At 53.7% G+C, this 70,771-nt stretch overlaps 1 protein-coding gene across 1 annotated transcript; it reads right to left on the bottom strand.

Moving 5' to 3' along the window:
• Positions 1–37,624: 37,624 nt before the first annotated feature.
• Positions 37,625–38,524, bottom strand: LOC136996124 (olfactory receptor 14C36-like; the record flags this gene model as incomplete). The annotated part of the gene is made up of 1 exon (XM_067317114.1): positions 37,625–38,524. A coding segment is annotated over exon 1 (900 nt), but the record flags the coding sequence as incomplete, so codon positions are not given.
• Positions 38,525–70,771: the final 32,247 nt, after the last annotated feature.

The raw sequence follows: 70,771 nt of genomic DNA, 5'->3' as shown, positions 1-70,771 counted from the left end.
CAATCTGTGTGTCTTCAGACACCCTGTGTGTTGGTCCTCACCCCAAAAGTCACCCCCAGACAAGGCTCCATGTCCAGCTGGAGGACTGGAATCCAGCTGTGAGCCTGGGAGGATGAGCCCTCTGCCGGGTCCTCTGCAGGGCTGGCAGGGAGCATGCAGAGGAGGTCCTGGGACCATCTACTGATCCTGTAGACCATCCTCCTCCCATGGGGGCCCTCATACAGGGTCTGTCAGAACAAAGATCCAGTCCAGCTTGTTGCTGCAGGAGCAGAGAGGAGAAACTGCCCCAGGAAACTCCTTCCAGACTCAGCCCCTCATACCAGCCATTTCCAGCACTGGCCATTCTCCATGGTGCTGGTGAGGGGTGATCTTGGAATGTGACCAGCTCCATCTGCCTGCTGGGCTCAGCACCTGTATGGGGGGGCTGGCCATCCTGCCTGGCCTCTGTCCCTGGGCCCAGGCACCATCAGACCCCAGAGCATGGCCTTCTGCTAACCTCAGGGGGACAGGACCAGGGCTGGGCAGGGGATGTGGACTGGTGGGAGGCTGCTGGGCAGGAGGTCCTTGCGGGACAGGGCACTGAGGTCTGTCATGGGGACCATTCTGTGGGGATGTTTCCCCACTGCAGAACAAACCCTGTCCTGTGCAGTGTCTGTACAGTGGGGCAGTGGGGCCACATGCAGGGCAGCAGGGCTGGGCCAGTGCAGGGATGGGGCACAGATGGGAGTCATGACACTCCAGGAAGCTCTCGACAGTCATGGAGGGGCCTCACTGTTCCTAGCAGGGTCGGGGGTCTCTCAGGGGCTGCAGCCATTGGCACTGCTTGCCAGAACTGCACATCCAGGACAGTTGGTTGGTGCCCAGCATCACAGCTCATGGTGCCACCTCTCCTGTGTTACCATCATCTCTCAGGAGCACTGCTGGGTGCGTCACTCCCTGCCTGGGTGTGGAAAGGAGCTGCTGGAGGTCTTCTCTTCTCACACCTCCTAATGCTGACTCTGCCCTGGCATTGGCCCACAGGCTCTGCCCTGGGTCATGCTGTGTCTCCATACGCTCTCCTCTGAGACCATGTAGGGACCTGCAGCATGTATGTCTGCTTAGAGCTGGCCACCACAGCCCACCTGCATGGTCCCAGGAGATCCCAGCAAGGCTGTTCTTGGAGGTGAGGCTGTGATTGTCCTCGGTCAACATAGACAGAATGGTGTGGCTGGGGGCCAAGGGGAGGAAAGCACAAGAGACAATTTTAAGGAAAATGATATATATATATAGTCACCATGATAGTGGAGCAGTAGTGGGGCAGGGACCAGGAGATCTTTAAAAACTCTCCTGGAGAAAGCACTTACCAACCTGTTCTAACTGTAAAGTTAGACCATCTCAAAGCAGATCATGGTGCTGGAGATCTTCAGCAGTAATCTCCAGGGCTGGAATTCAGAGCAGTATCCCTGGACCCCAGGGTGCTGTGTGCCCGGGGCAGCGACTCTGCCTCCTGCAAGGGTCAGCACTCAGCCTGCCTGCAGAGCTCCCCACAGCACTGCAGGGAGAAGCTCTGGGTGGAAGGAGTCACCCCTGGCAAGGCAGGTTCATTCTCCTGCTGAGAGGGTGCTGTGTGGGTCAGGGCTGCTCTCAGCTCCAGCTCACCCCCATGATATCTCCAACAGGCCTTTGCTAGAGGACAGTCAAGGCAGGGACAGGGGTTACCATAAACAGAAGGGCTCTCCTGAGTCGGTGCTTTCATTTTCCTCCTGTTTGCAGAGTGCTGGCAGGGAAAAGACATGGGACAGAGAAACAGCTCACAGGAGGAAAAGCTCCGAGCAGTGGAGAAATGATCCATGAATGAGAGGAAACTAGAACCATAGATGCTGTGGGAGGGGGGGGAATTTGGAGACCTCCCTGTCATGCCCTTCAATGCAGACCTCTTCCTCTAAGCAAACCCCCCGGGTCTCCTCTCCCACCCAGCACAGCCTCTGCCCTCAAGGCCAGGGGCTCCAGGGCATGAGCTGCATGCTCTAGCCTGAGTTGCAGCAGAGGAGAGGGGCATCTCTCCTGCAGCGTGCCCATCTCCCACTGTGTGACAAAGGGGCTGAGAGAGACTGTCCTGTGACGTTGCCGTCCGGGAGGTGGTGCGCACAGCTGGGTAAGGGGAAGGCTTTCCTGGCTGCCCATCTGTCTCTCGCTCCTTGCTTTCCCTGTGGTAGGAGCATCACAGTGTTGCTCCTTGCTTCTTCACCTCTCTGCTGTTCTGGTTCTTGCTCTTGTACTCTCTGGGCTGAAGGAGGGGGGTTCAGCTGCAGTTAAGGCATTGACCCTATGGGTCCTGCATGCAGTTGTCTTCATGGCAGCGGCATTTCCAAGTCCCCTTCCAACCTTCCAGGCAATACATTTCATCTGGTAGCAGAATGATCTCATTCTCCCTTAGGAAGAAGCCCCATCTGTAGCCCTCTTGACTGTCTCTCTAGGTGCTGCCAGGTTGCAAGCTGCCCTCCAGAAGACCACAGCTCTCCCATAACATATGTGTGATAGCTGAGAGTCCTTGTGCTGGTCATGTGAGTCAGAAACATCATCAAACGCTCTGAAGAGCTCTCCATAGCACTCTCTCCATATGTGGGCTGAGAGAGAAGAATTTGGAAAGCTTCACTTTGAAACTGAAGCCCTCCACTCTCAGGTCCATCCCGTTTCTTTCTTAAAGTAATTTGTGAGTGTGATTGTCCTTTAGCTGGGAGAGTTGCGAACACAGGGCAGAGAGGGGCAAGACTCATGGACAGACCGGATCCCCTGACTCCGTACAGAGTCACCATGAGCCCTTTTTCCTCTTGGGGTGCACAAGTGCTCATGCTGAGAGCAACTGAAATGCCAAAGATTTCTATGCCATCAAAGAAGACTCCCAGGGTGTGATGGAGGCATCTGAAAACTAAAGAAATAGAGAAACAGACCCCTCCACTGCAGCCCATTTTCTGGAGAAAATCACTGTTTACATGTTCACAGCCTGTCCACAAGACAGGTGGGTGCAATCTGCTGCAGGATGTGCACCTCAGAGCTAGTCACTTCCCAGTGCCACTACAGTGCCTGGAGAAAGAGGGAAGATGGTAAACTGACATGAGGACAGTGTCCATCTCATTGGGACAGAGGTGTGTGGAAAGGGTCGGGTCAGCCCCTGCCTTCACTGCACTGCTTCTCTCCCTTGGCAGAGTGGGAGCTGCTGTGATTGATCCAGAAACAGACACTTCTGATGAGGAGGGCAAGATTTGGAGAGATGAATCCCTCAGAAGGATCTTCTCTTTCGGAGTCAGCTGCCATGAGTGCTGTACTCGTCTCTCACAAGAATAAAAAGAGACTATTGCCACTGAGTCACGGGACATAATCCCCTTCACCCAGCTCATGGTGCCCATCCCCAGGGATGCCCACCAAATGCACAAGGCAGTCTGACATCTCCATTTGCACCCCCCAGCAGAGCAGGGCTGACTTCTGTGGAGCCTATGGGCAGAGGCCCCTGTGCTGCACGGCACCCTCAGCACAAACGAGAGGTCAGGAAAGGGAGCTGAATGAAGGCAAAGGGGAGAGGACATATGGTGGGTCCTCTGAGGAGTGGAATGTGTTTTGCTCAGAGAAGCCTGTTCTAACTTGTCAATGCCTTTTCCTCCTTGGACAGTGCCCTGAACCAAGGCAAAGCAAATGTCCAACAGCAGCTCCCTCAACGAGTTCCTCCTCCTGGCATTTGCAGACACATGGGATCTGCAGCTCTTGCACTTCTCGCTCTTCCTGGGCATCTACCTGGCTGCCCTGGGCAACAGCCTCATCATCGCAGCCGTAGCCTGCGACCACCGCCTCCACACCCCCATGTTCTTTTTCCTTCTCAACCTCTCTGTTCTGGCCTTGGCTCCGGCTCCATCTCCATCATTGTCCTCAAATCCATGGCCAATTCTCTCTGGAACACCAGGGCCATTTCCTACTCAGGATGTGCTGCTCAGGTCTTCCTGGTTGTCTTCTTGTTTGGAGGAGAGTTTTCTCTCCTCACTGTCATGGCCTATGACCGCTATGTTGCCATCTGCAAGCCCCTGCACTATGGGACCATTATGGGCAGCAGAGCTTGTGTCAGAATGGCAGCAGCTGCTTGGGACAGTGGTTTTCTCACTGCTGTTTTACACACTGGAAACACATTTTCCATACCACTCTGCAGAGGCAATGTCATTGACCAGTTCTTCTGTGAAGTTCCCGAGATCCTCAAGCTCTCCTGCTCAGACTCCTACCTCAGGGAACTTGGGCTTCTTGTGCTTAGTGCCTGTCTAGACTTTGGGTGTTTCATTTTCATTGTGCTGTCCTACGTGCAGATCTTCACTGCTGTGCTGAGGATCCCCTCTGAGCAGGGACGACACAAAGCCTTTTCCATGTGCCTGCCTCACCTGGCCGTGGTCTCCCTGTTTGTCAGCATTCTCACATTTGCCCACCTAAAGCCCCCCTCCCTCTTCTCCCCAGCTCTGGATCTGGTGGTGACTGTTCTGTACGCAGTGGTGTGTTGCCGCGCTCTCGCTCAGTCCCATGGCGCCACCAGGGGAGCACTGCAGCTCCCTGCTGCAGGGCCACAAGCACAGACCTCAATGTGAGAGATGCTAAAATGGCGTTTACTGTGAGCTGCGTACAAGCTTACATACAGTTGCATTTCGTTCCCACCCCTAGGCTGTGCGTCACACCGCGTGATCTCCTGCTACGCCTACTCTACTGGTTCTCATGCAAATATCTTTGTCTACGCAGTTTCCCAAGATCCTCCACATCCCCCCCCTTTCTAGAACCTCTTTTCCTGTACCATTAATTGATATACTCTGCGCTCATGTCTATCAAGCAGTTAAGCCCGTACATGCCGCAAGCAATAATTTAGAATTAGCAAGCCGCAGCATATCGCTATCACTACTGTGAGTGCTACCAAGCTCAGCGTTATAAGCCATTTACAATCAAACCATGACAAGATCCACGCCCCTGTGTTGACCTGTTCCCCATCAGGAAGGGTCTGGCGCAGCTCCCGTTTTTCCCTTAGCCTCCAGGGTCAGGTTGGAGTCGACGATCATCAGGACGGCCGGCATAGTACTGGTGTTAACCCATAGTGGCCGGAACACCAGGCACGCTGGGGTCTCTGCCGGCCCCGCCTCGGGGTTGAGCGGGATGCAGTAGTGCGCTGCTCTGTGCGCCTGTGCCCACCTCCTCCAGTATGACTCTGCGGTCCCCGGAATCATGAAGCCGGCGATAAACATCAATCCAATCAGGCAGCAGCGTCCCCGTCTGGCGTTACCCTGTTCAGGATGGAATCTCACCGAGAATGATTAGTTACGCCCCAGACCCTTCCATCCGCGCATTTAAGTCAGGTCTTATGCATTTCATTGGAACCCATCTTATCTGCTCCTCCTGTTTTACCGCGGCATACCCTCTTCCCTGTGATATCAATTCCCATCCTGTCTCCCACTCCCCTTCCCCTGGGAAGCGGACCTTCACACCTGGACCCGTTGAGGGCGGTAGGTGCCCCCAATGTCTCCTCACTGGCTCTGTCCGGCTCTGCAGCGCCTCTTCTAACATCATGCAGATATCGCTTCCTACGAACCCAGGCTGGGTCATCCTGTTTACCAGATTGTGAACGAAGATGGAGTCCGTGGTGATGTTTGCGTGGCTATTTGGTCCTAGTGTCAGGGCCATGCAGACTGCTTTCGCTTCCAGCCACTGAACACTGGCTTCCTGCTGCCACATAGCCTTGTGCCACTGCTCATCCTTGTACCAAACTACTGCTGCTGTAGAGGTTTGCGATGAGGCATCTGTGAAGAACGTCGGACCCAGCTGGGGCTGTGGAAGTACCCTCGGCTTAATCTCTGGAAAGCAATGCTCAAGGCTCTCTAACAGCGCAGGGGTTTTTCCGTTCTGAAGCACTCCTCCGAAGGTATGTAGCGCCAAGACAACCTCCTCGTCTTGGGCGAAATAAGCATTCCAGGTTGCCTTGGGTACAGATGTCGCGATGACGTCTGGGTCCTTACCGAAATGCTGACAGCAAGCCTTCCGTGCTTTGGTGATTACCTTAGCGGTTGCCGCAGTGATGGGTAAGAACGCTGTACTGACTTGGTTGGAGAATAGCCACAGTAGGATCCTCACTTTAGCCGCTTCGTCCTGCGCAAGGGCCCCTATAAGGACTGCCCTGGTTACCTTCAGCATAGCGGTGATAAGGGCCTGCGGATCCCACCTCCCCAATCCAGCTGTGGCCATTCGTTGCTCTATGTTGCGAAGGCTCTTCTGGGCCTCCGGCATAAGGTGTCTGGGCTCCCAGGGTGCCTTCCCCTTCAACAGGTCGTAGAGGGGGTTCATCTCCTGCGGCATTATGCCAGTGATAGGCCTCAGACACTGCAGCGCACCTACTAATTTTTGTACATCGTGCAGGGTTGGTCACCTTCGGGTTCAACTCTATTCTTAGGGGCCGCACCTCCGTGGGGCTGACACGGCACCCCAAGTACTTGATGTTGCTTCCTCGTTGGAGCTTCGCTTCTGACAGTTGCAGTCCCGCCTCCGCCAAACTCTGTCTGACCTCTTGGAGGGCTTGTTCTAGGTGCCTGTCCTCTTCTGCCGCCAGGAGTATGTCATCCATGTAGTGAATAATTTTCATGCCCAGCCAGTGGTCACGCACCGGCTGCAGGGCTCTGGCAACATATGTTTGGCATAAGGCGGGCGAGTTCTTCATGCCCTGCGGTAGGACCGTCCATTGGTACCGCTTTGCAGGGGCATCCAGATTGGTGTGTGGTACGGTGAACGCAAACCTACAGCAATCATCCGGGTGCAGAGGAATCGAGAAAAAACAGTCCTTAATGTCCAATGCCACTGCCGGCCATCCTCTCAGAATCGTGGAGATCAGTGGAAGTCCGGGCTGGAATGACCCCATGCCCATCATTTGGCTATTGACGACTCTGAGATCGTGAAGAAGTCGAAACTTCCCAGACGCCTTCTTCTTAATCACGAATATGGGAGTGTTCCAGGGGCTATAGCTCTCTTGTAAGTGTCCCGCTTGTAGCTCACGGTCTACTATTTCTCTGGCGGCTTTCAATTTTTCTTCCGTAAGGGGCCACTGCTCTATCCACACAGGTTCTTCTGTCTTCCAGGTGATCCTCATGCCGCCTCCAGCAGTGGCCCTCATACTAAATTTGTGAGCTTGAGCCTCATTTGCGCCATGGCATCTCGGCCTAACAGCGAGTCAGGGATGTGCGTGATGTACGGCTGGACCCGAGCTATCAGCTCATCACCGTCGTCATCCTGCACGCGGATCTCCACCGGCATCACACTCTTGTACGTACTAGCCATTCCTCCAACTCCGGTTATGTAACCAGCATTCATCAAGGGCCAGCTCTCGGGCCACTGGGCGTGCGCTATACATGTCACGTCCGCTCCGGAGTCCGCCAGCATGGTTACTATCCTCCTCCCCTCGTTGCTGCGTCCTCCCAAGCTCAGAGTCGCCCGCACCACCGGGCGATCACCTAATTTTACTGCCAGGGCCACGTTGGGACGTCTTCCTCTTGGACCGCTGCCGCTGTCGGGCCAACTCCGGTCACACTCCTGCGCAGGGCCGAGATTTTCGGGAGGGACGCCCCTTTGCAAAGTCCCCCCCGCCCCCCGTTTCCGCGCAGTTTCTGCTGTTGATTTTGGCGGCACTCTCGGGCTACATGCCCGTACTGCCCACAAGCCCAGCATGGCCCCCGGCCTTGCCGCGGGATCGGCCAGCCCTGCCACTGGCAGTTCGCACTGATATGCCCTAACCCACCACAAGAGAAGCATCGTTGGGGTCCCTTTCTCATCTGGTCCACCGCCATGACAAGGGCCTGCGCTGCTGCAGTTCCCTGATTCTGTTTTTCCAGTACCGTGCGGATGACAACCGAAAGTGATGTTCCTTTAGGGATCGTCTTCATGATGTCCTGCGTCATGGCGTTACTCTGCTGCCAGAGGCACTCCATCATGACCGGACCCTGGGCCTCAGGGGGCAAGTCTGACTCTGCAATGGCCCGCTGGAGCCTGTCACAGAATTCAGTGAAGCTCTCTGCGTGTGTCTGTTTTATCTTTGTCCAGGGTGGCTCTACCTTTACTAGCTTCCCGAGTTCCTCATACGCGGCCCGCGAAGCCTCTGTTGTGGCCACGACCTCCCGGCCTCTGAGAGTTGCCGCTTGCTGGTTCGGGGATGCAAGGTTTGCACCCCGCCCCACCAAGCGATCCAGCATGGTACCTACTAGGGGGTGGTTCGGGTCCCCGGCGGCAGCTGCAGCGAGGGCGGCGCAACGGCCTTGCCATGCTTCCTTCCACAGTATCCAATGCGTGGGCAACAGTATCGCCCTCGCCAGCTGCCGTAGGTCGTAAGGCGTGCACGCCTGGGCATGCACGCTATCCAACAACATCTGAGTTTGCTGATGTTTCAGCCCATTCTCCTTCACCGAGGTCATCAGTCCCTGTACTATCTTGGGCTCGAGCACCACCCACTGGACCCCTTCCCCCGGTACTGCTCTTACGGGACAGACTTGTGGCGCTTGCTCGAACCGTAGGCCCTGAAGGGCACACGAATCGGCTATTAGCCGCCAGTCAGTGAGCGGTATGGACTTGGCAGGGGCCGCTCCCCTTTTAGCTCCGCTGAGCAGGTCCTTCTGTTTCTCGACCTCCCGCCTTATTTCCTCTAATGCACGCAACAGGGTGTCGACCGGGGATGTTGTTACTTCCTCTCCGCCGTTCGGCCTCCCTTTCGGCTGCGTCTCTCCTATTACACACCCCCGCAGCCTGTGCGTAACTTCCCGCAAGCCCCCGCCTTCCTCGTCACTATCTTCTCTGCTCTCCTCCTTAACTGGCGATCTCACTCGGACTTTCCTTCCTCCTTTCAAGGTCGTACTCTGGTCTCTCCGCTCCGATTGGCCGTTACCCTTCCTCCTTCGCTGCAATGCCTGACTCCCCCCGCCTACAGCACCCTCCTCTGCCGGGGCCCACGGCAGCAGGGTCCTATCTTCCTCACTAAGCGCCTTCCTCAAAACTGCGCCAGGCACGCAATCCTCGGGTTCGGTCCCGTCGACCCCCCAGCCCTCTCCGTCCTGTGCGAGATCTTGCCAGGGGTACACCGGAGGCGGTTCCTGGGATTCCACCGGTAGGATCACTGGAACCTCCCCGCCCCCGCTCTCCCGTTCTTTCACTGGGGCCTCCCCACCCCCGCTCTCCTGTTCTTTCGCCCCCCCATCACTAGACTTCTCCTCTGTTTCCGTCTCAGCCTTCTCCTGATGAAACAACGCGTCGCGGGCAGCCTTCCAGGTCTCCATTTCTTCCCGCGACCGCCTCAGAAGAGGGAGTATAATTCCCCACGTCTTGAGATCTTTGGCCGTGTTTGTGGACATAGCTCGCTCCGCCAGCACCGTAGTGCATTGCGGCCAGAATTCCGGCTGCAAGCAGTCCCCCGGCCTATTTATGGCTCCTTCTTTCTGGAGCATTCTACACATAGTGTAATATCCTTCGGCTTCACAGAAGCTCCCCATTCCTTAGCTAGAAACGCAACTACCTTTATTAAGGCCTCCATATCGTCCGGACTCTCAGCTATCGCCCGCTGCTCACTGTCGCAGCCGCTGCTCTCCCTCTGGAGACGGCCCGCACCCCCTGGGTCTCACGGCGAGACGTGTCGGTCCTGCCGAATCACGTCGGGGTCACCATTTGTTGCCGAGCTCTTGCTCGGTCCCATGGCACCACTAGGGGAGCACTGCAGCCTCCTCTGCTGCAGGGCCACAAGCACAGACCTCAAAGTGAGAGATGCTAAAATGGCGTTTACTGTGAGCTGCGTTCAAACTTACATACAGTTGCATTTCGTTTCCACCCCTAGGCTGCGCGTCACACCGCGTGATCTTCCACTACGCCTGCTCTACCGCTTCTCATGCAAATATCTTTGTCTACGCAGTTTCCCAAGATCCTCCACAGTTCCAAATGTGTCATAAAAGCAGGTGGACACCTCAAAGACAGAGACAGCATTCAGACCTGGCAGGAAAATCTCACAAACTCCCTGCTGCTTTTTTTGGCAGGGGCAATTTCTAAAGCACACACACCCTGGGAATGAGAGATTACTAACACCACTGCTCACACCACCACTAGATTCATTTAGCAGCCTCAAAAGTCTAGCTGGACTCCCTAGATGACCGGCAGGAGGCTGCAAGCTTCTACTTAGCAACAAGTGGAAAGGCAAACTCCATGTCCATGTTCACCACAGAACATCATCCGCATTTTAAATGTAGCAGTGGTAACTCATGATGACGGAGTGGAATAAAATGTGTGTCAGATGATGGGGAACATCTGCTTCTGCTTGATTAATGAGTTGCATTTCTGTACTGCTGTAGAGCTCTGAACGGGGGTCAATCCTTCCTCTGAGCACACGCAACAAACCCAGAAGTGACCTCACCACCAACATCCAAGTCATGGGTCTTCTCCGGGCCTGTCAGATGCTCACACAGAGGTGACCTCACAAGTGCATACCCCCACCACATGCCTGCTGTTGGCTGTGGGCTTCAGAGAAAGAAGTTTCCTCCAAAGAACTTCCCCAGCCACCAACTCCTGCTGGCCTATCAGGGACTCTGACAAAAGAGACCTCACAAGCAACGTCCACGCCTACCTGCCTGCTGCTGGCCTCTCAGGGACTCAGAAAGACATGACCTCACAGTCACCTTCACAGCCATGTCTTTGACACTGCCCTATAAACCTCAGAGACAGAAGTTATCTCACTAGAACTTCCCCTGCCATGCGTCAAAAGCTGACCTATCAGCTGCTCAGGCAGAAGTGATCGCAAAAGCTCATATCCCAACCACGTCCCTGCTGCTGCCCTACCAACTGCTCAGGTAGAAATGACCTCACATTCAGTTCATCATTAAGCAGTGACCTCGCAATCAACAGCCAAGCCTTCTTCCTCCAGCTGGCCTATCAGGTACTCCAGCAGAATTGACCTCATCATCAACAACTGAACCATGTGCCTCCTGCTGACCTGTCAGCTCCTTGAAAAGAATCAACTGGACAGGGGTGATTTTCTGGCATAGCTCTCTTAGTCACTAGTGACCTCACTACCCACACCCTGACCATGCGGCTGTGGCCACCTGCAGCTCCCCCTGCCTCCCCCAAGGCTCAGCCAGCTCCTGAATGGCTTCCCTGATTCACCTCGTGGCTTCACAATGCTCAGAGTGCAGCAAAACACCCATTATGGACCAGTTACTGCCCCAAAAAAAGATTAGCTTTTGCCCAGGTAGTCTCTACACGTAGACCATAAAACTTAGGAATTGGAAAAAGGCCTGCAAGTAACTATTGGCAACATTTTTGAAAAAGATGATTTCATGGGATGAGCAATTAGGAAGCTGAAGACTGCAGGGCCTCATGTCCCAGGCAGAGGGAGAAGCCTTCCCGCAACTCACAAGTCTGTTTCCTTCCCCAATGCTGAACAAACCCAGAAAATCCTCTACGCATCCAGGACAACCAGCATTCTCCTGTTTTATGCCCTACACAATTGGAGACACACGGAAGGACTCAGGCCAGGGCATCTCAGCTGGTGAAACCAGCAGAGTCACAATTCAGCAACTCTTCCCCCGACCTAGGAGCATGGAAATAACAACGGCAAGTGGGAGCACTGGCCGTTCAGCCACTTTCCAGGCCCTTGACAAGCAAAACAGCTCCCACTTACAGAGCTGCTCTGGAAACACCCTTCATGCTGCTGCCAGGGTCACAGTTCTCAGGGCAAAGCAAGAGGCCTGGAGCAAAAACAACAGCTAAGGCACGGCATGACATGTGGGGACAGCCTCTCTCAGAGCCACTCGGAAATGCCATTTTCACAACAAAAGAGACCATTGGGAAGGGCCCCTTGCAAGGACACCAGCAGCCTGCTCACGCTTTGTCCAGCAGCTCCCAAACGCAGCTCGCAGCAGCACCTGGGGGCTGCGGTGGCAGCAGCAGCTCAGGGAAACGCTTGAACAGGGATCCCAGAGCCACCACAGGGGCAAAGCTTCCTGCCCCCCAACCCCAGCAGCCGCCCCGGCCCAGCTGCTCACAGCAGGCCACCACGTCTGGCTGCAGGGCAGCTGCCCGCTCTGTCCCCGGTCGCTCTGTGCCGTGCTCACGGCCCCACCAGCCCCTGCTGCAGCTCCTGCCGGAAAGCAGCCCCAGGGCCAGCAGGAGGGCACCCGCCGGCAGCTGAAGGCTCCCGCAGCCCCGCCAGCCCCGCTCACACCCACTCTCACCCGCTCCCTCGCTACAGCTTTGCTCCAGCTCCACTTCCACCCCTTCCTGTTTCCCCCATGCTGAACTCTGATTGGCTGAGAGAGCCGTCATTCAAATCCACCCCCATGTTTCTCTTGCCAGCCAATAGGAATGCAGTACTGTGGGCATTGCCATGGAAACATTGCAGCCTCCTGCCCTGGCAGCCGGCTCCGCCCCCTGCCCCTGCGGTCGGTCGCCATCTTGTGGGCGGCATCGCGGGGCATCGCGAGGCATCGTGGAGCCTCGGGGAAGTGTGGCCCCGTGTGCCCAGGCACTGTGGGGCGCCAGGGCATGGCTGCTGCCCCACCAGGGTTGGGTTCTGCCATGGGGGCCCCACAGGGCTCCTGGCTGCCCTGTGCCCGTGGGCAGTGGGGGGCACAAGGGAGCAGCCCTGGGGCCTGTGCTGGTGCCAGACCTGGTGCTGGCGCGGGGGCCCTGGGCATGGCCATGGGTGCTGGAGCCCACAGGCAGCATCCTGCTCCCCCCAGGGCAGGGCAGGGCAGGGCAGGGCATGGCCCTGTCGCCCCTGGGGCCCCGGCCCCCTGCCTGCAGCACCAACGGGGCTTGGCAGCCCTCACACTGTGTCCGGCAGGGCTGGGCCATGGCCAGGCAGGGGTTGCTCTCTGTGGGGCCGGGCTGGGCTCTGGCGTGTCGCTCCGGAGGGCTGAGGAGCCCCAGGGGCACAGCGCAGCCAGGGGCAGAGCAGCTCTGGGCCTGCCAGTGCTGGGCAGTGGAGGTGTGTGTCCGGGAGGGGGCTGGGGGAGATGGCCGTGGTGGACTGCCCTCAGCACTGCCCCCCACGGCTCGGAGAAAAATGCTTGGGGTCAGCAGGGCCTTGTGGGGTGGCCATGGCACCCCCACCTGTTCCCAAGCTGCTCTCCCAAACAGACTGTCTTTTGGGTGCAGAGATTTCATGCCAATTTGCAGGAGGACAGGGGCTGTGGCCATCTGAGGACAAGATCTCTGAGCCCAAACCATGCTCTGCCAAATTGGAAGCATAAAAGGATTCAGGGGGAAGGAGCAGAGGTTCTCCCAAAGAAGCAGACACCTTGGGGTTATTACAAGGTGAAGGTTTCATTTCCTATATGGGCTTTTCCAGCAGGCTCTTGAGAGCCCCACAGGAGCTGCAGGACACCCCAGCTGCAGGACACAGGACCCCTTTTGTGCCAGAGGCAGATGCAAAAGGGGAACCCACTCCCAGGGCAACCTGGCCATGGATTGCCCCCACCCTCCACAAGGGGATGGAGCCATCCCCACAGGAGTCTTGGGGCTCAGGGCATCCCCATTGCCAGGACCCAGGAGTCCTGGCTGCCACATTGTCCTCTGAGCCATACAGGACCCTCAGGCAGGGCTCTTGTGGTATCCCCCAGCCCTTTCCAGCCACCTTCACAGCCCAGGACCCACAGCAGGTTTTTTTCTGTTAATGGTGTTTGTGCGACACCTCGGGAAGGATCTCCCAAAGCCCTTACCCTTGGTGGAGAGCCACAGGAGTGTTGGGAACGAGGAACTGTGGTCTGGGCTGATGGTCTTGGTCCAGTAGTTCTCCATCTCCCTTGCCCCCTTGATCTCAGGTTGTCTCTCCAGGTGGGGAGGAGGGACAATCTTCCTGTCTTGTCATCCAAACTCCTCTCCAACGTGCCCCTAATACTCTGCCTCTCAGCGATGGGCCCCAACATGGCCGTGATGCCTCCTGTCCCCCATCCTTGACATGTAGCAGCTCTGAAGAGCAGCGGTGGGGAGCTCGTGAGCAGTGCTCAGCAGCTCCTGGGCCTCGCAGGGAAGTGAGGACACCACTGCACCACTGGGGAGACCTTCCTGTGATGTGGCACACCCCACTGTGACTTCAGCTTGTGTCATCTGGGGGCTGAGTAGGTCACCGCCATGGAGATGGAGCAGCCAGAGAGAGAGCTGAGAGATTTCCCCTCATGTTCTGGAAAGCAGTCACCTCCCGTTGCCCCAGTTATTTACCAAATCTTGCTGATAAATCCTTCAGGAACATCCCCAGATGGTGCCAAACGCTGTGAAATACCTAAAAGTGAGCTCTGGAGAGGACACGTCTGTGACCCTGCATTGTCAGGTCTTTGCACTGGGTAGACCTGTGTGGGAATCTAGGCCTTCGGGGTTGGTTTGGGATTTGGCATTTTTCAAAGACAGGATCAAAGTCATGTGGGATGCAACAGCACAAAGTGTGGCCACAAGCTGAGATGCTTTGGTGAGCCTCCAAACTGATTTCTCCTGTGGGTCGCTCTTTTTGTAGAAGCAGGATGTAGGACAATCTGGGAGAGGACGCAGCCTTCCTCCTTGAGGCACCAAAGCAGGCTCTTTGGTTTTAGAAGTCCTCAGCAAAGTTTCTCAGTCTGCGGTGCTTAAGATAGAGGTGATAGGCCAGAAAAGAGCAAAGGTGCCCTTAGCACACGTAATACTGAGAACTTTATCTGGGACCCTGCTCCCTGCCATGCTTCTTAGCTGTGGTTACTGTAGTGCATGAACATGGTGCTGCCAATTATTAAGAATGAAAACATATTTGGCCAATGGTAAAAACTGTGTGAAGTTTTGGAAACGAGGAAATGATGATTTTTGTCAATTATTGCACTGAGTTATTTTTTGAGAAGATTTCAACTTAGGAGTAGAATCTCCTTTTGGGGCTTGATTCATTGGACCACACAGAGAGGCTGTTGCTGCCTGAGATGCCCTGGGGTAGCTGTGTTCCCATGTGGTGCTGGAAATTTTGGAGGTGGCTCCTATGGGATGTTAGCTTGTCATTAGGAAATGTATCTCAAAACAACTCAGTTGAGGGAACCTATTTCCCTGCATTAACTAGAAAGGGAAGCCCAGACAAGTGGGTCTGGGATGGGGTGAGATCAGCCTCTTCCCTGTTGTCCCCCAAAATGAAATTGCACTTCATTGACTGTGATAGGCAAACACGACCACTCCAATTGGTTTGCATAAAATCCAATTTAATGGAATAATTGAGCAAGTTACAAGTAAGCAAAACAGCGCTGGGCAGCAGGGGAGTCTCCTGCTCCACCAACGGCGCGCAAAATTCCCCCGCTCACAGTCTCCTTATATGCAGCTCTGGTTCCGAGTATACGTGGCACTTCCTGTAACTTCTGCGGTTGCGCCGACTGTTGCTAGGGGGTTCTTTGCGACCCTCTGGTGATCTCGGGATGAAGGCTGCAATCTTCCTCTGCATTGTGAGTGGTGACCCTCCGGTCACGCCTATATTTTATGACTTCCGTGGTCATGCTATATTTCACAGTTGTGTGACATCGCCATCGCCATATTAGGCTATCTAAACTAACATTGCCGCTTCGCTAGCTCAACTCAATTATCTCAGGCGGGGTACATGCCCCCACCACAGGATGTAGGATGTTCCCAAGGCTGTTTCTCACTTTGATGTAACAAATTAGCACATACCACAATCCAGGATGTTCCCAAGGCTGTTTCTCACTTTGATGTAACAAATTAGCACATATCACATTGACTGTGGAGAGAATGAAAAGAGAGTGTGTCTATGTGTTTGAGGGACTCCTTTAAAACAGAATAGTAACACAGATATGTTGAGTTTTGTGCAAATTTGGGCACCCAAAAATAGATGAAGCTGGTCACCCTGCTTTCCTCACCAGTCGAGAGAGCCCAACACCTCAGTGTGATGTGCTCTGTGCAAAGAGTGAGGAGTGGCATGGACAGCCCTGGGCAGGGGGTGGTCTTCTGAGCACTGGGCTCTGTGCGAGACACAAAAATATCTTGTTTAATGGTGCAGGCCTTGTCGCGGTCTGCGGGAGTGACGGGAAAGAATCATACGCAGTCACAGAATGCAGATTCAATTCCAACTTTATTCGGCAATTTGCCCATCTTATATATGTTTGTGTGGTCGTACACTTTGCTAGGCCAATCACCATGCAGATTATGTCACAGGTAGCCAATCATGGCACCGATCACGCACGCAGCAATCATGCCTTGTACCTTGCTACTTATTTAGCAAAGCTGTCTTGCCCTTAACCTTGGTTCCCACTGGCTTCTGCTAGTTTATCTGTACTTTCTCAGGATGTATCGTTCCCAGCTGCACCAGTGTGTCCTTGGATACGTTTGTCTGAGGCTCCTGTTGCTTGCTACTTGCAACTTTCCACCAGTTTAACCCTGTCATGGCCCTCCACATCTCCCCCTTCTTTTACTACTTGAAGGGTTAAGGCTGTATGGATCTGCAGGGTCATGACTTGCTTCATACTCCGGTCAATCATCCTTCGCATGCAGCTCAACAAGCATGGTACACAGATTAGTATTGCAACAAACATTAAAATTTACAATAAGTCCCAGAATCAGTATGCGTTTTAACCAAGGCCCTATAGCAAGCATATTCAACCAATCAAACAGTCCCCACAAGTTTTCACCATCATCTTCTTGCAGTTGTTTTGTTAGCTCCTTCAATTTTGTAGTGCTTGTATGTACTGACTCAGAATGATCACTCAGGTTCATACAACACATTCCCTCAAAGTCCTGACGGCCATGGCCTTGGGCCAATGGCAAAAAGTCAGTTGCAGCCCGATTTTGTAAGGTGGCGTATCTAATTGAATCTACGTCTGTTAATAAGGTACTTAAAGCAGTACTAGTAGCATTTGCTTCTTTTGCAAGCCAGCATCCTAATCTGTTAAGCTGTGATAAAGCATGAGCAGTCCCTATTCCTGCAAAAATACTACTCAAGATACGTTCTGCTGGATTCCAAAATTCTACGTTACTATTGCAACCTGACGTAAAGCTGTGGGTGGATCACTTTGCTCGAAGATGGACCGTTCCATCAATTAACCATTTTTCGGGATGGAACATCGTCAAAAGTCCAAAGATACATGGTCCCCCCACAGTTTTACCTGGTACGCCTTTCCAGGCTCTCTGACCACAAATTAAGAATATGTTAGCAGCCAACCCTATGGGTTGTGGTCCAGGTGTTATTTGACCTGAGGTGGTGTGATTACACCATACAGATGTATTGGCATAAATGCCTGAGGGAGATACATCAACGTCACCCTCTTTGGTAGGTGCCCTCGCAGTATAATTTAGATAAAAGCAGACTGCAGCCTGTGTAATTCCCAATAAGTCAAGTTCTTGTGGCTGCAGTGGCAAGGCAGGAGAATTGTGTACATTGTGCGTATTGTTATACCACGTGGAAATATTCCACTCCTGTGTCTCCATTCTGCATCGCACCACCATTTGGGCTGAAGTGTACCTGGCGCACTACAATTTGTTAACACAGTATCATTGTAAAGAGACCCCATGCGCTGTATATCAAGAGGAAGTCCGGTCAAGCAAGTGTGGAAAGGGTCTGATGGCATCGTCATTGATAAACAAGGTGTCCGTATTGGTTACATTCGCAAGAGTCACCCAGATGTTGCCACGTTTCCAGGTGCCTGGTCCGACGGGCATGCTTGTTGCTCCGAGGATGAGGCAACATAAGGTCATACACGTCGCGATGGCACCCATCGTAACCGAGTTCCTGTAGAAACACAAGCATTTCCCCTCTCCCAGGTTATCAGTTCCATTGGTCCCACCCATTGGCCGGAAACCAAGTCTTTGACCAAAACTGGGGGTTTTTGTATTGATCTCATGTCTGTGGCTTGCTGACGTTCGAAATTATTATGACCTGTTTCATCACAATTCAAAAAAATTAAGGACATATAACGCTTTGTGTAGTCATTCTTGTGGGGTGAGCAGTGTCTCCCCCTTTTTTTGTTTTTGTAGCATGTCTTTCAGGCTGCAGTGTGACTGCTCAACAGTGGCTTGGCCGGTTGGGGAGTGGGGTATGCCTGTTACATGAGAGGTGCCCCATGTATTGAGGAATTGACGTACACGGCCTGAGCAATAGGCTGGGCTGTTGTCCGTTTTGATGGTTGTTGGCACCGCCAAGACCACAAAGCAGGCAAGCCAATGGCGAGTCACATCCCTAGCCTTTTCACCAGTGTGGGCGGTGGCCCACAAAAACCGAGAATGGGTGTCGACTGTGACATGTACATATTTAAGATGACCAAATTCTAAAACATACATAACGTCTGTTTGCCATAATTCATTAGCCTTTAAAACTCTAGGGTTCGCCCCTTCCCTTGAAGGCATTGGGGCGAACTGCTGACAGTCTGAACAAGACAAAATAATGTCCCTGGCCTGCTGGATGGGTAGCTGAAACTGCCTCTTCAGTGAGCAGGCGTTTTGATGAAAGAAGGAGTGAGACAGTCTGGCTTGTTCTAGAAGGTTGGGTACCACCGCTGGCATGGCTGCAGCATCAGCGCGTCGATTTCCCTCAGCGATGGGTCCGGCCAGGTCCGTGTGTGAGCGTACATGTAAAACATAAAAGTCATGCTTTCTGCGATTAATAAGAGTCCAAAGAGCATAAAGTTCTGCAGAGAGCAATGGATTGGAGACCTCACGGAGAAAGGAGGCTTCTAACCTTTGCACAAGGCCTGCGGCATAACAGGAATCAGTAACAACATTTACAGGTTCATTGGCACAAAGTTCAAAAGCCATACGGATGGCCACCATCTCCAGTACCTGTACTGACCCTTGGTCCTGTGTACGAACTGTTGTTTTCCATTGTTGCGTGACAGGGTCCTGCCACATGATAGCAGCCCTTTTAGATCTGCCCGAAGCATCGGTGAAGACAGTTAAACCAGGAACCGGGACAGGGCGACAGCGACTAGGGGTAGGCTGCCGGCCTCTGCCCATAACCTGTGCCGAGGATAATGAATGGAAAGCTGCCCAGTGAAATCAGCAAGGGCTACTTGAAAACCCCAATCTTCTGAAATTAACCAGTTCAAGTTGTTTATAGTGGCTGGGATATAAATAACTTCAGGGTCACAGGCGTTCATGGTTTGCAGTCTCTCCCTGCCCTTAATGATAAGCTTAGAATACATTTCTGTAAGAGTCCATAAGTTTTTCGGTGGAGTATGTTACAGAAAAATCCATTCCAAAATGTGCAAGGGATCTGTGCTTTTTGTATCCCATCAAAATAATACTGCAAAAGGCTGGAAGCTGTTGGCAATCAGAGCTAAATAAAAAGGCAATGAGAAATCATGTTGCCAACTCTGGCATTCCTCCAGAGCACGGGCACATAACTTGAGTGCCTTTCTCGCTTCAGGTATCAAAGTTTGAGTGGAGGTTAGGGAGGTGTCCCCTTTGAGCTTTTCAAAAAGGGGGTGTAGCAGTTCCGTGGAAAGTCCTAGCACTGGTCAGAGCCAATTAATGGCTCCTAATATTTTTTGTAGGTCATTAAGCATGACAATCTCGTTTAATTGCAGTTGGACTGGCTGCAATTACAACAAGAGGTGAAGGAAGAGAATTAGAGCCATTATCTCTGAGAGTCATAGTCAAAAGGTTGTAGCATTACTTTGAATTTGAGGTCGGTGGGCGGATCGAGCACCAGGATCTGCTCGTGCTTAGCCAGAGCCCTGGCGGCCGCCATCTCGCTCGCTCGCTACCGCGGGGGGGGAGGAGCCGGGGGGGGGGAGCGGGAGGGGCGGGAGGGGGAGGCGGGGAGGCCGGGCAGCAGCTCGGTGCTGGTGCTGGCGCTGAGGGGCGGCCGCCGCGTCGCGCCCCCCCCAGCGCGGTGCTGCCCCACAACGGGAACATCCTCTTTTTTTTTTTTTTTTTTTTTGTTCCCCCTTGCTCGTACCTCTGAGCCGCCAGTGCAGCGGCAAGGGATTCGGTGCTGTGCTGTTTAGAGCCTGCATTTTGACAAGCCCGCACCATCTCTGCAATAGTGCAAGCTGCTCGGTTCTTAATCGCCTGCAAGGCTCTCGCACAGTCAGCATTCGCATTCTCAAAAGCAAGCTGCCTCAGCAGCAGTGCCTGAGCCTCCTCATTCTCAATCTGCTGCTCAGTTGCTGCATATAACCGATCAACAAATGCAAGGTACGGTTCTGTAGGTCCCTGTAATACTTTTGCAAATGACAAACTTGAATCGGCGTTTGTACCTGTCAGTCCGCACAAGGCTTGTAAAACGAACTTTGCAATCCTCTCATATGTTTCTCTATTGTATTCCGTCTGGGTTGCTGGATCCGCATGCAGCCCCTCTCCAGCCAATTGGTTATAGCCTACTCCTTGTCCGTTATTCAAGTTATCAACCGCCTGTGTGGGACATTTGTCTCGAAAGTCTGAAAGCCACCCAGCATATTGAGTGTTAGTCAAATCCATTTTCATTAACGCTTTCCAGTCACAGGGAGTCATCATATACGTAGTAGAAAGCGCTTCTAGGAATGTGATAGTATGAGTAGATTGAACTCCGCTTTCTTTTACCAATTTCTGCAGTTCCTGCCACTTATTCAAAAACACCAGCAAAGAGGTGGGCCCCAAAATCAGTTCGGCAAGGGCGCGGATGTCGCTCGGCACCAGGTTTTGATATTTTACCAGTGCTCTCAGCTGCGCTTGCACTTGGTGGTTGTTTATCCCATACTGCATTACCAGCTGTTGCAGCTTTGTTACCACTTGCCAATCCAGAGGCTCCCACCTCGTCTGTCCCTGACCCGTGGTCACCACCGGGGCTACTATAGGGAAAAACTGCATGTCCCCAACCAGTTCAGCATTCTGAATGATCCCGCGCCACCTTTTTGCCATATCAAAGTCAGGGTCCCTAGGTGGCAGGGCTTTCTCCGGTGCTCTCGGTAAACGGTCCAAAATCGTTCGATACTCCTTTTGTGTTAAAGGGTTTTTTTTCCAGGCTTGCAGATGCTGCTCCGCCTGCTCAAGGGACCACGTCCCTTTGAGTACGTTGGTAATCACCCAGTCTCTGGGGGCGATCTCTTGGTTCACCTGGGATCCGCCGGCAGGATCCCCGGAGAACCGTTCCTCAACCGCTTTCAGGCCGTCCACAATGGCCTGATGCGCCTTCTTATACGCCTCCCTCACATGCGCCTTTTTCGACCCCCTATCCAGCCTCCTCATTTCCTCCAACAGTTCCTCCATTTTTTTTGAATATTCAGTCAGATCAATGCTTTCCTCCTCAGGTAATGGCACAGCAGCCGGATCCACTTCCATGGGGGGAGCGGACAGTTCAGGGGGGGGCGGCAAAGGCGTCAGCAACGTCCCCTTTCTTGTACGGTGGCAAGTCCTCATATCCTGTGCCAGTCCCCCAAGCCTCCCGCTCTAGCTTAGAGAGAGGTGCCGCACATGGCGGGGAGGGCTCATCTATCACTGAGGGCCCCCCCGAGGACGGTGTATCAAAGACGGGCACCGCGCACTCCGCTCCCTCCGCGCACTCCGCTCCTTCGGCGCACTCACTCCCCGGCGAAAGTGCCGCCGCAGAGGGCTCCGCCTGCAGCGTCCTCCGTATGGCAGCAGTCGCCTGTGCCTCCCCGTGCAGCTGTTCGATCATGAGCCGCACGTCTCGATATGTTTTGGCCAGACGCCTGGCCTCTTTTTCTCCTTTCTGGATGGATTCCCACAGTTCCTTCCCAACCTTCTTCCAGGCTTCCGTGCTAAAGACCTGGCTGGACTCCCGTAACAAACCGCACCGCCTTCCCCACCACAGCAAGTCCACCAGCGCCTGGCGCTCCACCTGTCGCTCTGTTTGTGCTGCCACTTGTAACAGTTTCTCCAACGTGGCCTTTTCTACCGCTGATACAGCGTTTCCCATACCACCCGCCGCCTCACAAGGGCGCCTGACTCACCGGTCAGAAGAGTTGCGTAGCTACGACTTTTTCTTTTTCCCGTCTTTCTTCGGACGGCCAGGCTCGTTTTCCCCAGGCACGAGCCTACCGGGCAGTATCCACTCCCGTTACTCGAACTCTTAGCAAAGCCGGCTTCTCCTTCGCGGTATCACGTCGGGGTCACCAGATGTCGCGGTCCGCGGGAGTGACGGGAACGAATCATACGCAGTCACAGAATGCAGGTTCAATTCCAACTTTATTCGGCAATTTGCCCATCTTATATATGTTTGTGCAGTCGTACACTTTGCTAGGCCAATCACCATGCAGATTATGTCACAGGTAGCCAATCATGGCACCGATCACACACGCAGCGGTCATGCCTTGTACCTTGCTACTTATTTAGCAAAGCTGTCTTACCCTTAACCTTGGTTCCCACTGGCTTCTGCTAGTTTATCTGTACTTTCTCAGGATGTATCATTTCCAGCTGCACCAGTGTCCTTGGTGGACTACTTCAAAGCACGTAGCAGTGGCTATAGCCTGAGGCCTAAGGCTTCAGCAAATTTAGCTACTCATGCTAAGCAAGTTGTGCTAAGCAATTAATCCTAAACAGTGTTAGTTCCATGCTCTATAACTCATATAGATTGTTGTTCTGAAGTACCGCAAGGGCCCCAACAGGATACTAAGTCAGATCATCCCACAGTCTTTGCCGTGGAGCTTTACTGCACTGGTGGCTTCCCCTTCCAAAGAGCTTCTGGCTTCCAGGAGGTGTTAAACCTGCCCTGTGTGAAAGGTCTCCTCTGCCCTTAATGCAGGTGGGGGCAGCTGGGGTGGAGCTCCAATGCAAACAGGCAGCATGCAGGAGGTGGAAGCAGGGAGAAGCTACAAAGGAGGAACTGAGAAACACGGCCAGGACATGGAGGGATGGTGTCAGGAAAGCCAAAGCTCGGAGTTGAGACTTGCAGGAAGGGCTGAAGAACAAAAGAGCCGACCCACTGCTGAATGTAGTGGGTGACTTAGTGACAGCGGACACACAGAAGGCTGAGGAACTCCTCCGTGATTCCTGGAAAGCCTCAGGGGGCAGAAGAATTGCCAGTGGTGGATAAAGATTGAGTCAGAGACTACTTGTGGGAACTTCTGAAAGCCAAGGGACCTGACTTGCTGCCTCCAAGCGTACTGAGGTAAGTCGCCAACCCCCTTGCCACCAACTGTCATTTTTGAGAGATGAGGGCAGGCACACCCAGCGACTGGACAAAAGCAAAATTTGAAGCCGTCTTCAGAAGGGGCCAATCTTCTAATCATCCTTTTAATAATCCGAGAAGCAAAAGGCTGGTCAGCCTCACTTCAGTGCCTCGGCAAATCGTGGAGTGAATCCTCCTGAAACGCATTTATGAGCACATGGAAAAGAATGGGACTGGTAATAGTCAGCACGGCTTTCCCAAGTGCAAATCGTGCCCCACCAACTTCTTACTTTCTAGGATAAAAGAACTGGATTGGTGGAAGAGGGAAGAGCAGTGGATGTCGCTCACCGTGTCTTTAACAAGGCTTTCCACGTGATCTCTCAAGTCAGGATGTGATGGTCTGGATGGGTGGACAACCAGGAGGATAAAACACTGCTTGACAAAGATCAATGCCAAATATTGCCCCCGGGAAGTAAGAAGCAACAATACAGGCTGTGGGCAGATTTCAGGCAGCAGCAAGCGCCGGCTGCTCCCAAAGGGACAGCGAGCCAGGAGTCAAACATGATGACAAGGCCAAAAAGGCAAGGGCCTCACCAGCCAGGGTCAAGCCCCACCAAAGCTCAGTGAGGAGAGCAGGGCAGACCTGGAGATGGTAGCCAGGTTCAGCCAAGACTCCAGATCACCAGGAAAGTTCTTGGTGTCAAGACAGCTCCGAGGTCAAGCCGGGATCACACCTTGGCAAATCAGGATCAGGTCCACTGACAGTAACCAGGGTCATACAAAGCCCCCTAATTGCAAGGCAGCTCCATAGCGATGAGGTAGATCTAAGGTAGAGCTAGAAAGTTAGGCTCTGATTCAGAGTCCGGATCAACAGGGTCCATGGGCAGGAACAGGCATACCTGCAATACAGCTGCAGGCAAGCCCACCTGCAACGTAGCTCCAGACGGGACTGAAGGCCCAGGCCTGAGCTTAGATGGGGTTTCCTGGACATGTGTGTGGAGGCTCGTGGTGAGGCTGGTGAGGGCCATGAAGCCCTGACAACAGCCTGGCCAGGAGGAGCTCTGCGGAAAAGGCCCTGGGGGTCCTGGTGCACAGCCAAGTGAACGTCAGCCAGCAGTGCGGCCTGGCAGCGAGGAAGGCAGCAGCTTCCAGGGCATGGCCAGGAGATTGAGGGAAGTGATCACCTGCCATCACTCACTGCTCGCTAGACCACATCTAGATGCCACATCCAGTGTTGGGTCCCAAATAAAGGCAAGACAGTGACTAACTGGAGCCAATTCAGTAGAAGGCCTTCCGGATGCTCAGGCAGCTGTCGCACAAACTTTTGTGTCCATGGGACCAGCTGCTCCTGCCCCTCCAGCCAGGGCAGACAGCGAGGAGACTGCATCTCATGAAGGGCAAGTCCAACAGGGCCGAGAGGAATCATGTCCAGTGGCAGCCATTGCTGCAACAACAGGAGCAAAGGAGGCTCCTGGGAACCTCCAAGGTAAGAGGTGGACAGGAACCAGGAGGAAATATCCGTAGCTCTGCTCCCTTCAGCCCCTGACACGTGAGGCCCTTGTGCTTCTGGGAGACGTTGGGGGGCCCTCTCCCCTCAAGGTACAGAGCCTGGCATGTGAGGGGGACTCACCCTATCCCCAGGACAAGTCTCCATGGCTGGGAGGAAATGCCAGGTGCTCGACCTCTTCCTCCCCCCTGACCATCGCAGGAGGCTGGAGGGACCAGCTCAGGCAAGCAGGATTCTCTAAACCTTAGAGAATCAGGGAACAGAGAGTCGCCTGCAGGGAGGTGAGGGGAATCCCATTTGTGGGATCTCTCCTGACTTTGCATCATGACTTTGGAGGAGGCCTGATGATTCCTCTGCCTCAGTTTCCTTTTCAAAGCAGCATGTCCCAGAGTTTAGGTGACCAGAGTTATGGGGAAAGTTGAAGGCCAGGAAGTGTTCACAAAGTTTCCAGCAGCTCAGAAGTTTCAGTCTCCTTTGAGAGCCAATTCCGCACTGCTCACTCTCTGCAGTCCCTAGGGAGAGATCAGCTGCAGCAGGAGCCTTGAGAGACTCGTTAGTGCTTTAGCCCTCAGGACATTCCAGAGGGCAGGGGACATTCAGGTGTTGTTGGACATGCACCACAGGTGCTGCTGGTAGAAGACAGCAAGGGCGGAGCAATGCCTGAGCCCTGGGTGGTGGTTTGCAGAGAGCTCAGGGAAGAGAAGGATGTGGTGGGGAAGAGGCAGAGGATGAGACCCCAACCTGGATCATCATTGCCCGGCACCATCAGCGCAGAGGTCAGCACCTCATCCTGAGGACTGCAGGTTTGTGCTGTGTCTTCTGAGTCAGGTCTGCTCCTTTTTAGCTGCTGAGATTTTGCATGGTGGCATCTATGGGTGAGAAAGGTGATGGGCATTTCCCTTCCTGGGAGTCTTCTCCTGCAGCTCCCTCTTCCCTCCACACATTTCTTCCAACTCCCTTGTTAGCTGAGCAGAGTCCTGGGGAGCTTGCCAGTCGGCACAGAGTTAGAGTTTGTGCCTTTGCTGCCCCTGAGCCAGCCCAGAGACCTGCTGAGGGGCACCAACACCTCACCTGGGAGGTCGGATCCAGCAGAGGGCTGTGTTTCTCAGGCAGGGACATTCCCTGGCCGTGCCCCCAGGCACGTCCCAGGCATTTACCGCAAACAGGATGGGAACAATGCTCCTCCCTAACCTCACCCACCGCTCACCATTGAGACACCCATCCTGCGACACACTCACTGTCACAGTCTGAGCGAATGCTTTCTCTCCTCTAACTCCACTCCAAGCATGAGTGCACCCAGGTCTGCCCAGGGCTGTACTTCAGGGCAGTGTCCCTGTGCCCCAGGGTGTTGTGTGCCTGGGGCAGTGACTCTGCTGCCTGCAAGGGTCAGCACTCAGCCTGCCCATGGAGCTCCCCACAGCGCTGCGGGGAGAAACTCTTGGTGCGAGCAGAGACCCCTGGCAGGGCAGGTACTTTCTCCCATTGAGAGGCTGCTGTGTGGGTCAGGGCTGGGGAACATATCCGGAGGTGACTTTTCAACAGGAATGCCAAGGCAGGGGATACCTGAAAGGGAAGGAGCTGTCATGAGCCTGTGCTTTCAGTTCTTTTCTGTTTGGGTGGAGTGAAATGGGATTGGATCTGTCAGGTTTACACAGAGGACGGAGGCTCCAAAACAGTGTTATTGAGAGAGGATCAGTTCTGGGAGGGACTCAGCAAATGCCTTCATCCACCCCTCAGCCTAAGGACAGAGCCAGCATCACCTTTCCAGCCTCAGCAAGGTTTCTCTCACCTGCTTTGTAGCACCTCCAGACACGCAGGTGCCCCTGGGCAGAGCCCTTCACCCAGGAGGTTTCTTCAGGGCAGAGCTGAGCACCCAGTTGGTGGGATGGGGTCTGTGAGCACTGAGAGGGGAGAGATGTGGGGACAGAGAAACAGCTCCCCACAGGGACGGCTCCAGGCAGCAGAGTCATGCTCAGAGTGTGAGAGGAAACCATCAACTCCAAGGCCTCCTCTCCTCTCCCAGCCAGCACAGCCCTCTGCTCTCAAGGCTGGGGGGTGCAGGGCAGGAGTCATTTCCTCAGCAGCCAGACATCCAGGCGAGAAGACACTCCTGAGTGCCCTTCTGTCCCTCCCTGTCCCTGCCTCCCTCCACACAAATATCATGGTATTGCTCCATGTTTCCCACCTGTCCATGCTGCCCTTGTCCTTCCCCTTGGACTCTCTGGGAAGGGGGGTTTCTGATGCAGTTCAGACGCTGATCCTGTGGGTCCTGCCATGCAGACGCGTCCTTGACAGTGAGGTGCCCAAGTACCTCTCCAACCTGTGGGTCTCTGGGCAATGTAGTGTGGGGGTGTGGGAACGAGCCAACTCTCTTGTCAGGACATCCCATCCTTCGGACATTCCGCCATTTCCCTGGGTTGTCTGCCTAGGCTGCAAGCTGCCCTCCACAAGGACACAGCTCTCCCATTGCAGCTTCATGATATCTAGGTGCCCCATGGAGAAGCCACCTAGATCCTGTTGCCACGCTGAGACTTGCTGCTGGGTGGCTGGATGTGGGCAGCTGGAAGGAGCCTGATGTGTTGCTGGCTAGAAGGGGAGGGCTGAGACCTGCCTCACATCCCCTCAGAAAGAGTGCTGATGGGCACTTTGCAAGTGCATTCCTCTGCTCTCCATCGTGTGGTTTCTTTTCCGGGTAACACGAGTGCAACTGTCCTCCACCTCCGAGGTGGGAGCACAGGGCAGCTGGGAACAAGGCAGCTGGACAGGCCAGCTCTGCTCCTTCTGCCCTAAAGCCAGAGTGAATCCTTTTGCCTCTCCAGGATCACAGCTGCTCCCTCTGAGTGCAGCAGCAATGCTGAGGATTTCTACCTCTAAGAATCCTCCTCAGGTGTGACAGGGTCAGCTAAAGAAAACCAAAAATACTTAAAGGTATTCATGAACTCACATTATGTGGAAGTGGGAGTGAAGATGCTGAAAATCCCTTCAACATTATGAGTGGACGAAATCTGACTGGAAATGGGAATATAACAGTTTAGTCACCCCTGTTCCCGTGTCCGCAGTGCTGTAGGTCAGGGCTGACTCCTCTGGAGCCCACGGGCAGAGACCCCTGCTCCTCATGGCAAACCCAGCCAGCACAAACCAGAGCTCAAGCCATGGAGTTCAAGGACGGTGCTGCTGAGATGGGGAGAGGTAATGTGTGTGTGTTTGGGGAGGGTTTTATGAGGAAGTTTTTCTCAGAGAAGTCTGCCCTAACTTGTCAATGTCTCTTCTTCCTCGGACAGTCCCCCTGTGCCCTAAAGGAACAAATGTCCAACAGCAGCTCCCTCGATGAGTTCCTCCTCCTCGCATTTGCAGACACGCGGGAGCTGCAGCTCTTGCACTTCTCACTCTTCCTGGGCATCTACCTGGCTGCCCTCCTGGGCAATGGCCTCATCATTGCAGCTGTGGCCTGCGACCACCACCTCCACACACCCATGTACTTCTTCCTCCTCAGCCTCTCCCTCCTTGATATTGGCTCCATCTCCACCACTGTCCCCAAATCCATGGCCAATTCCCTCTGGAACACCAGGGCCATTTCCTACTCAGGATGTGTTGTTCAGCTCTTTTTCATTCTCTTTTTCATGTTGGCTGAGTATTCTCTTCTCACAGTCATGGCCTATGACTGCTATGTTGCCATCTGCAAACCTCTGCACTACGAGACCCTCATGGGCAGCAGAGCTTGTGTCAAAATGGCAGCAGCTGCCTGGGCCAGTGGTTTTCTCAATGCTGTGCTACACACTGGGAACACATTTTCAATACCACTCTGCCAAGGCAATGTCCTGCAGCAGTTCTTCTGTGAAATCCCCCAGATCCTCAAGCTCTCCTGCTCAGATTCCTACCTCAGGGAAGTTGGGGTTATTGTGTTTAGTGCCTCTTTAGACTTTGGGTGTTTCGTTTTCATTGTGCTGTCCTATGTGCAGATCTTCAGTGCTGTGCTGAGGATCCCTTCTGAGCAGGGACGGCAGAAAGCCTTTTCCACGTGCCTGCCTCACCTGGCCGTGGTCTCCCTATTTGTCAGCACTGTAATATATACCACCCTGAAGCCCCCCTCCTTCTCCTTGCCAGCCGTGGATCTGGTGGTGGCTGTTCTGTACGCATTGGTTCCTCCAGCAGCAAATCCCTTCATCTACAGCATGAGGAACAAGGAACTCAAAGACGCACTGAGGAAACTGGTTCAGTAGGTACAATGTCAGCACCAATAACCGTCCTGTGTGCATCTGCTCCTCATTCCCGGCGTATTTGGCATCATTGCTATGTTTTGTTCATGTCTTTCTTTCTTATTTTTCTTTGTTACATTCTTGTAAAAGAAAAGATATTTTGCTTCGTGCCACTTGTCCTCAGGAATCTCTCATTTGAATCTGATCGAGAGACTGTGTTGAAGCAGGAAGCCAGGCTTCTCCCTTCATCAGCAGATGGAGGAACCTCCGAGCCTGCTAGTCTGATCTCCTTGGATGCCCCCGGTGCGATGAGGAGAGTTTCCCTTTGCAGTGTGTCTTTTGGTGCTGACACCAAGGGAGCTCAGGGGCACCGAGTCAGGCTCCGACGAGTACATGCATGGCCAGACCATGGGTCCCGTGTCCATTAGGAGAGCTCAGCTCCCCTGGCCACAGTAAGGGTATGATTTCACACCACTCTTCTGCGAAGGTGGCAGCTGGCTGTCACTGTGGTCTGGTCCCTTCCCTCTACAGAACTCCAACACTCAAAGAGGAGTGGGAGTGACAGGGAGGAGATTCTGGACAAAGCCTTTGGGAACAGACCCTCTGCTCCTCAGGACCATTCCCCCACTACCACAGCAGGCATTTCCTTACTGCAGCCTTTGCGTGTGGGCTGCAGCTTTCTTGGAGACACATCCACCAACAACAGCAGGACTTTCTCTTCTCAAGGCCTTTCCAAGTCTTGCCTTTCTTCAGAAGCTGCAGTCAAAAATACGCCCAAAGACATTGCAAAGACATTTATGGGTGCACCATAAAAGGGCCTGCTGCTCTGCTTGTGACCTCCATGGGATGCAGGGGACAAGCTCAGAGTCTCCATGTGATCTGTTAGGGACTGAGGGCTGGATGCAGGGTTCATCTGTTGGTGACCAGTGTCAGCGGAGCTGGTGAAAGATCTCTGAATTTCCTGCCCGAGGCTGCCCCAGAGGTGACAGTGGTGATGAGAGATGCCCATCCTTGTGGAGGGGAATCTGAGCCCCCAGGAGAGCTCAGGGGATCTCCAGGCACAGCGTGTGCCTGGTGTGGGCAGTGTGTGGAGCCTCACAAAGTGAGGGATGGTCCATGGTGGAGTAACCAGAAGGTAGAGCAGTAAATGCAGGTACACATGGGGAAACGAGTGCTCTGCAATGCCCAGAGAGGCAGTGGGGAGCCAGGAGGCGCAGGGAAGGGGCACTGGAGAGTGATTCCTGCACCCTCGGTGAAACACCACAGGCCGGAGCTAGTGCACACCTAGACATGTGTCCTGCCATTGCAAACGCCCTGGGATCACTCTGAGCACTGCCCATGAGCACAGACATGCACCAGCAGTATCAGTCGTGTTTTGCCGTGTCTAGCTGGATCTGCTTCCTGCTGTGACCAGCATGGCCAGGGCCAAGTCAGGAGTCACCCCATGGCCTCATGACCCTGCAGCCGCTCACTCTGCAGAGCAGCACTGCCAGTGGAGGGCACTGTGGGGAGCACAGGGCAGGGGTGCAGGAACAGCCAGGCCAGCATGGACACACTGACCTGGGGAAAGGCTCTCTGGGGAGCAGGGATGTCCCAGGAGAGAAGCAGGGCAGCGTTCAGAGATAGGGAATGAGAACGAGAAGCAGGTTTCCCTGTGCACCAGCTGGGGGCAGGCAGCTCTGTCCCCGAGGTAGCAAGAACTACCGGAGGGGCTGCAGGGCCAGGGCTCTTGTGCTGTGCTGAGCAGCGGGGTGGGCATGGAGGGCCTGCAGGCAGACAGGGAGGGGGATGTGCTGGGCACAAGAGCAGGGGAGAAGAGAATGACTGGTGTCATTACATGGCTTTGTCCCCCTTACTGGGGAGCTGCTGCCCTTGTCCTTGGGCCTGGCCCGAGTCACACTGTGGACATGCCTGTGCCTGGCCCTGCACCTCTCAGGTCCTGACCTGACCCTGTCCCCGTCCTGCTGACCTGACTCCCCGTCTCTGCCTTGGACCTGCCTCTGCACTACAGGCAAGAAAGCTTTGTCAAGGGAAGCCAGGACCCGAGCAGATCCCAGAGAAGGCTGTAGGTACAAAAGGTGACCCAATATCCATAGCAGCAGCTCTTGCCTAACAGCCAATTTAAAGGTGTAGGGGGAGTTTTGGATTTGGACCCCTACCCAGGTAAAAGTGCACAGAAAGTCTTAGCTGGATGAAAAAGCAAGGACAGCCACCTGGAGTATGATTTTATGATGCATAGTTATGACAACAGGTGTTTCCGTGTCACAGAAACACTTGAGTGTTTATGCACCATTTGTGGTGGGGTTCCTGCTACAAAGAGGGTGTTGCTGGGATCAGCAAAAGCAGGGCTGCTCTGTGCGGGAAGTAGAGGCAGGAGCTGAGGGTGCTGGGAAAGCAGGCAGGGAAGTACACCACTGACGAGAGGTCCCATCCTGCAGTGCCCAGACAAGAGGAGCGGAGCAGGTTTGGGGATAGTAACTGGGGTCAGGCACAGTCCAGCGATGGGCAGACAAGACTGGAGGGCTCCAACCAGCCCTGCTTTGTGTGGGAGGTTGGACTGGAGACCTCCGGAGGTCCCTTCCCACCAAAACTCCTCTGTGACTCCATGAATTCTTGCTCCTCAGCCTCTGCTCCGGCATAGCTGGCATAGGGACGAGAGCACCTAGGGCAGGGCAGAATGAGCCTGGATGGGAGAACGTCAGGGAGAAGATCCAAAGCTCAACCCTGGCTCAGCCCTGAGTTTTGGAAAACTCCCTCACGCACCCTGAGAGGCTCCGTCTGCCTCTTCCCCCCTGCCCTGTGCTCCCCTCCCATCAGCCAAAGCAGAGTCCAGCATCTCCTGGGGACTCTTTTCCCCATGGGGAGGGGAAGAAGGGCCTTCACCAGCCCCACACTGCCTTTTCCACCCACAGCCTTTGCAGTTGCATGTGCCTGGCTCTGCCCTCTTGCCTTCCCCACAGTCATGGCTGCACTGAAACCAATGAAAATCCCAGTGCTCCTACCCTCGAGCTGACATCCACCCCAAACCTGGAGCCTGGTTGGCCACACAGGCATCTCCCATCCAGTGCCCTGGCTGCGCAGCTGAGGGCAGGGGTCTTCACCCCAATTTCCCTGCTCCTCCCCCTGCTCCCGGCAGCCCTCCTGCTGCCAGACTGCCCTGGGGCCTGAGGCAGCTCCAGCTCCTTCCAGGGCTGTGCTGGAGCCTTTCAGGAGTGGGCTGAGGTGGGGCTGGCACCAGAGACCTCAGACATGAAAAGGGCTGGGATATCATTAAATGACTATTAAATGATCCCGCAGAGTCTGGGGGATCTGAGCACCCAGCTCCTGCCCAGCCCAGGCTGAGCCCAACGTGGGTTTTAGCGGACACCATGCTCTGGAATCTGCTGCGCTGTGGTGCAGAAGAGAGGCCGTGCAAGGCTGGCCTTCTCTCCTGTGTCCGGATACGGAGACCAGCAGGAGGATGGAGCTGGCCATGGAGCACCCCACAGCTGGGGTGAGCAGCCAGTGCTGGAAAGGGGTGATGTGAGGGGCTGGTCTGGGACGATGGCCATGGGGCAGCTTCCCCAGTGTGTCCATGCAACACAGGGAACAACCTGGGCTCTTCTCTCCTGCACCCTCCATGTCCTGGTGCCTTTCCCAGGAGACCTGCATTTGCCCTGCAAGCACACGGCCATGTGCTCCCACACTGCCGTTCACACTGAGTAGCTGAATGGCAGCATTTTTCCTCTCCCACGGCCATGTGTGCCTGTGCCAGGCTGAGGTATTTGATGTGCATCTTCCAGGGGAAGGTAGCAGGTGGGGGAGGCTGCAAGAGATTTTGAGGATCCAAAGCAGTGGGTTCTGGAGTGGGGGGGATTATCTGCACCTGAGGAGGACCTCAGTGAGGCCATGATTTATAAATACCATCTGACGGGCCAGTAAAGAGTTAACAGGACTGAAGAATTTTGCCAGCTGATATGTGCAAGGCTGTGGAATAGAAGAGTTATCAGGATTAAAGAAGTCTGCCACCTGATAAGGCTGTGGAATTGAAACTGCACAGACCCCCAGGGAGGGAGGAAGCTATACGGCGGTGTTGTGGTCTTGCCTCGCTAGCAGGGTCCTTCCAAGCAGACAAACAAACAGTCCTGTGATTGTGAAACTCGCAGAGGTCAGCAAAAGCAGTGTTTGCCCAGAGCCCCAGCCATATAAAGAGAGACTTGGCAGCTAAGAGAGTTTGAGCAGGGATGGGAACATGACCTGACCATCCTCTCCAGCTGGACCATGAGTATTTCCCCCCCCCCCTTTTCCTAGGACCCTGGGTTAAGGTGACTCCTCGAGGTTGAGAGTCCTCTCACTAGGAGAGTGAACAAGAAAGCTTTCAAGTCAGGATAAGCAGTGCTTCCAATTAATAACGCACTAATTGACGGTTTGGGGTTATCCTTTCTAAATTAGTAATCGCATTATTTTAATGGATGTTACTAATCCAAGAGCTTGCGTGAGGAAATAAACATATTTTTAATTATGTTACTGTCTCAGTCATTACTATTGAACCTTCATAGCGTGACAGTGCTGTCCTACGTGCAGATCTTCACTGCTGTGCTGAGGATCCCCTCTGAGCAGAGCCGACACAAAGCCTTTTCCATGTGCCTGCCTCACCTGGCTGTGGTCTCCCTGTGTGTCAGCACTGGCCTGTTTGCCTACGTGAAGCCCCCCTCCATCTCCTCCCCAGCTCTGGATCTGGTGCTGGCTGTTCTGTACTCGGTGGTGCCTCCAACAGTGAACCCTCTCATCTACAGCATGAGGAACAAGGAGCTCCAGGAGTCAGTGAGGAAACTGTTTCAGCTGGTCCTCGTTCAGCAGCAATGAGCTGCCCATCTCTCCTCACAAGCAACTCCCAGGTTATCTCAGTTTATCTCCAGTAACTCTTGTACTTTGGGCGTTGTGTCTGTGATAGCCATGTTTGTACACAAATGTCTGAATTCATCCCACTTCTCCAGAGGCGCAAAGCCCATCTGTCTGACCCAGAGGCCTTCTGTAAAGCTGCTGATCACTGTGTCAGAGCTGGCCTCCCAAGTAGCACCGCTGTAATAAAAGGGGATCTCCTTAGTACTGTGCCTGAAGGTTGGGCTCTTCTTCCCAAGCTGGAGCCAAGAATGTGCTCAGGGAATTGTCCCGAAAAAGGCCCTGTTGCCGTGCCTGCGTTTTCCATGGGCTAAGGGGCATCAGCTGTTTTGGGTGATGTGTGAGGGAATGAGGGCTGGATTCATTTGTCACTTGTGGGTGCCCAGTGTCCCTGGAGAGGGTGAGTGGTCAAGAGGTCTCTTCCAGGGACTGTCCCACCTATTAGGGGGCTGGTGATGGATGCCCATCCTTCTGGAAAGGAGTACTGAGCCAGAAGAAGAGCACAAGGGATCTCCAGGGACAGCACATTCCTGGGATGGGCAGTGAGTAGAGTCTCCCAAAGCCAAGTGGAGCCACCCAAAGCAAAGGGCTAAACCAAGGAATGCAGCAAATCAGGGCTCTGCAATCTCAGGAGAGGCAGTGGGCTGGGTCTATGACACCCCTGAGCCCTTGGAAATGCCCTGTGATTGCTCCAAGCATCCTCCGCGGCCACAGACCCTGGGGAGGGTGTTGTCAGGTGCAGTGATGCTGGTCCAGCTGGGCCTGCCCTGACCAGCATGGCCACTGCAGAGTCACCCCAAAGCCTGCTCACCATGCAGAGCAGCACTGCCAGCCTGGGACCCTATGGAGAGCACAGAGGAGGGTTGCAGGAATGGCCATCGAGGCCAGCATGGACACACTGACCTGAGGAAAGGCCCTCTGGGGAGCAGGGATGTCTCCGGAGAAGAGCAAAGGAGCAACTGTGTGCTTGTGGGGAGGAATAAATGAAAACCTGTTTCTGTGTGTGTCAGCTCAGGGCAGGTTTCTCTGTCACTGGAGCTGCCTGAGGAGCCCTGCGGCCAGGAGTCTTGTGCTGTGCTGGGGAGAGGGGCTGCGCAGAGGGGCTGCAGGCAGCCAGGGTTAAGGATCTCCTGGTGATGAGAGCAGTGGAGATATGGAGTGAGTGGCCTCCATTTCCTTGTGCCATTGCTGGCCCCCAGCCCGCTGGGGGCTGATGGGGAGGCTGACACCCCTCTCTGCCCCCCACGACCTGCTGTGCCCTGCAGAGGGGCTGTGGCTCTGGGGTGAGTGCCCAGAGCTCTGCAGTCCCCTGTGGTGGGCACTGCTGCAGGGCCACCGCCAGCCTGGGCTGCTCTGCTGGGTGGTCTGGGGAGAGGGCAGGGGAGGTGGGGAGAAATGGGGAGGGTCTGGGCTGGGCTGGAAAGGACCCAGGAGAGGAAAAATGCCAGCAGGCAGCTCCTGCGTGTGAACGGCAATGTGGGAGCACATGGCCATGTGCTTGCAGGGCAAATGCAGGTCTCCTGGGAAAGGCACCAGGACATGGAGGGTGCAGGAGAGAAGAGCCCAGGTTGTTCCCTGTGTTGCATGGACACAATGGGGAAGCTGTGCCAGGGCCATCGTCCCACACCACCCCTCACATCACCCCTTTCCAGCACTGGCTGCTAACCCCAGCTGTGGGGTGCTCCATGGCCAGCTCCATCCTCCTGCAGGTCTCCATATCCAGAGACAGGAGAAAAGACCATCCTTGCATGGCCTCTCTTCTGCACCAGACCCCAGCACATCCCACAGCATGGCTGTCTGCTAACAGCCCCATAACTGGGAGGCCTCAGGCAGAGCTTCCCCTGGAAAGCTGAGGCAAAGAAGATATTTAATGTCCCAGCCCTTTCCATGTCCAAGGTCTGTGGTTCCAGCTCCACCTGAGCTCTGGCTTTCCTGACTCCATCCCTGTGTGCACAGACAAGGTCTCAATGCTCCCCTTTTGCAGCCTGTCCCCCTTCCACCCTTGTGCACTTCCTGCCCGGCACCCTGAGCACTGGTGCTGCACCAGGGCAGAGATGGAGGATCACATGGACCGACTCCACAGGGAGCTCCCCAGGGAAAAGCTGTGCCCAGATCCAGCCTCAGCCCCAGCCCCAGCGTGGCAGAGGGGAGCTGCCCTCTCCCGACCCACCCTGCCGGTGCCAGCCCCACCTCAGCCTGCTCCTGAAAGGCTCCAGAGCAGCCTTTGAGGGAGCTGGAGCTGCCTCTCCTCACTGTGCATCATAAAGTCTGACCCAAGTGGCTGCCCTCACTTTTTCGTCCAGCTAAGACTCTGCGTGCAGTGTTAGCTGAGTAGGGGTCCAAATCTGAAGCTCTCCTTACACCTTTACATTGGCTGCCAGGCAAGTGCTGCTGTGGATATATGGTCATCTTTTGCACCTAAAACCCTCTCTGCGTGCTGCTCGGGTCCCAGCATCCCTTTCTAAGGCTTTCTTGACTGTAGTGTGGAGGCAGGTTTGAGGTAGAGATGCGAGTTAGGTCAGCAGGATGGGGACAGGGACAGGTCCGGACGTGAGAGGTGCAGGGCAAGGCACAGGCATGTCCACAGCATAGCTCAGGCAAGGCTCCAGCCTGTGATTCTTCCCTGAGGGTGCAGGAATCACTCTCCAGTGCCCCTTCCCTGCACCTCCTGGCTCCCCACTGCCTTTCCTGAGACTGCAGAGCCCTCCTTTCCCCATGTCTACCTGAATTTAGTGCTCTACCTTCTGGTCACTCCACCGTGGACCATCCCTCACTTTGTGAGGCTCCACACACTGCCCACACCAGGCACACACTGTCCCTGGAGATCCCCTGAGGTCTCCTGGGGGCTCAGATTCCCTTCCAGAAGGATGGGCATCTCTCATCAGCACTGTCACCTGTGGGACAGCCTCAGGCAGGAAATTCAGAAACCGTTCACCAGCTTCACTGGCACTGGTCACCAACAGATGAGCCCTGCATCTAGCCCTCAGTCCCTAACAGATCACACGGAGACTCTGAGCTTGTCCCCTGCATTCCATGGAGGTCACAAGCAGAGCAGCAGGCCCTTCTATTGTGCAATGTTTTTGGGCATATTTTTGACTCCCGCTTCTGAAGAAAGGCCAGACTTCAAGCACGTAATGGAGGGGATCCCCTTTTATTATACCAATGTTCTTTTGCAGCCAGGTCTGGCCTAAATGCACCCAATGCGTGGTCCTGCCTGAGATCACAGGAATGCACAGGTAAGCACAATCCTTCCACCACCATGTTACAGGAGCACTGAGTGCATACACACGCATCAGAGCAAGGCAGGACAGTGTGCAATTGCAGCCCCCAAGTGAAGGCTGCAGCAAGGAAATGCCTGCTTTGGCAGTGGGGGAATGGTCCTGAGGAACAGAGGGTTTGTTCCCACAGACTTTGTCCAGACTCTTCTCCTTTCCACTCTCGCTCTGCTTGGAGTGTTGGAATGCTGTAGAGGGAAGGGACCAGCCCATGGTGACAGCTGGCTGCCACCCTCACAGGAGAGGGGTTTGAGATCATATCTGACTGTGGCCAGCAGAGGTGAGCTCTCTTAAGGGACATGGGACCTGTGGTCTGCCCACACCTGTACTCATTGGAGCCTGACTCTGTGCCCCTGAGCTCCCTTGTTGTCAGCACCAAAAGAGACACTGCAAAGGGAAACTCTCCTCATTGCACTGGGAGCATCCAAGGAGCTCAGACTAGTGGGCTCTGAGGTTCTCCCATCTCTGCTGATGAAGGCGGAAGCCTGCTTCAACACAGTCTCTCAGTCAGATTCAAATGAGAGATTCCTGAGGACAAGTGGCACAAAGCAAAATATTTATTTCTTTTAGGAGAATGTGACAGAAAAACACAAAAGAAAGAAAGCCATGAGCAACACCTAGCTATGTTGCCAAATACCCTGGGAATGAGGAGCAGATGCACATGGGAGAGTTATTGGTGCTGACATTGTACCTACTGAACCAGTTTCTTCAGTGCATCCTTGAGCTCCTTGTTCCTCATGCTGTAGATGAGAGGGTTCAGTGTTGGAGGCACCACCGAGTACAGAACAGTAACCACCAGATTTACAGCTGGGGAGGAGAGGGAGGGGGGCTTTAGGCAGGCAAACATTACAGTGCTGACACACAGGGAGACCACAGCCAGGTGAGGCAGGCACATGGAAAAGGCTTTGTGCCGGCTCTGCTCAGAGGGGATCCTCAGCACGACTGTGAAGATCTGCATGTAGGACAGCACAATGAAAACAAAACACCCAGATCCTAAACAAACACTGATCAGAAGTGCCCAAACCATCCTGAGATACGATTCTGAGCAGGAGAGCTTGAGGACCTGGGGAACTTCACAGAAGAACTGGTCCACCACATTGCCTTTGCAGAGTGGTATTGAAAATGTTTTAGCAGTGTGCAGCACAGCATTGAGAAAACCACTGGCCCAGGCAGCTGCTACCATTCTGACACAAGCTCTGCTGCCCATGATGGTCCCGTAGTGCAGGGGCTTGCAGATGGCAGCAAAGCGGTCGTAGGCCATGACAGTGAGAAGAGAATACTCCGCCAAAAGGAAAAACACAATGAAAAAGAGCTGGACAACACATCCCAAGTAGGAAATGACCCTGGTATCCCACAGAGAATTGGCTATAGATTTGGGAACAATGACAGAGATGGAGCCAAGATCAAGGAGGGAGAGGTTGAGGAGGAAGAAGTACATGGGGGTGTGGAGGCGGTGGTCGCAGGCTACGGCTGTGATGATGAGGCCGTTGCCCAGGAGGGCAGCCAGGTAGATGCCCAGGAAGAGCGAGAAGTGCAAGAGCTGCAGCTCCCGTGTGTCTGCAAATGCCAGGAGGAGGAACTCATTGAGGGAGCTGCTGTTGGACATTTGCTCCTTTCGGACACAGGAGAACTGTGCAAGGAAGAAGAGACATTGACAAGTTAAGGCAGACTTCTCTGAGCAAACATTTCTCATAGCCTCCCTCAAACACACACACGTTACTTCTCTCCATCTCAGCAGCAGTGTCAATGATTCCGTGGCTTGACCTCTGGTTTCTGCTGGCTGAGAGTGTTACGAGGAGCATGGACCTCTGCCCGTGGGCTCCAGAGGAGTCAGTCCTGACCTACAGCACTGTGGACATGGGAACAGGGGTGACTACACTGTTATATTCCAAGTTCCAATCAGATTTCATCCACCCATAATGTTGAAGGCATTTTCAGCATCTTCACTCCCACTTCTAAATAATGTGGGTTCATGAATAGTTTTAAGGCTTCTTCGGTTTCCTTTAGCTGACCCTGTCACACGGGAGGAGGATTCCTGGAGGTAGAAATCCTCAGCATTGCTGCTGTACTCAGAGTGAGCAGCTGTGATTCTGGAGAGGCAAAAGGATTCACTCTGGCTTTAGGGCAGAAGGAGCAGAGCTGCCCTGTCCATCTGCCTTGTTCACAGCTGCCCTGTGCTTGCACCACGGAGGTGGAGGACAGTTGCACTCGTGTTACCCGGAAAAGAAACAACACCTCAGAGAGCAGAGGAATGCAAAGTGCCCATCAGCACTCTTTCTGAGGGAATGTGAGGCAGGTCTCAGCCCTCCCCTTCTAGCCAGCAACACATCAGGCTCCTTCCAGCTGCCCACATCCAGCCACCCAGCAGCATGTCCCAGTGTGGCCTCAGTATCTAGGTGGCTTCTCCATGGGGCACCTAGATATCATGAAGCTGCAATGGGAGAGCTGTGTCCTTGTGGAGGGCAACTTGCAGCCCAGTCAGAAACCCCAGGGAAATGGCAGAATGTCCTAAGGAGGGGGTGTCCTGATGAGAGACCTGCCTCATTCCCAGCCCCCCACACTGCATTGCCCGGAGACCCACAGGTTAGAGGGGCACTTGGGCACCTCACTGTCAAGGACACATCTGCATGGCAGGACCCGCAGGGTCAGAGTCTGAACTGCATCAGAAACCCCCCTGCCCAGAGAGTCCAAGGGGAAGCACAAGGGCCGCATGGGCAGGTGGGAAACATGGAGCAATACCATGATATTTGTGTGGAGGGAGGCAGGGACAGGGAGCAACAAAGGGGCACTCAGGAGTGTCTTCTCGCCTGGATGTCTGGCTGCTGAGGAAACGACTCCTGCCCTGCACCCCCCAGCCTTGAGAGCAGAGGGCTGTGCTGGCTGGGAGAGGAGAGGAGGAGTTGGAGTTGAAAGTTTCCTCTCACACTCTGACCATGACTCTGCTGCCTGCAGTCATCCTTGCAGGGAGCTGTTTCTCTGTCTCTCCCCTCTCAGTGCTCACAGACACCATCCCACCCACTGGGTGCTCAGCTCTGCTCTGCAGAAACCTCCTGGGTGAAGAGCGCTGCCCAAGAGCACCTCCATGTTTGCAGGTTCTAAGGAGCAGGTGAGAGAAACCTTGCTGAGGCTGGAAAGGTGATGCTGGCTCTGTCCTTAGGTTGAGGGGTGGATGAAGGCATTTGCTGAGTCCCTCCCAGAACTGCTCCTCTCTCAGGGTCACTGTTTTGGAGCCTCCGTCCCCTGTCTAAACCTGACAGATCCGATCCCATTTCACTCCACCCAAACAGAAAAGAACTGAAAGCACAGGCTCATGACAGCTCCTTCCCTTTCAGGTATCCCCTGCCTTGGCATTCCTGTTGAAAAGTCACCTCCGGATATGTTCCCCAGCCCTGACCCACACAGCAGCCTCTCAATGGGAGAAAGTACCTGCCCTGCCAGGGGTCTCTGCTCGCACCAAGAGTTTCTCCCCGCAGCGCTGTGGGGAGCTCCATGGGCAGGCTGAGTGCTGACCCTTGCAGGCAGCAGAGTCACTGCCCCAGGCACACAACACCCTGGGGCACAGGGACACTGCCCTGAAGTACAGCCCTGGGCAGACCTGGGTGCACTCATGCTTGGAGTGGAGTTAGAGGAGAGAAAGCATTCGCTCAGACTGTGACAGTGAGTGTGTCGCAGGATGGGTGTCTCAATGGTGAGCGGTGGGTGAGGTTAGGGAGGAGCATTGTTCCCATCCTGTTTGCGGTAAATGCCTGGGACATGCCTGGGGGCATGGCTAGGGAACATTCCTGCCTGAGAAACACAGCCCTCTGCTGGATCCGACCTCCCAGGTGAGGTGTTGGTGCCCCTCAGCAGGTCTCTGGGCTGGCTCAGGGGCAGCAAAGGCACAAACTCTAACTCTGTGCCGACCGGCAAGCTCCGCAGGACTCTGCTCAGCTAACAAGGGAGTTGGAAGAAATGTGTGGAGGGAAGAGGGAGCTGCAGGAGAAGACTCCCAGGAAGGAAAATGCCCATCACCTTTCTCACCCATAGATGCCACCATGCAAAATCTCAGCAGCTAAAAAGGAGCAGACCTGACTCAGAAGACACAGCACAAACCTGCAGTCCTCAGGATGAGGTGCTGACCTCTGCGCTGATGGTGCCGGGCAATGATGATCCAGGTTGGGGTCTCATCCTCTGCCTCTTCCCCACCACATCCTTCTCTTCCCTGAGCTCTCTGCAAACCACCACCCAGGGCTCAGGCATTGCTCCGCCCTTGCTGTCTTCTACCAGCAGCACCTGTGGTGCATGTCCAACAACACCTGAATGTCCCCTGCCCTCTGGAATGTCCTGAGGGCTAAAGCACTAACGAGTCTCTCAAGGCTCCTGCTGCAGCTGATCTCTCCCTAGGGACTGCAGAGAGTGAGCAGTGCGGAATTGGCTCTCAAAGGAGACTGAAACTTCTGAGCTGCTGGAAACTTTGTGAACACTTCCTGGCCTTCAACTTTCCCCATAACTCTGGTCACCTAAACTCTGGGACATGCTGCTTTGAAAAGGAAACTGAGGCAGAGGAATCATCAGGCCTCCTCCAAAGTCATGATGCAAAGTCAGGAGAGATCCCACAAATGGGATTCCCCTCACCTCCCTGCAGGCGACTCTCTGTTCCCTGATTCTCTAAGGTTTAGAGAATCCTGCTTGCCTGAGCTGGTCCCTCCAGCCTCCTGCGATGGTCAGGGGGGAGGAAGAGGTCGAGCACCTGGCATTTCCTCCCAGCCATGGAGACTTGTCCTGGGGATAGGGTGAGTCCCCCTCACATGCCAGGCTCTGTACCTTGAGGGGAGAGGGCCCCCCAACGTCTCCCAGAAGCACAAGGGCCTCACGTGTCAGGGGCTGAAGGGAGCAGAGCTACGGATATTTCCTCCTGGTTCCTGTCCACCTCTTACCTTGGAGGTTCCCAGGAGCCTCCTTTGCTCCTGTTGTTGCAGCAATGGCTGCCACTGGACATGATTCCTCTCGGCCCTGTTGGACTTGCCCTTCATGAGATGCAGTCTCCTCGCTGTCTGCCCTGGCTGGAGGGGCAGGAGCAGCTGGTCCCATGGACACAAAAGTTTGTGCGACAGCTGCCTGAGCATCCGGAAGGCCTTCTACTGAATTGGCTCCAGTTAGTCACTGTCTTGCCTTTATTTGGGACCCAACACTGGATGTGGCATCTAGATGTGGTCTAGCGAGCAGTGAGTGATGGCAGGTGATCACTTCCCTCAATCTCCTGGCCATGCCCTGGAAGCTGCTGCCTTCCTCGCTGCCAGGCCGCACTGCTGGCTGACGTTCACTTGGCTGTGCACCAGGACCCCCAGGGCCTTTTCCGCAGAGCTCCTCCTGGCCAGGCTGTTGTCAGGGCTTCATGGCCCTCACCAGCCTCACCACGAGCCTCCACACACATGTCCAGGAAACCCCATCTAAGCTCAGGCCTGGGCCTTCAGTCCCGTCTGGAGCTACGTTGCAGGTGGGCTTGCCTGCAGCTGTATTGCAGGTATGCCTGTTCCTGCCCATGGACCCTGTTGATCCGGACTCTGAATCAGAGCCTAACTTTCTAGCTCTACCTTAGATCTACCTCATCGCTATGGAGCTGCCTTGCAATTAGGGGGCTTTGTATGACCCTGGTTACTGTCAGTGGACCTGATCCTGATTTGCCAAGGTGTGATCCCGGCTTGACCTCGGAGCTGTCTTGACACCAAGAACTTTCCTGGTGATCTGGAGTCTTGGCTGAACCTGGCTACCATCTCCAGGTCTGCCCTGCTCTCCTCACTGGGCTACGGTGGGGCTTGACCCTGGCTGGTGAGACCCTTGCCTTTTTGGCCTTGTCATCATGTTTGGTTCCCGGCTCCTTGTCCCTTTGGGAGCAGCCGGCCCTTGCTGCTGCTTGAAATCTGCCCACAGCCTGTATTGTTGCTTCTTACTTCCCGGGGGCAAGATTTGGCATTGATCTTTGCTGAATGTCATATGACTGCATGCTGCCTGTTCCTCCAGACCTTCAAGGTCCCTCTGGATGGCTGCCCCATGCTTGGGCACATTGACTGGTAACACTCTACTTTGGTCTCCTCTGCAGACCTCCTCCAGGTGAGCGTGTCGTGGGGGGGGTGGTATTATTATTATTATTATTATTATTATTATTATCATCATCATCATCATCATCTCTGGGTTTATTGCAAAGAGATTTATTGAAGATGGAGTTACAGTGTAGTCACAGCGAGCGAATCTTACTGCACATTTGTTAGTGCCCAAGTCTCGGTTTCTTACCACTCCAATGGTTTCCTGACAGAGGTTCTCTTAACTCCCGGAGAGTAACCTTGAGAGGCGTCCCAACTCAAGGGGAGATTCTCCGCCGTGCAGCCCGCTGCCGTGCAGGAGAGCTCAACGGGCTGTAGGCTGCAGCGTTATTTATGGGCACGGAGTTTAACTCATGGTCATACAATATTTGGTGTGGAGATGTACCTTTTTTTGCTGACCTCATGCTGTGTTGGGGAAAATATACCCCTTTTTGCTGATCTCATGCCCATTTCTGGCCTCACCAGTTGCAACCAGTGTGGCCTAGCTCCTCCTGGTCAGCCCTGGGCACTGTCAGTTCTTTGTGGTCAGCTGGGGCCTGCGATAAGGGTGGGGAGGGGGTAGTTGTGCTCCACTACACTTTGGGCCCGAGATGGGGGGGGAGGTAGTTGTGCTCCACCACAGGTCCTTGTACACAGCCTTGGCTGTTGTAAGAGTGAGGGGTGGGAGAGGAGAGGGTAAAGAAAAGTTTGTCAGGGAGGGAGGTTTATATTAATAAATGGAAGAAGTAAGCATGAAGATGAAACTTGGTACTAGAGAACCAATAAAGTACATTGTTATTGCTGATCAAGTTGAAGGCCTCCTCTTCCTCCACCAAAAAGATCCACAAAAGATTAATGTGCACTGATTCAGTCCATGCTATTCCTTAAGTGACTCAGGACCAAGGAAATGTGTTGTCTGTCCTTTTAGGTAAAAGATCTGCATGGATTTGTGTAGCCCTCTTTGCCTTTCAGGCTTCCAGGATTGTTAAAACAGTAGTGAATTATGTAGTGGGAACAAAAGTGAGAAAGGGTTTGTTAAAGCAGCATAAGAGAAAACTTGAACCAATGTCTGCATTTGTTTCTCTGTAGGCCACTAAGCTTATGTTAATCTTTTGATATTTCAGTGTGGAAGTCATTCAAACCCACAGCTGAAAAGTGAGGTTACGTTGTCCCAGTTATTTTTCTCCATTGCTCTTACTGTGCTGGCCAGGAAATCTTCTGACCTACTGAACTCAGTTATGTCTCCAGGACCTTTGGCTTGAGCCAGCAAAGGTGCTGCAGTGCTGTGGTGGCAAAAAGGGATGCTGCCCACAAGTGTGTTTCATAACACGACAGCGAGATCACTGGAGAGTTTATTTGCAATCTGAGTTAGAAGGCAGCACACAAGGAAAGATGAAACCATTGGAATGAGTGAAATAACAAAAATAAATATCATATATGTACTGGCGATAATGCTGTAACTTTACCTATCCAGTTTGCAGTTCTTTATATACAGCTCCTGTGTTTCAATGCCCATGTTAAGTTTTTGCCTAAAAATACTGTTCTACTCCTTCTTCCCCTCCTGCCTTCTTTGCTAACTGTTGACCAGTCTCAGCTGAGCATGACAAATGTAGAGATCTCCATATTTTTGAACTCTAGGCATCATGAAAGTGAGGGTTGGGGTGATGAAGGTATCTGGACAGGTGAGTGCTGAGGGAGAAAGTTGCAATTCTCCCCCATATTGTCTACCTGACCCCTTGCCCTGCATGCATTTGGCTGGCCAACGCCCATGTGATGTGCTGTGAGAACCATCACTTGCCCAGCCAGCATGGTGGGGACCAGCAGCCAGGGGGGCGAGAGGGGGTAGGGGGGAAAGAAAAGGTAAAATCATTAATCTTTGTCTTCCTTGGTAACTTTATTTTTAAACATCTTGGTTTGTGATTATTGTTCTAGAAATGGTGATTGTCACCCAGCATGATACAGGCCAGGGCTCTAAACAGCAGGAGAGCCAGGCTACAGGCAAAGGTCTCCCCTGGAGCCTGCAGGAGTAGGTGCTCTGGAGAAGTTGGCAGCTCCTACCCTGGGCCTGTCCGCTCTGTTTGCTAGCACCACCTCCCCTGAAGAAAGATGCACACCGGCACCTTTTCACTTCTTTAATCGCATAGGATTCATTGACTCAAGTGAGGTAGGTGGAGGGGGACCAGAACTGCCTGAGTGTTGCTCATCTGATCAGACACACAGAGAAATGCATCCTGGGAAAGGATGCTTGGAACTCCTGGTAAGCAGGTGGCCTGGTTTTAAAGTGCTTCCTGTTCTTTCTGCCTGAAAATCCACATTTCTTTTAGACTGAAGGACATCATATCATGATGTTGTGCATGATCATTGTTTCCATTCCAAATTCAACAGTCAGGAGGTTGCTGTCAGCTCAGGGAGCTGGAAGATGCTGCTCATAAGCCTGTCTCCATGGCAAGAGCTCCTGCTGGTCTCATTCAGACACTGGTTTTTGTCTCCTCGTAAGACTCTGTAGCTCCCAGGAGGTGGTTCTACATCAGCCTGACTGCAGCTCATGCCCTTCTCCTAGCCTCCTTTCTTGTAACGCTTCTTTTTTTTTTTTTTTTTTTTTTTTTTGCAGGAGTTGGGGGGAAGAAATGTGTTTCCTTTCTTTCATTGTACTTAAGAGGAACAGTTATTGTACACTTGTTGATTAGTGTAAACACTTCCTTTAGTTGGGTACAGTTACCAAATATAAACAATGCCACAGCCTGAAATGCCCCATTGGAGGCACTAAAAGCATTTCAACACTTCTATTTGTACACCTGTGCCTTTTTCTTAAGAAGAAAGTTATAGCATAAATAGACTTGGTGCTGTTCTGTTCCTTTTTACTTTTAGGCAGGAAATGTATTCTGTTCTTTGGCATCCCTCTATTACAGCATCTGGACCTTTAGGAGAAGCACTTGAGAGCTCTTAAAGTATGGACAGACATGTTACATGGTTGGACGCTCATCTGCCACATAAGAGGATTATCTCCATTTGGGTTATGTGATGGCTGCCTCTGTGGTCATCTACCAGTAATGTCTAGTCAGTGCCCACATCTACTGCTAGCACTTTCCTCCCGGGGACCAGAACTGCCTAAGTGTTGATCATGTGATCAGACACACACAGAAATGCATCCTGGGAAAGGATGCTTGCTGCTTTGTTCATGAGGTGGAGGCTTGTCTGCTTATGTGCTTGAGGTACCACCTGCAGGCAATGGCCTTTGATCTTCCTGAGCAAGGAACCTGGTTGGAAGGAGCCTCTGGAAATGAGACAGCAGGCTGTGAGCTGTGGAGCTCTTCAGACAGACGGAAGGTTGTCACCTCTTATAAAATGAACTTTGAAATATTGATTCATAACCAGGCTGCTTTGACAGTGCCTGCCCTCAGCTTTCCTGCCTGTGCTGTGCTGCTTGTGTTCAATGCTGACTTGGACACCAGCATCTGGGAAGCCCAAAGGACAGCACCAACTATCATTTATATTCCTCATGTCCATGTACAGTGGGAGGCTCCTGAAGTCCCATTGAAAGCTGCATTTACTACACTGTTACAGAACAGTCCAGCACAGGCACCAGTTTGGTAGCTTGCAACACCAGCTGGATGCCATGCAAATGTCCCCAAAGAGCTATTCCTATCAGTAGTTTTCCTTCTTCAGTTTCCTGTTCAGTTATGCATCCCTGAAGCACCTGAATGCTGTGCTTTCCCAAGCGAATGGATACTGTCATCACGTGGGCACCCTACCTCAATCTTCTAGAATTTGCTGCAGCAGAAAACACTGAAAACATTTGTCCAGAGTATTTTCTGAGTCCAGAGATTCACTCAGACCCAGCCTTCCCACATTCCCCCACACACAGGCTTAATAGACAGATGTATAATTTTGCCTGAAGAATAATTCTGGCAATTTCAGGATAGTTATTTCTATGCTGAGTCAAGCGTATGCAACGTTTGCAATGTGCAAGGCAATCAAGATCTGTTGACCAATAGCATGTCTTCTGACAGTCTGCCATTGCAAAAGATAGGTGTCACAGTGGTCATAATAGGAATGGATTTAGCATTTGAATGCCTTAACTACAGTATCAGTTCTTTCTTCATAAGGGCCAAATCTCTACAAATTAGGAATCTGAATTCCATCCTGTTTTTGGTAACTTTGGGAAGACAACCATACTGATTTCCATCAGCAGACTTCAAAAGGAGTACATCCTCCACTTTCTAGACTTCTGGGAGTTGGCATTAGCAAGTTACACTTCTGGTGATGATGTTTTCCTGAATACAGAAACACAAATCTTAACCGGATGTGTTTATCACCCATCACCCTTTTCTGCAGAGATGCTGCCCAGCTGGGCACTGCCCAGCCTGTATCACTGCAGGGTGTTGGTCGGCCCCAGGGACAGGACCTGGTGTTTGTTTAGTTTTGAATTTCACAAAGGTACTGGCCACCCATTCCTCCCACCTGCTGAGGTCCATCTGGATGGCAGCCCTTGAGCTTAGGACTGTTTTCCTGATTAAGTGCCATCTGCAAATGTGATGAGAGTTGTGTTCTGCAGGTCACTGATGAACATGTTGGACAGGACAGGTCCCAGTATAGAGCCCTGTGTACTCCACCTGTCACTGGCTTCCAGGTAAAGCACCACTCATTCACAAAAGCCCTCTGAGCTCAATCATCCAACCAGCTTTTAACCCATCCGGTTGTCTGCCCAGCCTATCATAATGCCCAATTTGTATACAAGAATATTCTTGGAGACAGTGTCAAACTCCTTGCTAAAATCATGGTAAATGACACCCACTACTCCCCTCTCCTCACCAAGCACAGATCTTTTATCACAGAAGGCAATCAGGTTGGTCAGGAATCATTTCTCTGCACTAAAACCATGCTGATGGTTCCCAGGCACCTTCTCCTCCTTCAGGTGTTCAGAAATGTGATGCAAGACGATTCACTCCATGAAAGACTCCTCACCAAAGTGAGGCTGAACAGCCTGCAGCCCCCTGGGTTGTCCTTGTGGCCTTTTCTGATGATGGGCACAACATGCTCCTTCTCCTGGTCATTGGGGCCTCCCCTGATCTCCACAACCTTTTAAAGAGGATAGAGACTAGCCTTGTTGTGATAGCAGCCAGCCCTCTCAATGTCCTCAGGTGCAGCCCATCCAGTCCCAGAGACTTGTATGGGTTGAGTTCTTGAAAGTCATCCCTTGCTCAGACATCCCCCAGCACTGGTTGCTTTTTTTTCCCCCTCTGGACTCCTGACCAGGCACAACAGCCCAGGAGATCTTGTTGGTGAAGACTGAAGCCAAGAAGGCCTTGACCTCCTCACACCTATCTGCATCTGCTGATAATAGATTCCTTGCCGGATCCAGCAGTAAGCCAACATTTTCCTTTTTACTCTTTTCCTGAAACTGAAGCTGTAGCAGCTCTTCTTCCTGCTCTTGATGTTCCCTGCAATGGGCAATCCTAGGGGAGCTTTGGCTTCCCTAACACCATCCCTTCTCACTGGACAATATTTCTAAATACCATCTTGCAGCCTCGCCTTCCTTCTGCTTCCTTATTGCCCTGGAGCTCAGTCCTGAGTTCCCAGTGTAGCCACGCCGATCTCCCAAGATGTCTGCTAATTTTACTGAGTACCACTATGGACTATTTTTGTGCTTGCTGGGTGCTGTCCTCAAAGACCTGCTGGCTTTCCTGAGCTGCTGGGCCCTTCAGAACTGCCTCCCATGGGATCCCCCACCAGTCCCCTCAACAGGCCCAAGTCTGCCCCTCTGAAGTCCAGGGTCTGTGCTCCACTACTGTCCTTCCTCATTCCACTCAGGATCTGGAACTCTACTTTTCCTTCATCACTGGAGGCAAGGCAGACACTGACTGTACCATCCCTGATCAGTTCCTCCCTGTTTGAAGTTTTCAGATACAAAGAAGCATCGCAAATCGTGCATTTGGGCTAAGAAGCTGTCCCTGATGCCCTCCAGAAACCTCCTGGCCTGCTTGCACTCTGCTGTTTGGCCTTCCAGTTCATGTCAGGGGGATTAAAGTCCTCCCCAGTAAGAACCAGGGTCTGTGATCCACAGGCTTTCTCACATTGCTTAAAGGAGACTGCGTCCACCTCCTCACCCTGATTGGATGGTCTGTAACTCCCTTTGCGATGTCACCCTTGTCACTCACAACCTCTCACCCAAACCTTTGCCTCTCCCATGGAAGAGCTCCACATGTCTGAGCTGTCCCTTCACACAAAGGGCAACCCCTTTCCTCATCTCACCCCTTGGTCTCTCCTGAAGAGTTTGTACCCTACCATCAGGGCTCTCCCATCGTACAAGTGATCCCACCACATCTCAGTACTTTAGCAATGTTTCAGTCAGATTGGTCATGGTGAAACCTGTTACCAGGAGCCAAGGACACTGTGTGTGCGATGGCCCCGCTTCAGAGCAGAGCAGAGCCACGCTGGTATGCAAAGCAGGTGGCAATGTCATGGTGAAAGGAGGTTCCCACTAAGAGAGCAAAGCCTGCAGTGCCCAAGGCCAGGGAGAAACAGAGCTGGGCTGTGCAGGAATGGCAGGAAAGAGGTTTGCTGCCTGAGTTGACTCTGCAGCACCTTGGGGCCTGTGACAGAGGTGAACCAATGTCCAGGCAGGATAAGGTGCCAGTGAAGAAGTCCCTGGCCTGGACAGCCTGCGATCCAGTGACCCTGTGGACCTTATTAGCACAGTCCCTGTTTATGTCATCTGGGGGCGAAAAGAGGGTCAGGGAGAAGAGAACAAGAAGTTTTCAAGAGTGCAGGGACATGAGTGGATACCTTGGTGTGATGTGCCTCCCATTTATGCAGCACGCTTAGATGTGGGCAGTACAGACTGTGCCCGAAGGCAGAGGCAGGATTCATTTGTTTGGGCACAGGGAGGAAACGCAAGATGCCCTGGGGCACTTGCCCAGCACCACTCCAAAAGATCATGGTTGTCCTGTAGGTGCCATACTGTATGTGCTAGAAACATGCAGTTGTGCTGGACACCCCAGACATCTGACATGGCCCTGCCAGCCTTTTTTTATGTCATTACATGCAGTGTCTGCACTGGATTACATCAGGATTTTGCACTGTAGGGATCTGCTTGTGTCACAGCTTCCTAGTGAGTGGTGCTCTAGCAGCATTAGGCATCTGGGGTCATTTGAGATGGCCAAGGAAATTGCCCACCTGGCCCCCACCTCATGCTCCAGAAGGATGTGGGTCTCACAGTCGCTCCATCAGAGCAAGCAGACACTGACACATGTCTTGGACCACCTCTCTCTCCTCAACTGTCCCCAAGTTTTTGTGTGTGAGCAACTGACTCCCACCCTCCATCTCAGGTGATTATAACATGAGCTTAGACAGGGATCTCACACGCAGACATCTATTTTGTGTACACTTTGGTTTGGGCAAGGAGAATCCCACCTCCTGCTTTTTTTTTGTGGAGTTCATGGGAGAGAGCTGAATCCCACCCATCCCAGGGGCTTCTAAATGGGCATGTGATGCCCAGATTGACTCATCTGAATCAAAACCTGAACCATGGGTAAATGACCTCCCTTCTTGTCCTCGAGTGGCTTCCTGCCTAGTTAGGAGTGAGACATTTCCACCTCTTGCAGATAACCATCCTGCGATGAGACAAATTGTAATGCTGGAATCCGTTTCCCTTCAGTGTTGAGAAAGAGACCAATGGTGATGATTTTAGTCTACTTCAGGGAACATTTCCCAGGAGGAGGGAGCACAAGGGACAGAGGAAGTCAGGACTTCAGCTGGGCCCCTGCTCCTGGGCAGGGCCAGGCTCCTGCAATGGAAAGAGCTCACAGCAACCTGACAGCACTGCTGAGAGACAGCTGTGTGCAGGAGCAGCTCCTCTGCAAAGAGCAGCAGGGCTCCGGTCACTGCCTGCTGCTGCTGACATGAGATGAGACAAGGCAGAGAGAGGTGAAAGGCAGTGTGGAGTGGGAGGAGAGAGGAGAGCTCATTGTGGGAGGAATCTTCACAGCTCCTGACATGGTAAGTCTCTGGCTGGAGGGCAATGCTACTGAGGTTCCTGGAGGGATCTTCTAAACCCATCCCACCCTATGACTGATAGATTCAGTCATGACTTCAGTGACTTCTGCTCTGTGAGAAACTTCATCAAACCCCTTCAACCCTACCTCAGCCTACAAACAGCACCGGTAGCACCTTGACTGCTTTATAAGAGTTTTTCTGACCTGCTCCTTAGGACCTGTGAGAACAGAGATACCTGTGCCCAGTGCCCTGTCCTGGGAGGTTTCTGTAGGGCAGAATGGAGCCCACAGAGGGTGGGATGGGGTCTGTGAGCAGCGGCAAGGAAAAGATGTTGGGACAGAGTAAGAGCTGGCAGCAGGGACAGTGCCAGGCAGCAGAGATGGGCAGGGAATGAGAGGGAACTGCTAACAGAATTGTCATGGGAGAATGTATTTGAGCAAGTCTTGCTCAGTCCCTCCAATGCAGACAGCTTCTTCCGAGCAAGCCCCCCATGTCTCCTCTCTGACCCAGCAGAACCTCCGCTCTGGCGGCCATGGAGTCCAGGGGCTGAGAGTGACTGCCCTGTGTTGTCACCGTCTGTGAGACAGCATGCCTAGCTGGGTAAGGTGAGGGCTTTCCTGAGTGCCCATCTGCCCCTCTCTCCTTGCCTCCCTTGGCAGCAGGATCGTGGTGTTGCTCCTTGTTTCCCCTCCTCTCCATGCTGCTCCTGTTCTTCTCTCGGGCTCCCTGGGGTTGGTGGGGTTTCAGCTGCAGTTCAGACACCTGCCCTGCGAGTTGTGCATGAGAGGGGTCTCCTTGGGAGTGAGGTTTCCCAAGTCCCCTTCTAGCCTCTGTGGCTGCAGGAAATGCAGTCTGTGGGGTTGGGAATTCAGCTGACTCTCCCTTAAGGAGAAACCATCTTCAGTCCTTAACGTCCTTTGACCATTTCCCTGTCATGTCCTGCCAGGCTGCGAGCTGCCCTCCAGAAGGGCACTGCTGCCTCATAGCATCTCTGTGATGTCCAGGAGACCTGTGAGGAATCTGCAGAGATGCTGAGAGTATGGAAATGGTGTTGGGAAACTGTATATGGGCATCTGAAAAGAGCCCTGTGTGTCCTTGGCTAGAAGGGGAGTGTGGAGACCTCCCTCTGGTGCCCTGAGAAAGGGAGAGATGGTTGGAGAGCTGCGGTTTTGAAACTGGACTCGTCTGCTCTCAGCAGTGGCTGGTTTCTTTTTAAGGCAACATATGGGAGTGATCATCCCCCAGCTCCAAGAGGTGCGAGCAAATGACAGCTGGGAACAAGGCTAATAGACAGACAAGCTGTCCTCACTCTGCACCAAGGGACAGGGAATGCATTTTTCTCAGGATTCACAGTAGAAATGCTGAGAATTTTTTCCATGAGGATCACTTCCCGGGGGTGACAGAGGCATCTCAAAGAAAATAAACACTATTAAAAAATCCCCCAAACTCTGTTCCTCAACCCTCATTCTTTAGAAGTGGTGGTGCAGATGCTGAAAAGCCCTTCCACATGCCCAGTGGATTTCACCTGAGAGGAACTGTGACTGTCTGAGCTAGTCACCCCCATTCTCATGTATCCCACCACTGTACAGCCAGACTGACTCCTGTGGAGCTTATGGGCAGAAGTCCCTGCTCCTCATAACACATTCCGTCAGTGCAAAGCGGAGTTCAAGCAAGGGAGCTGTGCACAGATCCTCTCCGCAAAGAGAGAGGCAAAGTGGGGGGTTGCATGAGAACTGGAACATTTGGGGGGTTTCGTTCCTTGAAAAGTCTCTCCTAACTTCTCAATGTCTTTTCTCCTTTGGACAGTCCCTCATGCCCAGAGGGAGCAAAATGTCCAACAGCAGCTCCCTCAACGAGTTCCTCCTCCTGGCATTTGCGGACACGCGGGAGCTGCAGCTCTTGCACTTCTTGCTCTTCCTGGGCATCTACCTGGCTGCCCTCCTGGGCAATGGCCTCATCATCACAGCTATAGTCTGCGACCACCGCCTCCACACCCCCATGTACTTCTTTCTCCTCAACCTCTCTGTTCTGGACCTTGGCTCCATCTCCACCACTGTCCCCAAATCCATGGCCAATTCTCTCTGGAACACCAGGACTATTTCCTACTCAGGATGTGCTGCCCAGGTCTTCCTGGTTATCTTCTTCTTTGGAGGAGAGTATTCTCTTCTCACAGTCGTGGCCTATGACCGCTTTGTTGCCATCTGCAGACCCCTGCAGTACGGGACCATCATGGGCAGCAGAGCTTGTGTCAAAATGGCAGCAGCTGCCTGGGCCAGTGGTTTTCTGTATTCTTTGGTGCACACTGGGAACACATTTTCCATACCACTCTGCCGAGGCAATGTCGTGGACCAGTTCTTCTGTGAAATCCCCCAGATCCTCAAGCTCTCTTGCTCAGACTCCTACCTCAGGGAAGTTGGGCTTCTTGTGGTTAGTGCGAGTTTAATGTTTGGGTGTTTTGTTTTCATTGTGCTGTCCTACGTGCAGATCTTCACTGCTGTGCTGAGGATCCCCTCTGAGCAGGGCCGGCACAATGCCTTTTCCATGTGCCTGCCTCATCTGGCCGTGGTCTCCCTGTTTCTCAGCACTGTCTTCTTTGCCTACTTGAAGCCCCCCTCCCTCTCCTCCCCAGCTATGGATCTGGTGGTGACTGTTCTGTACGCAGTGGTGCCTCCAGCAGTGAACCCTCTCATCTACAGCATGAGGAACAAGGAACTCAAGGGTGCCCTGAGGAAAGTGATTTCATGGACATTTTTCAGCAGTGGTAACATTGCCTTTGCTCTCCACAGATGACTCCCCCTGTGTCCCGTACCAGGACCGAGCGTTTTTTCCTAACTTTATTTTTATTATGAGTATTATTACTATTATTAGTAGTATTTGTTATCATGTTGCCACACAAATGCTTGGATTCATTGCACTTTTACTGAGACTGGTCTCTCTCACCTGGTACCCACATTAAATTGTTTCAAACACTGGGTCAGAGCTGACTCCCTCATAGTGTCTCTGCGATAAAGAAGATTCTACCTGGTGCAGAGTCCGAGTGCTGGGCTTCCTCCAAATCTGTTGGCAAGAATAGGCCCAAGGAATTGCACCCCAGAAGCACCTGCTGCACAGGATTCTCCATGCGTTCATGAGCAAAAAGCTCATAATAGTGCCATGATCTCTTAGAGACCAAGGGCTGGGTTTAGGGCTCACCCGTCAGTGTCCAGTGACAGTGGAGGAGATGAATGGTCATGGATTTAAATACCCAGAAATGTTCCACATGTTAAAGCACAGTGTCAGATAACCATCCTTCTGGCGGGGAAGCTGGAGGTGCCAGGAGAGCTCCGGGAATCTCCTGGGACAGTGTGTGCCTGTGGTGGGCAGTGAGTGGAGCCTCACAAAGGGAGAAGTCCTTCAAGGTGGAGTCACCTGAAGGTAAAACCCTTAACCCAGGGATCCGTGGTCAAAGGAGGACTCTGCCATCCCAGCAGAGACAGTGGGGACCCATCTGGCATGGGGAAGAGAGACTGGAGAGTGATTCATGTCATCAGCAATGAAATACCAGGAGCAGGATCTAGAGGCTCACCTGGACACAACTAGTACCCTTGGAAATTCTCCATAGTGCCTCCAAGCACCAGCCACATCCGCAGTCCCCTGGAGGGATTAGAGGCCATGAATCTCATTTGGTTGGGTCTGCTTCCCACCCTGACCAGCATGGCCAGTGCAGAGTCACCCCGTGGCCCTGTGGCCCCACAGCCTGCTTGCTGTGCAGAACAGCACCTCTACTCAAGGCCTTGTAGGGAGAGCAGAGGAGGGGATGTGGGAATGGCCAATGAGATCAGAGAAGGGATTGGGAGAGATGAGAAGGAAGTGGAAGTGGGCTCGAAAGTGTCTTGGAGAGAGAAATGATGACATATAAGTCAAAGAAAACATTCAGAGTGTGTTTACACTGAAGTGAGCGCACAGTGCAGAGCCAAAAGTCTTTGCTGTCCTGGCCCTCCACATGGCATGGAAGTGGCTTAAGAAAGATTAATGCTCCCCACCCTCCCAGCTCCTTGTGCCATCGTCCATCCTGATAGGTGGCACCAAAAGGAAGGCTGGGAGCCCTCGTGGGAGCTTGTGTTGAAGGAAGCAGCACCCAGGAGCCATATCAGCTTGCTGCTGTCCCTCGCACCCTGTCCCCAGCACATCTCCTTCAGACAATCTGTGTGTCTTCAGACACCCTGTGTGCTGGTCCATACCCCAAATGTCTCCCCCAGACAAGGCTCCATGCCCAGTTGGAGGACTGTGCATCCAGCTGTGAGCCCAGGGAGGATAAGCCCTCTGCTGGGTCCTCTGCAGGGCTGGCAGGGAGCATGCAGAGGAGGTCCTGGGGCTGTCTACTGGGACTGTAGACCATCCTCCTCCCATGGGGGCCCCTCATACTGGGTCTGTCAGAACAAAGATGCAGCCCAGCTTGTTGTTGCATGAACAGAGAGGAGAAAGTGCCCCAGGAAACTCCTCACACACCCAGCCGCTCACACCAGCCATTTGCAGCACTGGCCATTGCCCATGGTGCTGGTGAGGGGTGATCTTGGAATGTGACCAGCTCCGTCTGCCTGCTGGGCTCAGCACTTCTGTGGGGGGAGGGAATGGCCATCCTGCCTGGCCTCTCTGCAGGCTCAGTCCTCCGCAGACCCCAGAGTATGGCCTTCTGCTAATCCCAGGGGGACAGGGCTGGGCCTGGGCAGGGCCCACCAGCCTTGTGGGAGGCTGCTGAACAGGAGGGCCATAGTGGCCAGGGCACCAAGGGCTGGGCCAGTGCAGGGATGAGGTGCAGGTGGGAGCCACAACACTCCAGAAGCTCCCAACAGTCGTGGAGGGGACTCACTGCTGTCAGCAGGGCTGGGGGGTCTCTCGGGGGCTGCAGCCATCAGCACCGCCTGCCAGGACTCCTGGACCCAGCACAGATGCTCAGTGCTCAGTAACATAGTTTACGGTGCTCCCCGTCTCTTGTGTCACCATCCTCTCTCAGGAGCACTGCTGGGTGCATCACTCCCAGCCCGCGTGTGGAAAGGAGCTGCTGGAGCTTCTCTTCTCAGCCCTGCTGACCCCAGCTCTGCCCTGGTGTCAGCCCACAGGCTCTGCCCTGGGTCATGCTATGTCTCCATACGCTCTCCTCTGACACCATGTAGGGACCTGCAGCATGTATGTCTGCTTAGAGCTGGCCACCACGGCCCACCTGCACGGTCCCAGGAGATCCCAGCAAGGCTGTGCTTGGAGGTGAGGCTGTGATTGTCCTTGGTCAACGTAGATGGGATGGTGTGGCTGGGGGCCAAGGGGAGGAAAGCACAAGAGACAAGTTTAAGAAAAAAAAAAAAATAGTCACCATGATAGTGGAGCAGTAGTGGGGCCGGGGTCAGGAGATCTTTAAAAACTCTCCTGGAGAAAGCAATTACCAACCTGATCTAACTGTAAAGTTAGACCATCTCAAAGCAGATCGTGGTGCTGGAGATCTTCAGCAGGAATCTCCAGGGCTGGAATTCAGAGCAGTATCCCTGCACCCCAGGGTGCTGTGTGCCCAGGGCAGTGACTCTGCCGCCTGCGAGGGTCAGCACTCAGCCTGCCTGCAGAGCTCCCCACAGCACTGCAGGGCGAAGCTCTGGGTGGAAGGAGTCACCCCTGGCAAGGCAGGTTCCTTCACCTGCTGAGATGGTGCTGCCTGGGTCAGGGCTGCTCTCAGCTCCAGCTCACCCCCACGATATTTCCAACAGGCCTTTTCTAGAGGACAGTCAAGGCAGGGACAGGGGTTACCTTAAACGTAAGGGCTCTCCTGAGTCGATGCTTTCATTTTCCTCCTGTTTGCAGAGTGCTGGCAGGGAAAAGACATGGGACAGAGAAACAGCTCCCAGGAGGAAAAGCTCCGAGCAGTGAAGAAATGATCCGTGAATGAGAGGAAACTAGAACCATAAATGCTGTGGGAGGGGGAATTTGGAGACCTCCCTGTCATGCCCTTCAATGCAGACCTCTTCCTCTAAGCAAGCCCCCTGGGTCTCCTCTCCCACCCAGCACAGCCTCTGCCCTCAAGGCCAGGGGGGCCAGGGCATGAGCTGCATGCTCTAGCCTGAGCTCCAGCAGAGGAGCGGGGCATCTCTCCTGCAGTGTGCCCATTTCCCACTGTGTGACAAAGGGGCTGAGAGAGACTGTCCTGTGATGTTGCCGTCTGGGAAGTGGTGTGCACAGCTGGGTGAGGGGAAGGCTTTTCTGACTGCCCATCTGTCTCTCGCTCCTTGCTTTCCCTGTGGTAGGAGCATCACAGTGTTGCTCCTTGCTTCTTCACCTCTCTGTGCTGCTCTAGTTCTTGCTCTTGTACTCTCTGGGCTGAAGGAGGGGGGTTCAGCTGCAGTTAAGGCATTGACCCTGTGGGTGCTGCATGCAGTTGTCTTCATGGCAGTGGCATGTCCAAGTCCCCTTCCAACCTTCTAGGCAATGCATTTCATCTGGTAGGGGAATGATCTCATTCTCCCTTAAGAAGAAGCCCCATCTTTAGCCCTCTTGACTGTCTCTCTAGGGTGTCCCAACAGGCTGCAAGCTGCCCTCCAGAAGACCAGAGCTCTCCCGTAACATATGTGTGATGGCTGAGAGTCCTTGTGCTGGTCATGTGAGTCAGAAACATCATCAAACGCTCTGAAGAGCTCTCCATAGCACTCTCTCCACATGTGGGCTGAGAGAGAAGAATTTGGAAAGCTTCACTTTGAAACGGAACCCCTCCACTCTCAGGTCCATCCCGTTTCTTTCTTAAAGTAATTTGTGAGTGTGATTGTCCTTTAGCTGGGAGAGTTGCGAACACAGGGCAGAGAGGGGCAAGACTCATGGACAGACCAGATCCCCTGGCTCTGTACAAAGTCACCGTGAACCCTTTTTTCCTCTTGGGGTGCACAAGTGCTCATGCTGAGAGCACCTGAAATGCCAAAGATTTCTATGCCATCCAAGAAGGCTCCCAGGGTGTGATGGAGGCATCTGAAAACTAAAGAAATAGAGAAACAGACCCCTCCACTGCAGCCCATTTTCTGGAGAAAATCACTGTTTACATGTTCACAGCCTTTCCACAAGACAGGTGGGTGTAATCTGCTGCAGGATGTGCACCTCAGAGCTAGTCACTTCCCAGTGCCACTACAGTGCCTGGAGAAAGAGGGAAGATGGTAAACTGACATGAGGACAGTGTCCATCTCATTGGGACAGAGGTGTGTGGAAAGGGTCGGGTCAGCCCCTGCCTTCACTGCACTGCTTCTCTCCCTTGGCAGAGTGGGAGCTGCTGTGATTGATCCAGAAAGAGACACTTCTGTTGAGGAGGGCAAGGTTGGGAGGGATGAATCCCTCAGAAGGATCTTCTCTTTCAGAGTCAGCTGCCATGAGTGCTGTATTTGTCTCTCACAAGGATAAAAAGAGACTATTGCCACTGAGTCACTGGACATAATGCCCTTCACTCAGCTCATGGTGCCCATCCCCAGGGATGACCACCAAATGCACAGGGCAGTCTGACATCTCCATTTGCACCCCCCAGCAGAGCAGGGCTGACTCCTGTGGAGCCCATGGGCAGAGGCCCCTATGCTGCACAGCACCCTCAGCACAAACGAGAGATCAGGAAAGGGAGCTGAATGAAGGCAAAGGAGAAGGGCAATGTGTGGGGTCCTCTGAGGAGTGGAACGTGTTTTGCTCAGAGAAGCCTGTTCTAACTTGTCAATGCCTTTTCCTCCTTGGACAGTGCCCTGAACCAAGGCAGAGCAAATGTCCAACAGCAGCTCCTTCAATGAGTTCCTCCTCCTGGCATTTGCAGACACACGGGAGCTGCAGATCTTGCACTTCTCGCTCTTCCTGGGCATCTACCTGGCTGCCCTCATGGGCAATGGCCTCATCATCACAGCTGTAGCCTGCGACCACCGCCTCCACACCCCCATGTACTTCTTCCTCCTCAACCTCTCCCTCCTCGACCTTGGCTCCATCTCCGTCATTGTCCCCAAATCCATGGCCAATTCCCTGTGGGACACCAGGGCCATTTCCTACTCAGGATGTGCTGCCCAGGTCTTCCTGGTTATCTTCTTGTTTACAGGGGAGTTTTCTCTCCTCTCTGTCATGTCCTATGACTGCTACATTGCCATCTGCAAGCCCCTGCACTACGAGACTCTCATGGGCACAAGAGCTTATGTCAAAATGATAGCATCTGCCTGGGTCAGTGGTTTTCTCAATGTGGTGCTACACACTGGAAACATATTTTCAATACTACTCTGCAAAGGCAACACAGTGGACCGGTTCTTCTGTGAAATTCTGCAGATCCTCAAGCTCTCCTGCTCAGACTCCTATCTCAGGGAAGTTGGGGTTATTGTGGTTACTGCCTGTTTATTCTTTGGGTGTTTCATTTTCATTATGCCGTCCTATGTGCAGATCTTCAGTGCTGTGCTGAGGATCCCTTCTGAGCAGGGCCGGCACAAAGCCTTTTCCATGTGCCTCCCTCACCTGGCTGTGGTCTCCCTGTACATCAGCACTGGCCTGTTTGCCTACCTGAAGCCCCTCTTCCCTCTCCTCCCCAGCTCTGGATCTGGTGGTGGCTGTCCTCTGTGTCCTTGTGCCGCTGGGGCCAGTTCCAGCTTGGGGGCTGATGGGATGGCTGACACACACACCCCTGTCCCCCAGAGAGCTTCTGTGCCCGCAGAGGGTCTGGGGCAGCTGGGTGAGTGCCCAGAGCTCTGCAGCCCCCTGCGGTGGGCACTGCTGGGGGCCACTGCCATCCTGGGCTGCTCTGCTGGGTGAGCCAGGGAGAGGGCAGGGGAGGTGGGGAGAGTTGGGGAGGGTCTGTGCTGGAATGGAAAGGGCCCAGGAGAGGAAAACACCAATGTCATCTCAGCTGTGTGAACGGGCAGGGTGAGGACACACACCAGGGCTTTGTGGTGCAGAGCCAGTCCTCGTGGAGGGGAAACAAGACATGCCAGGTGCAGAAGAGAGGAGGCCTCTCTGTGCCCTTGCTTGCAGGGACCGACCACAGAGGTGCCCCCCAGGCATTGGTCACAGACCAGCCTCTCACATCGACCGTTTCCGGCCCTGGCCACGCACCCCAGGTTTCTGCAGTTTGCTGCATGTCCAGCTCCTTCCTGCTGGGCTCAGTGCCTGCATTGAGGGGAACAGCCAGTGCTGCCTGGCCTCCTTCCTGGTCCAGACCCCGGCAGAACCCAGGGGATGGCTGTGTGCTAACCCCCATGTGGGACACAGCTAGGGAAGGGCTGGGGCCAGGCGCTGGGGGAGGCTGGGAAAGCAGGAGGGCTGTGGGTGTATGGGGCATCGAGGGATGTCATGAGGACCATGCCAGGGGGTCATTTCCCCATCCCTGAACGCACCCTGCCCTGTGTGATGCCAGCACAGTGGGGCTGTGGGGATGTGTGCGGGTGCAGGGACAGGGCACAGATGGAAGCCACGATGCTCCTCACCACTCCTGGTGAGGCCAGGGCCCCTCACTGAAGTCCCCACTGTTCCCTGCCCCTGCCCTGATGACCTGCCACCACCCCCTGTGCTGCCCCATCTCCCATACCCTCTCCCCACACCGCGGGGACCAGCGATGCAGCAGGACCTGGCACAGCCCCGCAGCCACTGCCTGGCCCCCAGCCTCCCCAGCTCCTCCTCAAACATGACATCCATCTTCAAAAAGGACAAGAAAGAGGATCTGGGGAAGGACCTGGGGGTCATGGTGGATATCAAGCTGACAAGAAGTCAGCAAGGTGCTCTTGTAGCAAAGATGGCCACTGTTACCCTGGCTTGTATTAGCAAGAGTGCAGGCAGCAGGGCAACTGCAGTGAGACACTGGAAATATCCTGGCAGCCTTGACCGAAAAGGAGCAAAATAAAGAAAAAGCAGAACTGGCAGACTACCCACGTTGGAGAGAGCAGTATGATCAACCCAGGTACTGCAGACATTTTAAAACAACCAACCCCCCCAAAAATGGCATTTCTGCCAGTCGCCAAGTGGCTGGAACCAGATGTGCCCAGACTTTCTCACAAGGGAGAGCTCCAGGGGGACTTCTGATTTACTCTACCTCTAATAGCATGGCCAAGAATATGATTATGCAGGGGTAGAACATGTTTTTGCTAGTCCAACTTTTTAATTAAAGCATTAGGGCTCATGCTCAAGCACACCAATGTGGGGGGCATTGGCTGTTCGTTGACTTCCATGGCTGCAGGATGCAGCCTGAGTTTGGTCTGAAAGAGAAAAGATTAGAACTCAATGTCCTGAGAGTGGCTATAAACTGATGCTTTCCCTGCCCTTCAGTGATACTTCCTCTGGTCACACCTCAGTCTACCCTGAACTCTATTTTTCTCCTTGCATAATAGATCAGGACTATGGAGAAAGAGCTGAGTCCAGGGCAAGGCCACGCTGATAATCTGGACAGCCTGGGGAGGAGGAAGGAAATGTGTGCACGAGACCTCACAGCAAAAACCTGGATAAACCAAGTGACAGTGACCCTCCTGAGATGCCAAGGATCCCAAGCCCCAAGCAATGGGGCTTCATACGGCCTCCTCTGCTCATGCCATGGGCTCATGACACATCTCACAGAGTAGGATAAATGTGTGTGGGAGAGGTGGAGAAAGAAAGCAGAAAGGAATCAAAACAGGGAGAATTCAGGCCTGGAGTTCCACCAGTAAAAATCTCCAAAAACGGGTGGATTTACCCCCTCTCTGGCAAGGCTGTTTCTTCCACGACCAGCAGTACCTGGGGGAAGGAGGGTCTTTTCCTGACAGTCCTCATGGGATGGAGGGCAGCAGGATTTTAGAGACCCCTTCCAGGCAAGGGGGAGTTGCTGGGCACTCAGGCAAAGATTTCAGTCTGGGACCTTCAAGTCCTGGGTGGCTGAAGACTACAGGATGCCTCCAATGTGTGGCTCACAAAGGACCTGAGTCACATCACAGCCGCCACTGGAACACCCTCAAAAGCAGATCCCATAACATCTGGCCTCAACGAGACCTGCAGTATTTCTCTGCTTTTCTCCCTGCATCTAAAACTTTCTTTTTAGCTCCTCAGCACCGGCGAGCGCACCTAGGTGTAAGAGCACCCTACACCCAGACTTTCATCGTGCTGAGCTAAAACAAGTCCCCAAGGTACTCGCTGCAGCTGTCTGGATGGGCACAGGTGGGACCTGGCCCTTCCTGTTCCTCCAAAGCATGTTGCTTGAGGAAGTGCTGGAAGAAGAGGCCTGGTGGGATCCTCCTGGCACTGCACTGCCTGGGGCTGTGGTAACGCCCTGCAGTTCCTAGGCCAGGTGCTTGTGGACAAGCAGGCAGCAGGGCTTATTGGAGTCCATCAGGAGCATGCCCTGCAGTTGGGCAGGGAGACCTCAGGCTCTTGTCACCCTGTAGGAGAGCAGCTGGTCACTCAGAGGACTGGGTGGAGGAGGGACAGGTCCCATGGCTCGTGAGGTGAAGGTGCTGATGGGTGCCTGGGACCAGGGCACTGCTACCTCCCAGGCCCTCTGCCAGCTCCTGGGAAGCCACTGCAGAAGCAAGCCAGTCCCAGAGAACGACCTTCCCCACATTCCTGGGAGCCAGTGACAGGGTCACTTCTGTGTGAGAACATGACCAGGAGCAGGGCCATGGCTGGGGTTTGTGCTTGTCAGGTCACTTCTGCCTGAGTACCTGATAGGCCAGCAGCAGGCATATGAGTGGGGTAGGTACTTTTGAGATCCCTTCTGCCTGAGTGCTGATAGGCCAGCAGCAGGCACATGGCTTCGATTCTGGCTGTGAGGTCACTTATTCCTCTGGAGCTGACAGGCCAACAGGAGGCTCTCGGCTCATGTAGGTTCTTGTGATGCCACCACAGTCTCTGGTGGTGATAGGCCAGGAACAGGCACATGGCTGGTATGTTTACCGTGAGGTCACTGCTGCCTGGGCACCTGATAGGCCAAAAGTGGGGACAAGGCTCTGATGCTGATGGTGAGGTCACTTTCTTCTCCATAAGTTATGTGTCATCAGCAGGCTCTCAGTTGCTGTAGGTTCAGGTAAAGTCACCTCTGTCTCTGCTGCTGACAGGCCAGAAGCGCGTTTATGGCTTCAGTGTGGATTGTGAGGTCCCTTCTGCCTGAGTCCCAGATAGGCCAGCAGCAGTTTCTATTTTTATGTCATTGCATGAAGTGTCTGCACTGAATTAAAACAGCTGTTTGTAACATTGGGATCTTCATCTGTCTCAGCTTCCTAGTGAGTGGGGCTCTAGTTGTAGTAGGCATCTAGTGTCCTTTCAGCTGGCCAAGGAAATATCCCACTTGGCCTCCACCTGATGCTCCAGAAGGATGTGGGTCTCACAGTCGCTCCATCAGAGCAAGCAGACACTGGCACATGCCTGGGACCACCTCTGTCCCTTCAACTGTCACCAGGTGTTTGTGTGTGAGCAGCTGACTGCCACCCTCCATCTCCAGGGATTACAATGGCAGCTTAGACAAGGAGCTCCCATGCAGACACCTATGTTGTGCTCACTTCACTTTTGGCAAGGGGAATCCCACCTGTTGTGTGTTTGTGGAGTTCATGGAAGGGATCTGCATCCCACTGCATCCCAGGGCCTTCTAGAACAGGCACAAGATGCCCAAATTGACGCATCTGAATCAACACCTGAACCATGGGAAAATGATCTTCCTTCTTGTCCTCTTCTAGGTGTCCTGCCTAGTTAAGACATGGGAATATGGCTTTCCAGGGTGGGACATTTCCACCTCTCGTAGATAACCATCCTCTGATGAAACAAGTGACAGTGCTGTAACTGGTCTCTGCATTGTTTAGAGAGGGACCAAAGGTGATTATTTTGGTTTACCTCAGTGAATGTCTCCCAGGAGGAGGCAGCACAAGGGACAGAGAAAGTCAGGACTTCAGCTGGGCCAGCATTGTTGAGCGGGGCCAGGCTCCTGGGATGGTAGGAGCTCAAGGCAACCTGACAGCACTGCCCAGAGACAGCTGTGTGTAGGAGCAGCTCCTCTGCAAAGAGCAGCAGGGCTCTGGGCACTGCCTGCTGCTGCTGACATGAGATGAGACACGACAGGGAGGAGTGAAAGGCAGTGTGGAGTGGGAGGATGTCTGACAGTTCATTGTGGAAGAAATCTTCACAGCCCTGAACACGGTAAGTCTCTGGCTGTGGGGCAATGCTACTGAGGTTCCTGGAGGGCTCTTCGCAACCTGTTCCATACCATCACTCATAAGTCTTCTACGGATCGCTCTCCCAGCTTCTCCAGTGTGGAGGAGGAGGAGATGCTTCAGAGCAGGGATTCCCTGCCACACGGTCACAGGGACAGGGCATGCTGCTACCTTCTCCCAAGGACAGCTGCAGGGCTGTGAAGCTGGGACGTGCACACAGGTCTGCCCAGGGCTGTGATTCAGAGCTGTGTCCTTGCAGCACAGAGGAAGGTGAAAAAAGGGTACTTGAAAGGGAAGGAGTTTTCCTTCCAGGGCTTTCAGTTTCCTAATTTTGGCAGGGAGGAAAAAGGAAAGAATTTGCTGGTTTGTCAAGGGCCTGGGACTCACAAACCTTCACTCTCAGAGTTCAATAGGTCTGTGAGAAAGCTCAGCAAACCCCTTCAACCCCACCTCCACCTACAGCAACACCAGCAGCACCTTCATGGTTTGCTCAGGGTTTATGTGACCTGCTGCTTAGGACCTGCAAGCACAGAGATGCCCCTGCCCAGGTCTCAGTCCTGGAAGGTTTCTTTAGGGCAGACCTGAACAAACAGAGGGTGGGGCAGGGTCTGTGAGCGCCGACAGGGAAACGCTGTTGGGACAGAGAAAGCTGCAGGCAGCAGGGACAGCTCCAGGTAGGAAAACTGGGCAGGGAAGGAGAGGGAATTGCTAACAGAAAAATCATGGGCTGATGGATTTGGGCAAGTCATGGTCAGTCCCTCCAATGCAGACACCTTCCTCTCAGCAAGCTCCCCCTGTGTCTCCTCTCCCACCCAGCAGAGCCTCTGTCCTGACAGCCACGGGGTCCAGGGCATGAGCTGCCTTCTCTGCAGCCAGCCCTCTGGCAGAGGAGAGGGGCATCTCTCCTGCTATGGGCCCAGTTCATGCTGCCTGACAAAGGGGCTGATTGCCACTGCCCTGCATTGTCACCGTCTGTGAGGCAGCATGCCCATCTGGGTAAGGTGGGGGCTTTCCTGAGTGCCCATCTGCCCCTCTCTCCTTGCCTCCCTTGGCAGCAGGATCATGGGGTTGCTCCTTGTTTCCCCTCCTCTCCATGCTGCTCCTCTTCTTCTCTTGGGCTCCCTGGGGTTGGGGGGTTTTCAGCTGCAGTTCAGACACCTGCCCTGCGAGTTGTGCAAAGAGGGGTCTGCTTGGGAGTGAGGTGTCTGCAGCCCCCTTCTAGCCCATGTGGTTCCAGGAAATGGAGTCTGTGGGGTTGGGAAATGAGCTGACTCTCCCTTAAGGAGAGCCCATCCTCAGTCCTTAATGTCCTTGGACTTTTTCCCAGTGGTGTCCTGCCAGGATGCGAGCTGCCCTCCAGAAAGGCACTGCTGCCTCATAGCATCTCTGTGATATCTGAGAGACAAATGAAGAAGGTGCAGAGATGCTGAGAGTATGGAGATGGTGTTGGGAAACTGTATATGGGAATCTGAAAAGAGCCCTGTGTGTCCTTGGCTAGAAGGGGAGTGTGGAGACCTCCCTCTGGTGCCCTGAGAAAGGGAGAGATGGTTGGAGATCTGCAGTTTTGAAACTGGACTCGTCTGCTCTCAGCAGGGGCTGGTTTCTTTTTAGGGCAACATATGGGAGTGATCATCCCCCAGCTCCAAGAGGTGCGAGCAAATGACAGCTGGGAACAAGGCTAATAGACAGACAAGCTGTCCTCACTCTGCACCAAGCGACAGGGAATCCATTTTTCTCAGGATTCAGAGGAGAAATGCTGAGAATTGCTGCCTTTGAGGGTCACTCCCCAGGGGTGACAGGGGCATCTCAAAGAAAATAAACACTGCTAAAAAATCCCCCAAACTCTGTTCCTCAACCCTCGTTCTTTAGAAGTGGTGGTGCAGATGCTGAAAAGCCCTTCCACATGCCCAGTGGATTTCACCTGACAGGAACTGTGACTGTCCGAGCTAGTGACCCCCATTCTCATGTATCCCACCACTATACAGCCAGACTGACTCCTCTGGAGCTTATGGGCAGAAGTCGCTGCTCCTCATAACACACTCTGCCAGTGCAAAGTGGAGCTCAAGCAAGGGAGCTGTGCACAGATCCTGTCCGTAAAGAGAGAGGCAAAGTGGGGGGTTGCATGAGAACTGGAACATTTGGGGGATTTTTTTACTTGAAAAGTTTCTCCTAACTTCTCAATGTCCTTTCCTCCTTGGACAGCGCCCCATATCCAGAGATAGCAAAATGTCCAACAGCAGCTCCCTCAATGAGTTCCTCCTCCTGGCATTTGCAGAAACACAGGAACTGCAGCTCTTGCACTTCTCGCTCTTACTGGGCATCTACCTGGCTGCCCTCCTGGGCAATGGCCTCTTTGTCACAGCTGTAGCCTGTGACCACCGCCTGCACACCCCCATGTACTTCTTCCTCCTCAACCTCTCTGTTCTGGACCTTGGCTTCATCTCCTCCACTGTCCCCAAATCCATGGCCAATTCCCTCTGGAACACCAGGGCCATTTCCTACTCAGGATGTGCTGCACAAGTCTTTCTATTTGTCTTCTTGTTAGGAGGAGAATATTCTCTTCTCACAGTCATGGCCTATGACCGCTACGTTGCCATCTGCAAACCCCTGCACTACGGGACCATCATGGGCAGCAGAGCTTGTGCCAAAATGGCAGCAGCTGCCTGGGGCAGCGGTTTTCTCAATGGACTCCTGCACACTGCTAACACATTTTCAATGCCACTCTGCCAAGGCAACACAGTGGACCAGTTCTTCTGTGAAATTCCCCAGATCCTCAAGCTCTCCTGCTCAGACTCCTACCTCAGGGAAGTTGGCCTTCTTGTGATTACTGCCTGTTTAGCCTTTGGGTGTTTCATTTTCGTTGTGCTGTCCTACGTGCAGATCTTCACTGCTGTGCTGAGGATCCCCTCTGAGCAGGGCAGGCACAAAGCCTTTTCCATGTGCCTGCCTCACCTGGCCGTGGTCTCCCTGTTTGTCAGCACCGGCATCTTTGCCTACCTGAAGCCCCCCTCCCTCTCCTCCCCAGCTCTGGATCTGGTGCTGGCTGTTCTGTACTCGGTGGTGCCTCCAGCAGTGAACCCTCTCATCTACAGCATGAGGAACAAGGAGCTCAAAGATGCCCTGAGGAAAGTGATTTCATGGGCATTTTTCAGCAGTGGTAACATTGCCTTTGCTCTCCACAAATGACTTCCCCTGTGTCCCATACCAGGACTGAGCTTTGTTTCTTCACTTTATTTTCATTATTACTATTACTGTTGTTATTATCATTTGTTACTATGTTGCTACACAAATGCTTGGATACATTCCACTTTTCCTGAGACTGCTCTGTCTCACCTGGTACGCACATAAAATTGTGTCTAATGCTGCATCAGAGCTGGCTCCCGCGCAGTATCTCTGTAATAAAGTAGGTTCTTCCTGGTGCAGTGCCTGAAGGCTGGACTCTTTTTCCAAAGCCGCTGTTAAGAATAGCCCTAAGGAATTGCATCCCAGAAGGGCCTGTTGCACAGGGTTCTCCATGGCTTCAGGAGCTAAAAGCTCATAACCATGCTATGATCCCTTAGAGACCAAGGGCTGGATTTAGGACTCACCCATCAGTGTCCAGTGACAGTGGAGGGGATGAATGGTCGTGGATTTACATACCCACAGCTGTCCAACATGTTAAGGCCTAGTGTCAGATGTCCATCCTTCTGGAGGGGAATCTGGAGGTGCCAGGAGAGCACAGGGCATCTCTTGGGGCAGCATGTGCCTGGTTTGGGCAGTGAGTGGAGCCTCACAAAGTGAGAAATGCTCCAAGGTGGAGTCACTTAAAGGTAAAGCACTAAATCCAGGGGTCCGCTGGCAAAAGAGGACTCTGCCATTCCAGGAGAGGCAGTGGGGACCCACCTGGCATGGGGAAGGGAGACTGGAGAGCGATTCATGTCAATGAAATACCATGTGCTGGATCTGGAGATGCCCCTGGACTCAACTATTACCCTTGGAAATGCTCCATAGTCCCTCCAAGCACTTGCCACATCCACAGTCCCTGGAGGGATTAGAGGCCCTGATCCCCATTTGGTTGGGTCTGCTTCCCACCCTGACCAGCATGGCCAGTGCAGAGTGACCCTCTGGCCCTGTGGCCCCACAGCCTGCTCACTCTGCAGAGCAGCACCATCAGCTCGGGGCCCTGCGGCAGAAGAGGGGAGGGGGAATGTTTGAAAGGCCAGTGAGATCAGAGGAGGGATTGGGAGAGATGAGAAGGAAGTGGAACTGGGCTTGAAATTGCCGACCTTTAATGCAAGACAATGTTCAGAGTGTGGGCACACTGAAGTGAGCTCCCAGTGCAGAGCCAGAAGTCCTTGTTGTCCTAGGTCTCCAAGGTCTCCACATGGCCTGGGAAGTGCCTGAAAAAGGATTAACGCTCCCCACCCTCCCACCTCATTGTGCCATCATCCCTCCTGACGGGTGGCACCAAAAAGAAGGCTGGGAGCCCTTGTGGGAGCTTGTGTTGAAGGAAGCAGCATCCAGGAGCCATATCAGTTTGCTGCTGTCCCTCAGGCCCTGTCCCCAGCACATCTCCTTCAAACAATCTGTGTGTCTTCAGACACCCTGTGTGCTGGTCCATACCCAAATGTCACCTCCAGAGAAGGCTCCATGCTCAGCTGGAGAACTGGGCATCCAGCTGTGAACCCTGGGAGGACGAGCCCTCTGCTGTGTCCTCTGCAGGGCTGGCAGGGAGCATGCAGAGGACGTCCTGGGGCCGTCTACTGGGCCTGTAGACCATCCTCTTCCCATGGGGGCCCTCATACAGGGTCTGTCAGAACAAAGATGCAACCCAGTTTGTTGTTGCATGAGCAGAGAGGAGAAACTGCCCCACGAAATTCCTCCCAGACCCAGACCCTCGTACCAGCCATTTCCAGCACTGGCCATTCTCCATGGTGCTGGTGAGGGGTGATCTTGGAATGTGACCAGCTCCGTCTGCCTGCTGGGCTCAGCACCTGTGTAGGGGGGAATGTCCAGCCCCGCCTGGCCTCTCTCCCTGGGCCCAGACCCCAGCAGACCCCAGAGCATGGCCTTCTGCTAACCCCAGGAGGACAGGATGAGGGCTGGGCAGGGTCTGGGGACTGGTGGGAGGCTGCTGAACAGGAGGGCCATAGTGGCCAGGGCACCAAGGGCTGGGCCAGTGCAGGGATGAGGTGCAGATGGGAGCCACGACACTCCAGAAGCTCCCCACAGCCGTGGAGGGGACTCACTGCTGTTAGCAGGGCTGGGGATCTCTTGGGGGCTGCAGCCATCAGCACCACCTACCAGGACTCCCAGACTCAGCACAGATGCTCAGTGCTCAGGACCATAGTTTACGGTGCTCCCCATCTCTTGTGTCACCATCCTCTCTCAGGAGCACTGCTGGGTGCATCACTCGCTGCCCGGGTGTGGAAAGGAGCTGCTGGAGCTTCTCTTCTCAGCCCTGCTGACCCCAGCTCTGCCCTGGTGTCAGCCCACAGGCTCTGCCCTGGGTCATGCTATGTCTCCACACACTCTCCTCTGAGACCATGTAGGGACCTGCAGCATGTATGTCTGCTTAGAGCTGGCCACCACAGCCCACCTGCATGGTCCCAGGAGATCCCAGCAAGGCTGTGCTTGGAGGTGAGGCTCTGATTGTCCTCGGGCAACGTAGATGGGATGGTGTGGCTGGGGGCCAAGGGGAGGAAAGCACAAGAGACAAGTTTAAGAAAAAAAAAAAGTCACCACGATAGTGGAGCAGTAGTGGGGCAGAGGCCAGGAGATATTTGAGAACTCTCCTGGAGAAAGCACTTACCAACCTGATCTAACTGTAAAGTTAGACCATCTGAGAGCAGATCATGGTGCTGGAGATATTCAGCAGGAATCTCCAGGGCTGGAATTCAGAGCGCCATCCCTGCACCCCGGGGTGCTGTGTGCCCAGGGCAGTGACTCTGCCTCCTGCAAGGGTCAGCACTCAGCCTGCCTGCGGAGCTCCCCACAGCACTGCAGGGCGAAGCTCTGGGTGGAAGGAGTCACCCCTGGCAAGGCAGGTTCATTCTCCTGCTGAGATGGTGCTGCCTGGGTCAGGGCTGCTCTCAGCTCCAGCTCACCCCCACGATATTTCCAACAGGCCTTTTCTAGAGGACAGTCAAGGCAGGGACAGGGGTTACCATAAACAGAAGGGCTCTCCTGAGTCGGTGCTCTCATTTTCCTCCTGTTTGCAGAGTGTTGGCAGGGAAAAGCCCTGGGAGAGAGAAACAGCTCCCAGGAGGAAAAGCTCCGAGCAGTGAAGAAATGATCCGTGAATGAGAGGAAACTAGAACCATAAATGCTGTGGGAGGGGGAATTTGGAGACCTCCCTGTCATGCCCTTCAATGCAGACCTCTTCCTCTAAGCAAGCCCCCTGGGTCTCCTCTCCCACCCAGCACAGCCTCTGCCCTCAAGGCCAAGGGGTCCAGGGCACGAGCCCCCTCCTCAGCAGCCTGAACTCCAGCAGAGGTTAGGGACATCTCTCTGACAACATGCCCATTTCCCAGTGTGTGACAAAGGGGTAATTTGTGAGTGTGATTGTCCTTTAGCTGGGAGAGTTGTGAACACAGGGCAGAGAGGGGCAAGACTCATGGACAGACCAGATCCTCTGACTCCGTACAAAGTCACCGTGAACCCTTTTTCCCCTTGCAATGCACAAGTGCTCATGCTGAGAGCACCTGA

This window comes from Apteryx mantelli, unplaced genomic scaffold (genome assembly GCF_036417845.1).
Source record: "Apteryx mantelli isolate bAptMan1 unplaced genomic scaffold, bAptMan1.hap1 HAP1_SCAFFOLD_20, whole genome shotgun sequence".
NCBI lineage: Eukaryota > Metazoa > Chordata > Aves > Apterygiformes > Apterygidae > Apteryx > Apteryx mantelli.
The sequence above is the reverse complement of the archived record's forward strand: the minus strand, read 5'-3'. Positions and strand labels throughout refer to the sequence as shown.